Below are 71,369 nucleotides of genomic sequence, written 5' to 3'. Positions count from 1 at the left end.
CTGGCAGCCCACTCAGCTCTCCGTAATGGACAGTTTGTGGATCTTATTTCACCAAGACAGTCTAATTATGACTGGATCTCTTTCCTTATAGTTTCTCTGGTCCACACTCCCAGGCTATATGGCCAAGGGATACATTTGTGCCATATATAGGAGAGTACCTATTCATTATTTCAACTTCACAGGCAATAATAGTTCTACCAAAATGGCTGGCACATCTGCTTGTTATATACCAGGGATTGGCTGAAGTCTTCAGTTTCGAGTTTCCTTAATTTGGGTTTTCTTCTGTACAGTTTCTGGTATAATGTCAGAGTGGAGGATATCCTATCTTTGAAAAATAAGGTTTTAGGCTTTTTGTTTTTACCTTCGTATATACCCATACTGGAGACTAGTAGTGGAGCTTTTTATACTTAGAGCTTGTTGGGTACTGGTGGCTCAATACAAGTCCTCTCCATATTTAAGTCATTAGATCTGAGGATCAGGTACCTGACTACTAGTACTAGCCTTTCTACCTTTGTGGTATTTCTTCTGTCTACTTGTGCTAGCCATTTTACCTTTATGGTATTTCTTCTAGCTGCTAGAGAACAAGCTGGGTAGAGGTTTAGGCTCTGCATAGCAATAAGCTGAGAGGACCCATGTATCTTATAGTATATAGAAATATTGCAATAAACTAAATAATAAAAATATAATAATAATAAAAAATAAAAAATAAAAAATAGTATAGCTTAATTTCTAAACAAGTATATAATTTGATATTAAAAAATAATAAGTTATTCCTATTCTAATCGTTTTTGATAAATTATATGCTAAAAAAATACTGACAATAAATAAACAAAGTTTCAAAATACCAGAGTATTTTTATATTTATTGAACACCTCTTGAAAACTTTTGTTTAATATAGAAGAGAAAACTGAGAATAAGTGAGAAATACTCAGTTTTTCTGACTTACAAAACAGAGCTTTAAAGAGCAGTCATGTTAAGAAACTATTACTTGAGTTTTCTCTTAGTAAAGATTATAAAGAATAGGTGACTCATTGAGTAAATCACAACGTTTACTAAAATATACAGATTAATCTAGATTGAATACCAATGGTAAGTTAAGATAATACTAATAGATGTAGTTTGCAGATGGGAGAAGATTATGATATGCTAATCGTAATGGGTACAGTGGATAAAGCTAACTATATTAATACTTAGGCAGAAAAGAAATAGCATTCTGCCAGGCAGAACCAAAGAAGACATTCTAAATAAAAAAACAACTATGAGAGAAGTAGAACAAAAGGTAATACCAAAAAAAAAAAAACTCTAGTCTGAACACCTTAACCTAAAGACAGCTATAAAAAGAGCTAGAACAAAATGGAAAACTCATGAGGTAAAACTCCATTCCAAATCCACCAACGAACAAGCATAAGTAGACACTCAGCCTACTGTACTGCTAGTAGTGGAGACTGCATTGCCTGTATGACTTCCTTGTCAGCCAAATTATATAAATGTAAGCCAACTTTGCTAGAGCTCACTAATCTTAAGTAGAAACAGTGCAAAATGGAAAGAGTTGCAGACCAAAGAGTATGTAACTATTTGGAAAGGCAGCTCTGCCCCCTTAGTAACTGCTGTGACAGAATTGGAACACAGAATCTCAGGGGACAGAGGAAGAGTGTGCAGTCGACTAGGTATTCTGAATGTCTAAGTCGCCTTCATTGGAGACTCTTGGAGGTTAGCCCATCTGCTTGAGCTCTCAGGCCCTCTCACTGCAGTCAGATTATATCTTCTGAGAGTGTTGTACGCCATCTAGATACTGGTAGACAGTAGTTCTATTTTCTTTTAGTTAGTAGTTCCAATTACTACCAACAATTTTCACCTACTGGCTCTGAATATAAGAGTTTTTAAGCCTGCTACATTGGAAGCTTGCTTACCTAAGTGCGTTTTCCCCTGCCCAGTATTGCATCTTGACTGGGTCATAGAGTTTGATCTCAGCATCTGTTTTGCGGCCAGTGCAGATCTTGTGGTCTAGTGCACCCCATTGTCATCGTCATTATTATCATGGTCTTCTCCCTCCTTGCCATCCCCCTTCCTATCCTCCTCCTCCTCCTCCACTTCTTCCTCTTCCTCCTCTTCCTCCTCTTCCTACTCCTCCTATTCTTTCTCCTCCTCCTCCTTCTCCTCCTCCTTCTCCTCCTCCTACCTTCACTCAGGTTTCTCCTCCTTCTTCTCCTCAGGCCTCTCCCCCCTTCCTCCTCCTTCTCTGTCCTTTGTCCCTACTCCTTGCTTCTCCTACTCTGTCCTCTCCTCCCCCATTTCTCCTGCTCCTCCTACTTGTTATCCTCCAGGTTACTCCTATTATTCCTTATCCCATATGGCTGACTATGTGTGGCAAGTATTTTAGGCTCATTGCCTAGATCTCAATAGTATTGGAATAGCAAGACTATTGGTTTATTCCAGGGACTTTGCCATGATCAGATACAGATGTAGCAGCTTTACAAGGTAGAAATTATCTCAGAAATCAACAGTGGTTTATCCAAATTATCAAGGAATTAACTTGTCCCATACTATGTGGCGCCGACTAGATCATGATTGCTGATATTACATACTACTACCCTTGCTATTTGGGAGAGCAGGTAGGACAGGGTAGATTCCATCAGCTGCAGCCAGGAGACCGCTCTGTGGGTCTGCCACTAGACTTTGTCAAGTCCAAATAAGAACGCATTATCATAATCTACCTCAGATGTAGCAGTCTTATCTCCTTACTTCATATTCTCAATCTGATTTTTGGCCCATTCTCTCTTATCCATTTCTTCAAATTAGTCTTTCAGAGCTTGCTATAACTCTTCCCATTCTTGACAGATTTGAGGTGTTATAAATCCAGCATATGGGTTGATCTATCCCAAAGCTATTCCCCTTAGCAGGATTTTAGCATATTAGATGATCATGAGATTGTTATTGCCTGTCCATTATTTTAGATTATGGAGCAATCTTAGTTGTACTCAGAAGCTCCAAAACTTCTATAATTCTCTATGATAGGTATCAGGTTCTTTGATCTTAACACTCCATGGATGTGCTTTCAAAGCTACTTAAGCTGATTGTAACGATTCCCTTTTAGATAGTTAGTTCTTGGCGACGGGGAACGATACTTATCTTCTCTGTCCTCTTCTTTCTTTATCTTACGATATCTCTAGGCCTCTGACTACGTTACCGATAGTACAAGACCTTTGTCTTCTATCAGAAACGCCTATCGTAAGCTTTCTCTAACTCGTCTTCGTGACGAGCACTTTTTGGCGTAATGATAACGTTGCAATAAAGATAAAGATCATAAAGGTATTTTATATTCGTTAAAGTAATAAGTAGGAAAAGTACTTAGAACGAAGCATGAAGAACCTATCTTCCTCGGCCGCATCAGCCTCCTTATATAGTATTCTTCCCACCTGTAGTCATGTGACCTAAAGTGGTCACATGTGCGAAACCAAATCATAATAAACTAATCATGTGACCAAAGTGATCACATGCTCAAAACCCATGACCTTATAGCGAGGTCATGTACAAAACTCATAAACCAATCATAACGTAATAAACAAGTCATATGACTCGACTGAGTCATATGCGCGAAACCCATGACCTCATGATGAGGTCATGTGCAAAACATAAATCATATGCGCAAGGCTTACCCGCAAGGCATACTTGCAAGGCATACATGTCAGGCGCACGTCCCATGACTCATACTTGAGCCATGTGCGAAAGCATCACAATCCCACACATAACAAATCACATGACCCTAATGAGTTATATGTGTGAAACAATAACGTACCTGTGACTCATAAATATGCGTCACGTGAAAACCCTTTCCTTGCTAAGCCATATTCGTGACATTAGCTCCCCTCCTCCTAAGCCTGAGTCCGATCAGGCTTTTTCTCCCAGTTTCAATAGTGCCCATCCTGCCGAGCACATGGTCCTTCTCAGCTTGTGGAACTTTTCGTCTGCCGTCCTCCATCTGACCCTTACCGATTCCAGAGTCAGGTTCGCCATTTCGATCGTGTGCTGTTGATTGTCATTCAGCTGTCTTAACTCCGCGATCCTTTTGTCGTTTGCTGAAATTGTGGCCTCGGCTTGGCCCAGTTGTTCTTGAAGTCCCAGGATTTGCCTGTGTAGGCTCCTGACATCCGGTTCCATATCTGCGGAGGAGTTTTGGGCCCCTCCTTCCCTGGACCGCGTCCTCGCAGCCCATGCCTTTCTGGCATCTTCTCCTTCCGACTCTTTTCTGCTTCCATCCTTCTGCGGGTAGACTCCCGCAGATATTTTCTGTGCCCTGTGCATCCTGCACCCATTTCTGAATCATTGTTGCCAATGCTTCAGAACGTAGTTCGGGCGTGGGCCATGCTTTCGACATTCCCTCGTGAACCATCCCGAGCCTTCTTAGTCGCCAAAGTGTGTTTAGCAACTGTCATCGTAGCATACCGTCCATGACATGGCGTTATGCTGTGCTTGTTGTTCTCTTTCTTTAAGTTCTTCGTCAGTTGGCCCCATGAATGAGTATTCAGGGCAGGTGGGTGTAGTTTGGCGGGCGCTATCGCCCCAGCCCTTGTGTGGCTGCAATGGCGCAGAAGTCTTTCCCTCACCTTTGTCTTGGTTGAACGTGATCGTTACCTGGGCCGGGTTTGCCTGGGTATCGCTGGTGGAAGGTTGAGATGGTATCTTGGGTGTTTTCGAAGTTGTGTGCGAAATACCAAGTTGTATCGTGTTCAGGAGAATATCCTGTCCACTTGGCTCGGTATTGGAGGTGACCGTGGAAGAAGCGGGAATCAACTATTTCGTCGAGCTCATATTCTGGTTCTCCATCGAGTTCAATCGGAGGGGGAGGAATAAGTGTTTGGGAAGGAAACCTATTGTCGTTGTGTAATTCGAGGAGTGAGATGTGGAATGTATTGTGTATTCGCATTGAGGGGGGGAAGGTCAAGTTTGTAAGCTCGACTGCCCACTTTTTCCAATATCCTGAAGGGTTCGATTTTCTTGTAGTCTAGTATCTTTGATGGTCGTGTCGTACGGATATTGCGTGGTATTAGCCATACCATATCTCCCGGTTGTATGTTTGCATCCGGTCTTTGATGCTTATCGTATTGTTCTTTTTGCCGTTGTTGTGCTTGACTCATCTCGTATTGAAAGGTTTCGTGTAGTTTTCCCATATCCGCTTGCTCCGGTATCACATCATTAATCGTATGATATGTAGTCTGACTTTGTGGATGTTGTCCGTAGTTCGCGAAGAATGGTGTGGTGCCGATCGTTTCTCGCTTTCCGTTGTTGTATGCGAATTGGGCCATTGATAACAGCTTGTACCAATCATCTTGTTGGTAGTTGACGTAAGCCCTTAAATATTGTTCGAGTATTGCATTTACCCGTTCCGTTTGTCCATCCGTTTGTGGGTGGAACGCTGTGCTCATTCTGTTTTGTATTTCCATTTCTCCACTTACTTTTTTCCATAGTCTCGATGTGAATAGTATTCCTCGATCGGTGATGATATTCTTGGGTAGGCCATGAAGTCGGAAGACCTCTCTGAAGAAGGTTTGTATAAAATCTCTCGTGTTGATATCTTTTCTAAGCGGAATGAAATGGTTCATTTTGGTCTGACGAGCCACCGCGACCAGGATGCTATCGCAATTTTCCGATGCTGGTAGGTCCGTGATGAAATCCATAGTAATTGTTTCCCATAGTTGTTCGGGAACTTCGTTTGATTTTAGTAATCCGTATGGTGCATGTTTAGCCGTTTTCGTTCTTTGGCATATGTCGCAGTTTTTGACATATCGTTTGACGTCTTCGTACAGTCCTGGCCAATAGAATGGCCTCATAATGAATTCCGTGGTTTTAGCCGTTCCTCCAGTGTCCTGCCGTTCGGATATCATGGTGTTGTCGTATGATGTCTGTCCTTATTTCCTCTTCTTCCGGGATCCATTGTTTTCCGTCCTACCACATATTTCCGTCCTTCCATTGGCATAACCCCAGTGCAATTCCCTTCATCTCCTTTTTTCCTTCTTCTAAGGCTTCTCTTATTGCCTAGATTGTCTTGTCTTTCTCGTTTGCATTTTCAATTCCTCTTTCCTCCTTTGATGTGAATTGGATAATTTCCATTGCCTTGAAGTAGGTTTTTGGTAATAGGGTTCGTGTTTTTTGTCTAATTCTTTCATCTTCTTTTGTTTGTAGTTTGTCGCTTGCAATCCTTGTAAGAGCATCTAGCTTTCCGCTCTCTTTTCCTGGTCAGTATTCGATTTTGAAGTTGTATTTGCTGAGGTGTTCCATCCATCTTATCTGGCGGTCATTCAGTTCTTTTGTGGTCATGAACGGGACCAGGTTCTTGTGGTCAGTTAGAACTCGGACTGGATGGTCGTTGTTTGAAAATATCTTCTCCATTCTTTTAATGCTTGAACTATCGCTAATAGTTGTTTGTTTGCAACATCGTAGTTGCATTCTGCAGGGGTCATTGTCTTGGATCGGTAAGACACTGGCCTCCATTTTCCATCATCGCATTGTTGTGATAGTATGCCTGAGCATACGTATTTCGAGGCATCCATTTCGATCATTGTCTTTCGGTTTGGGTTGAAATGAAACAGTATGGGTGCCGATGTTAGATGCATTCTTATTGCATCATATGCTTTTTGTTCGTTTTCTCCCCATTCCCATTTCTTGTCTTTCTTTGTAAGGTTAAAGAGTGGTTTTGCGAGCCTGCTAAATCCCTCTATGAACCTACAATAAAAGTTGCAGAATCCCATAAAGCATTGAACATCTGTCTGGTTGTTTGGTTTGGCCCAATCCCATATGGCTGCTGTTTTAACAGGGTCGACCTTGACCCCACTTCGATTGATGATAAATCCAAGGTATTCTGTTTCTTCCTTATGGAATTCGCATTTTGTTGGTTTGATCTTCATTCCTGATCCTTGTATTGCCGCCATGATATTGCTGATATCTTTTTGGTGTTGTTGTATGGTTTCCGAGTATATGAGTACATCGTCCAAGTATACGATGCAACATATGTCGAGGTACTTGTTAAGTACCTTGTTGATCCATCTCTGGAATGAAGCCGGTGCGTTGGTTATCCCAAAGGGCATAACCAAGTATTCGAACATTCCGTATCTTGAGGTGAATGTAGTCTTCCATTCGTCTCCTGCCTTGATGCGTATGTTGTTGTATGCATCTTTGATATTGAGTTTAGTGAAGTATTTAGCTGATCGTAGTCTGTCCAGTGCTTCTCCAAGCAAGGGTAGTGGATATCGGTCTTTCTTGGTACCCGAATTGAGGGCTCTGTAGTTCACGCAGAGTCTCATTTTTCCGTCTTTCTTTTTGATGAATAGTATTGAGGATCCTCCTGACGCAAAAGAGTCTCGGATCCATCCTCTCTTTAGGTTTTGCTCGATATACTTCCTAAGTTCTTCGAGCTCTGCTTCCCCTAGGGGGTATAACCTCTTATAGGAAATCTCTTTTGTCTTTCCCATTTTTTCATCTTTGTCCAGCTGAATTTCGTGGTCGATTCCTAGTCTTCGAGGTGGTAGCTCCATAGCTTCCTCTTCTTGGAATAAATTTGTGAATTGGTGATATTCTTTTGGAACCAATTCTTTCCATCCTTTTTTTGCTTTGGTATTTCTTGTCCTGGATTGCTAGCTCTGTGCTGATGTTGATTTTTGCTAGAACCGTTTTTTCGTCTTCGTATGTCCATTTGAGAATTCCTGTTGTATCTCCTCTTCGATAATATCGTCCAAAGGCTTGTGCTGTGATCTCTTTGATCTCTATTCTTTTTGTCGTATTGAGCTAGCTTTGGTCCGTACTCCCAAATCCCTTGTTTCCTCTTATGGTTTCTTCCAGTTGATCTACTTCATGCAGATCCTCTTTGTTGAATTTTTCAATTATCAACTGTGCGATTCGATCGCCTTTCTGGACCTGGTAGTCCTCTCGTACTAGGTTGGCCATGACCACTTTGATTTCACTGGTATAGTCAACATCGATCACCCCTGCCATGGTCATGAGTCGGTGTTTGACTGCTAGACCACTGCGGGGTGCTATTCGTCCATAGGTGCCTTCTGGGAGTCCAATGGCTATTCCCGTTGCTATCGTCACCTGCCCATTAGCAGGTATCTTGATTCCTTCATTGGCATATAGGTCGTGTCCTGCTGCCCCTTTGGAACCCTTGGTAGGCACTTTTGCCTCTTGGTCCAGCCTTTGTATCCAGACTCTTTTGTCTTGCCGCATCTCGGCGCACTTTGCATGCAAAGTTTCTTCTTCCACTTCTCGTATCGGTGTTGAGTAGACCACAGGTGAACTGTTGAGACATCGTGTCGCACATAGTTCGCTTGTAAAGGTCATCTTGTTCTCGTTCCAATCGATTATTGGATTCTGCTTCCGTAACCATGACATCCCTAAGACTATCTCATGGTTCTTCAGATCTGCCACTTGAAAGGTTGCCGTTTCCCTATGGCTGTCAATGTCCATAGGTACAGTCGCTGTATGGGTTATAGAACCCATAGCGCTTGGTTTTCCATCCGCTAAGTAGACTTGTCTTGCTTTCTTCGCTTGTTTGGTGTGGAGGCCGTATTTGTCGCATATTTCTTTATCGATGAAGTCTTCAGTGGCCCCAGAGTCAAGCATTGCATATATTGTTGTTTCTTCGCTTTCTCGGTTGTATATCTTCATTTTGATCATCACCTGATCTCCATCTTCTTCTCCTCTTTGCGTGTGTAGTGCCGTATAGTAGTTTGCTAATTTGATGGGTTTTCCAGGTCCACATCTTGGGTCTCCCAGACCACCGTTTACTGGAGACCCTCTTCGTTTTCCGCCGGTGAATCCTCTGCTATCATTTCATGGATGTTGCTCATTTTCTGATTTTGGAAACAATTATTTCCAGCAGCTCTGTTTCCCTGGTATCCGTTGTCCGGTCGGCTTCTGCATTCTCGTATCCGATGCTCTGCTTTTCCACACCTTAGACATAGTTTCCCATTCATCCTTCTGGCGTATTCTTCCTTAGACAGATTCAGAGCAGGTCCTGCTCTTGACCTGTCTAACTCCATTGGTTCGCCTGGTGGTAATGCTCGACTTTCTCCTCAAGGTGCTTGCGGTTTGAAGGTCACGTCCACATTCCTGGATGATTGGACCACTCTGTGCGCTATAGTATTTTCCGAATTGCTCCGAACCATGTTCAATTTGCTTTCTTTGTCGATTGCGATCTTCTTGCAAATTGTTCGGCTGTCGTATAGCGCAGGTCCGAGATTCCCCATGCTTCTCGGAGTCTCTCACTGCAGTTTCTCAGGAGGATGATGTAGAGAGTCGCATCATCAAACTCGGCCTCGTATTCCCATGGTCGACATTCGTTCCAATATGCTGAGAACATTTGTTTTCCTTGCTGGAGTTTTTCTAGCTTTCGTCTTGCTATTTCTTTGGCGTTGGGATCTCCAAATTGTTCAAAGAGTGTCACTTTGAACTCTTTATATGTGACCTATTCCCTCTGCTTCCTTCTATCTTCGAAAGGCATGATCCATTGACCTGCGAGTCCTCTGAGCAGGGATTCCACAAATGGAATCTTGATTTCGTCGGGTTGATCTCCATATCCCTTAACAGCAAAATATCCTTCGCATTGTACTAAGAATATTCGTAGCTTATCTTCAGCTCCTTCGTATGTGTCGGGTTTCTTTGCTTTTGGTCGTTGGACATTTCCTTGCCCTGTATTTCGCGTGGCTGCGAGAAATGCCTGAAACTGATTTTCGGTCATTCCAAGTATACTGGTTCCTGGTGCCGAAGCAGCTGGGGCCTGGGGCCCAGGTACTGCGGATCCAGATATTCTCTCAGGTCGTGGAGTTCCAGCAGGAGAGCTATCAACTGGTGATCCTTTCTCTTGGGTTACTGGGCTTGCTGCTCTCGAGGGTTCTGCTGAGACGTGATCTAAGGCGTCGCTGAATCCTCCTAGATTAAGATTTTGATCGTCAATGTTAATATCTCCTTCCGTGTCTGGGTTGAAGGATGCCGTCTTGTATCGTTTGGCATCGCACTAGGTGACGCTTTGTAATATAATGATCCCCTTTTAGATAGTTAGTTCTTGGCGATGGGGAACGATACTTATCTTCTCTATCCTCTTCTTTCTTTGTCTTACGATAGCTCTAGGCCTCTGCCTACGTTACCAATAGTACAAGACCTTTGTCTTCTATCGGAAACGCCTATCGTAAGCTTTCTCTAACTCGTCTTCGTGACGAGCACTTTTTGGCGTAATGATAACGTTGCAATAAAGATAAAGATCATAAAGGTGTTTTATATTCGTTAAAGTAATAAGTAGGAAAAGTACTTAGAACAAAGCGTGAAGAACCTATCTTCCTCGGCCGCATCAGCCTCCTTATATAGTATTCTTCCCGCCTGTAGTCATGTTACCTAAAGTGGTCACATGTGCGAAACCAAATCATAACAAACTAATCATGTGACCAAAGTGATCACATGCTCAAAACCCATGACCTTATAGCGAGGTCATGTACAAAACTCATAAACCAATCATAACGTAATAAACAAGTCATATGACTCGACTGAGTCATATGCGCGAAACCCAGGACCTTATAATGAGGTCATGTGCAAAACATAAATCATATGCGCAAGGCTTACCCGCAAGGCATACTTGCAAGGCATACTCGTCAGGCGCACGTCCCATGACTCATACTTGACCCATGTGCGAAAGCATCACAAATCCCACACATAACAAATCATATGACCCTAATGAGTCTTATGTGTGAAACAATAACGTACCTGTGACTCATAACTATGCGTCACGTGAAAACCCTTTCCTCGCTAAGCTATATTCGTGACACTGATGGAGTTACTAGTGCTTGAGGTAACTGTAATTATTGTCACAGGGTTGTCAGCATATTCTGAAACTGTTCCTCATTGAGTCCAGCATGTGAACTACTGGGCTTTGGACTGTAGCTCCTTGTTGTTCATGTTCTTAATCTATTTTTTCTCTTTAAGTAAGGAGTAGCAATGCAAGTAAATGTTAGAATAGCTACTTAAGTACTCTTAGGATATAGTTATTTAACAGGTAACGAGTTTTATTATTAAAGTAATATGCATGATTCCTTCAATCTTCTTCAATGCAGTAATCACCTTGTAGTTGTCTCCTGTTGCTTAAGAAAATACTCTTATTTTCTTGAGTACTGCAACACTAAGTGTAGTTCACTATGCTTGTCATATTTTTCCAGTAAGGGATATATGGAGGACTTGAATGTATAATAGTATTCACAAAAATATCGGTTAGAAAATAACTTAGGTGGTGATATGAAGAACTATCTCAAAGGCTAAACTTGTCACCTTACATATACCTTCCCACAACCCGCTTACAAATCCAATTATGATATGAATTGCAGCTGTATCCTATATGACTACATGATCCATCGTTTTCATATCATCTTCTTATATCATCTATATAGCCCCTAAGACTCTTAAGCAAGCCACATGTGTGAAACCTAAGTAAGCCTTACAAAGCTTACTTGTATCCAACTAACAATCCCAATATAACATAATGATTATGACTTAAAATCCAAGTCATGTGTACAAACAATAATCATAATATCATACAACTCAAATGAGTTGTTAATCAAAACTATACCATATAAAATCCTTTACAAACTATGCCAGACTTTTAACACCTAGTTCTACTTCACCTAAATTGTAATTAGAAAGATCCTAGAATCTCCTTAATTATTTTGTTATTTTCTTTTAAACTTTCAGTACAAGCTAACCACTTGACCACATCTGACATTATCAAAGAAATCCACTTCTGCATACACTATCTCTACTGATAAGAGTGACTGGAAGCAAGTTGTAGTATTGTAAGACTCATTAAAATTACGTGTTTTGCTACCTGCACTTTATATTGTATTCTTTAATACTATTTCAAAATCAATGGCTATTAGGAAGAGACAATCTATAAAGACTCAGAATCATTTCGGCCAAGTAATATTCGTTTCATAGAGGGAGACCTGTCTAGCAAGGCTCGAAAGGTTCATCATTTCATTTATAACTACTAAGAGTAATATAAAGTAGAATCGAATCATAAAATCAATATTATACTATTATGGTCTCTTCTCCAGTACTTGATAATGTCTAAAAGCTTAGGAAACACTTCAATATTTATATTCCATGTCTGAGTGTTTATAGACTACCCCTATCTCTTATACAATGTATTTACCTCTCTGACTATAACTCACAATATCAGGTATTCTCCCAAAGTGCGAAGACTAGCAGATCCTGAAAACTATCACAATCTCCTTGGTAATTACTATTTTGTCAATTGGGGAACTTTATTGTTTCCAATAGTAATTATCTGATCTTCAGAGTTCTTAGACTTATGGCCAAGTTCTCAAGTCAAACAGTGTTGGTCCCAATTGTCTCTCCTCCTGATGAATGGATCAGTTTCATCTAAGGGTTATGTCTACAGGTATAGTCATATCTGCAACCTTCCTAGGTCATCAACTTTAAACCTTCATCGCACCTGATCCAACTAACAGATATCTTCTGAATGACTTTCTTCTAATTCACAAGAAGCTATTTTACCAGATTGGCAGATAATGCCTTGGTCAGCAACTCCTGCTTATCTTAAGTAACATGTCTTTCGTCTTTGTTTAGTATTAGTGATAATTCCCGCAACTATAACGTATTTCTTAGCATAGTTGTAACACTCTGAAATGTTTATTAGCTTCCTCGGTAGTACTACCTTGGTATTCTAAACGCTTCTAATTATTGTAAAGTAGATGAGTGTAATGATCCCCTTTTTAGATAGTTAGTTCTTGGCGACGGGGAACGATACTTATCCTTCCTGTCTCCTTCTTTCTTTATCTTACGATAGCTCTAGGCCTCTGACTACGTTACCGATAGTACAAGACCTTTGTCTTCTATCGGAAATGCCTATCGTAAGCTTTCTCTAACTCGTCTTCATGATGAGCACTTTTTGGCGTAATGATAACGTTGCAATAAAGATAAAGATCATAAAGGTGTTTTATATTCATTAAAGTAATAAGTAGGAAAAGTACTTAGAACAAAGCGTGAAGAACCTATCTTCCTCGGCCGCATCAGCCTCCTTATATAGTATTCTTCCCGCCCGTAGTCATGTGACCTAAAGTGGTCACATGTGCGAAACCAAATTATAACAAACTAATCATGTGACTAAAGTGATCTCATGCTCAAAACCCATGACCTTAAAGCGAGGTCATGTACAAAACTCATAAACCAATCATAACGCAATAACCAAGTCATATGACTCGACTGAGTCATCTGCGCGAAATCCATGACCTCATGATGAGGTCACGTGCAAAACATAAATCATATGCGCAAGGCTTACCCGCAAGGCATACTCGCAAGGCATACTTGTCAGGCACACGTCCCATGACTCATACCTGAGCCATGTGCGCAAGCATCACAAATCCCACACATAACAAATTATATGACCCTAATGAGTCATATGTGTGAAACAATAACGTACCTGTGACTCATAACTATGCATCACGTGAAAACCCTTTCCTCACTAAGCCACATTCATGACAATGAGAATGTATTGGCTCTTCATAGAAATCCTGTAACATTCAATATCATATCTTTATGCAAAACTGTCGCGTTACTTACAGCCCATGCCAACAATGTCCCATCTTTGATGCCTAGTAACTCTCTGGGTAGTTGAAGGATTTACTCCTTTCAACTTCCCAGATCTAGCTGTAGTGCCCCTCATATATATCCTGCAAACAGGGTCTGGTTGGAGAGACAATAGCAATGTATATAGTGTTATTCTAATACCTTCAATTCTGTGGCATTATTGTCACAGGACACAACTAAGATATATATGTATGATGATGTACATGCCCCAGAAGGAGACTAGAGGGGGGTGTTGGAGACTAGAGATTCCAATTCCAAGTGGGGTTACCCTACTTAGTGTGGTTCCTAGGTATTGGATCCCGGTACTCCTAACAATGGCACATATCTCTCCTTCTGAGGTAAGAACTTCTTGAGACTCCCTGATCAATGATGTGTACTCTTAAGGTGTAGTAGTTTTCCCTGCATTTAATCATACATGAGATTGTCTAATGATTACAGTCAATTCACATGCCAACTCAGCAGGTATCCTACCAGCCTCTTGTGCTGCTGGAACAATGGAAATAATATCTTTGAGTATCCCACGAAAAGTCCTACTGTTTGTGCTTATTTCTTTACGGAAAACCTGTTTTTGTTTTTGTTCTTTGTTTTTTTTGTTTTTTCTCTTTTTTTGGAAGTGTGATCGATGGGGTTGTGGTGATTCGAAGATGGTAGGGTAGCTGTGGTCAATCCCTTAATTGAACATGGTCGCATTTGGTGGGACGGGGTGGGACAGTACTTTTGAATGGTGAGTTTGATAATACCTTCCGGCTGGGTTGTAACGGTCACGGCGCATGTACAGTACCACCAAGACTAGTCTACGACAAGTAGCTGTAGTAAAAATCCGAGATCTGTCCCACATGTCCACTCTCCGTGCCTTGTGTGCGAACAACATCCTGTCACCAAGGACGCCCCCCCCTCACTAACGACCCCACCAGAATGTCAATCCCAAACCCTGTAATAATCCTAACTGGAGGCTCCCGAGGTTTTCCCCCCACCCCCGGCCCATCACCACCTTCTAACCCTCCTCCCCCTCAGGAACCGGCCTAGCGATAGCAACCCACCTCTTAACCACCACATCCGCACACGTTCTAGCCATCTCGCGCAGCACCCCACTAACCCTCCAACACCTTCAACTCACCTACCCCGACACCTTCCGTCACCTCCCGGCCGACCTCTCCAACTCCACGACTGCCCCACAGGCAATCGCAACAGCAATCAATACCTGGGGCCGCATAGACTCTCTTATTATTAACCATGGTGTTCTCGACCCCGTTGCAAAAATAGCCGACGCAAACGTTGAAGAGTGGGAGCGGGCGTTTCGGACGAATTTTTTTGCGGCGGTCAGGCTGATTAGCGCTGCGTTGCCCTCGTTGAGGGGGAGGGGTGGGGGGGGGAGAGTGGTATTCGTGAGCTCTGGAGCGGCGGTTACGGGGTATCAGGGCTGGGGGGCATACGGTGCCAGTAAAGCTGCCTTGAATCATCTCTGTGTCACACTTGCGGCGGAGGAGGCGGGTGTTATTGCTGTTGCCGTTAGGCCGGGAGTTATTGGTTTGTCTTGTGTCTCCTTCTGCCTTGCGATGTGGGCTGGGCTGATGGTCTGGAGGGGTAGATACGCAGATGCAAGAGGATATCCGCGAGAAACACAGTGAAGGAATGGGCGCCAGCCATGAGCGGTTTCGGAAGTTGAAGGAGGAGGGAAAGCTATTGCGGCCTGAGCAGCCAGGGAATGTCATTGCCAGGTTGGCGCTAGAGGCCGAACGCAACCTCACAGGAAAATTCCTCAAGTATAACACCATCACCATTGTCTACGACGTGACTAACGAATCACAGTTGGAACGACGAGCAATTGGCCAAATATCAAGACAGAACACCCCCATAGATATAGATTAAATTAAACCCCCTTGAACAATATATGATATATATCCAACACATTGGCTAATTCTTCTTCCTGGCATCATTCACCGTGAACACTAGTATCCATAGAAAGGAAAAACTTGGAAACTCTTGGAGCGTTAGCACTATATCCACAACCACCCCATCTCAAAAAACATAATCAAAAATTAATAAGCAAAGGCAAATCAGTCGAAAGATGAAAAGTCGAGACAATTGTTTCATTCACAAAGCCGAAGCTCTCCGCATTAGCATGGAGTTTCGTTCATCATGCAGGCCCCCCCCTCCCCATCCAGCAACGCAACAAAAAGTAGGAAAAAAAGGGTCTCACCATCAGCCCACCAACATCCAACCAAGCCCCACAACAAGCAGCCTCTAAACCGCACACAGCCAATATCAGCCAGCCATCCAGCACAACTCGCCAATTCCCATTCTCATTTCAACCCGCACCCCGCACGGATAGTACTCGATCATGAAAAACCCAGCCACATCAGGTAATCGAACCAATTCTCTCCACATAAGGTGATTAAGACGCATGGATCACGCTTGTCGCGATCTTTTGTTTCATCATTATGACTTTACTTTCTCTCTTTCTCCCAGCTTTACCCATCGTTTGCGTGGTGAGGAATGGGTAGCTAAAGAATCCAAAACATACCATTTATTCCACTCGACCGTCGAGAGATCCCCTTATACTAAGTAAAAACTTTTATCAGGTTAGTTAACCGAAACAGAGGTTGCATAAGAATGAATGGTGGATAGGAAATGAAAGGCGGGATGAATCAGATATCGTCCGTTTGGCACAGGACAAGTGTAAGTCACCATCAAGAAACTAGTTCTTGTCATGATAGGGGCGACACGAATTGCTCATCATATATATTCCCCGTGACAGGGAAATGGACAATTGAAGAATTGCGGAGCGGGGGGAGGGGGGGTAGTGCACGTACTGCTTTTTATTTTTCATGTTTGATGTTGGTGGTTGGCGGTTGGTTAAAACATTTGGAAAGGAGGGATTCCTGAGAGTTGTATTTAAGTCATTTCGAACAATACCATTGTTTTTGCATAGCGTTGGTTGCGCTCGGTGGTGGGTAGCAAGGTGGGTTGAGCTGTTATAAGAAAGTCAGAAGGGCACGAGTACCACGGTAGTACGAGCACGAGTACAAGTACAAGTTACTCGGCAGGCACCTTTGCACCTCCCCAGCGCCCTGGTACTGTACCACTCCACTCCCCCCCAACAACGCAATGCCAACCTTCACCTCAAAAAAATACCACCCCCCAACCCTCCAAAACACCATCGGTGCGCGCTACCGACGCAGCCTCTCCCGCCACCCATTCCTGCTCTTCGGCCTACCCTTCATCGGCACCATCCTAGCCGGCAGCTTCTTCCTGACTCCGGTCACGGCGCTGCGATATGAGCGTCACGACCGCAAGATCCAGCGCGTCAGTCAGGAGGAGGCCATGGGGCTTGGGCGGAATAAGCGGAAGGTGGATTTGAATGAGGAGTACTATGTATGTTGCTCGCCTCCTCACCTTGCACTCAGGGGGGCGAGGTGGATTCGGGCTGACATGTTGGGGGGGGGGGGTTATAGAGGCTTGCCGCGAAGGATCTGGATAATTGGGAGCAAAAGAGGATTGAGAGGTTCAATGGGGAGCCGGATGGGACTTTGTGAGTTTAGGGGTTTAGGGAGGGGGATGTTCGTGGTCTAATTACCCTCTTTTTTTGCCCCTCCTTTATCTGTTCAAATACCGGTGGAACCACTTTACTTAACCATTCGCACAACTACTGGAGAATATTGTTACCTGTCAAAAATAAGCGAACGACCACGGGTAGCAATTGGAGAAGTTCCTAGGTACTTGTGAAGAGTAGGTTTAACCCAGTTTTGCAGCGACTCCATGAAATCCCTCGCCTCTCCCAGCTGTAGGACAGACGGCGACAAACCGACCAAGGGCTCCCCTTGAGGTAGTTTCCGGCCAAACGGGCAATACCCACGATAAAGATTCTCACCTAGTCTTGGTTAGCTTGCAAATTCTATGGATGCTCCTCCAGTTGCTACCGGGACTCGTCTAATTATTTTTGAGGGGTGACAATACGATAAAATAATAAATTTAATAGAGGGGTTTAGCTGTACTGTGCTATCAGTGTTCCGTGCTAAATGGAACAACTAGTTTCGGGGAAGACATGATCGCCCACAGTCTGGGTTTAGCCAACCAGTGCTGAAACAGGTTTTGTGCTATTATGTAACAGTGGTGGGTGATTGAACAAGCCTCAGGATATATCTCCACTAAATTGGACAACTGCAAGTCTCCTGCAAATGTATTCCCTATGTTGATTTCACAGTTGCAGCTTGATACCAAAATTTTCAGTCAACTACGTCTATGAGTAGTCTCCAGTCCTTGTCTATAGCGGTCTCAGAGAAGTATCAAAAACAATTAGCGAGTACAATTGTTCTTTTTGCAGCTCTTAGGCACCACCATATAACCAGAAAACATTTGCAACTTAGACAACAGCAAGAGGCAAAAGAAAGGCAAAGGTAAAGGAACAAGTGAATATGGCCACCAATAAGCTATATCCAATGACTAGACTGGTCAATAGACAACCCAGGATACCATTTTTTCCATAATGATCAGAACTTTGTTGAGTACTTCCAGTACGAATCCTTGAAAAGTTGAGTTAGAAAAGAGCTAAGAGTAAATTTAGATTTAGTAAAGAAGAAATTCAGAATATCGTATGGCATAACCACTTGCAGCCATCATCCTAGCTCATCCTGGGTATATTACTACATCGCCTCTCTGCTACTGGAATATGATTAAAAGATGAGATTAACATCTTTGACCATTCTCGTAGCTATTTATCATTAGTTTTTAATGATATCTTAATCTATCTAACCCACCACTATCGGAATTTCCTTTTTTGGGATCATCAGTGACTTACCTTAAATAAGATTTCTGAATATGCAACTGCAGTCAAAAAGATAGTAGGAGGAAGAGGTGTTTGGGGATGGATAGATGGCACAATACGCCTATTTTACTGTCCAGGTAAAAACCAGTTCATATATTACAGCGGCCATAAGAAGGCAGACAGGTTTCAGTTCCAATCAATCATGACTCCAGATGGAATTGTGTCAAGTGTCCATAGACCATATACAGGACTGAATGGTGACTGAATGATTTGGAATAGCTCTGGGCTGGAGGGAATTCTTTACAACCTCCTTGGTGATGGCCTTGAGTAACCAAGGTTTTATCTTTATAGAGATCAAGCCTATTGGCCTGCCTTTGATATTTTGGATCCCTATCAGGCTTCTGTCCCCGGAATAGCCCTCTCCCATACCGAGGAAGCAGCAAATCTGCTGATGTCTAGTACTAGAATTTCAGTTGAATAGGAGTTTAGTTTAAATGTTAATTTATGGGAGATTAATAATTACAAAAAATGATCTAAAATTATGTCATCTCCTGTTGCTGCATATTATCTTATCTCTACCTTGCTCACTAATATTCATACTTGTATTAAAGAGAGAAATATTGTGTCAGATACGTTTAATTATTCTCCTCCTAGCTTGGAAGATTATGTACGACCTTGGCAACAAAAGAAATGTGCCCCCCATAGGTTGCCAAGACATCGCAAATTTTCTCCTCTACTACCACAATGTCTACTCCCCTACTAAAGAAAGACTAATACCAGGATTATAATACTCTATTACATTCCAGAGTTCGCACTTTACAGGACTTGGAATTTTCTAAGTATGAAATCTCACGACGAACTGGTGTTCTTCGGATAACTGTCAGCTGCTGGGCAAGCCACTAATCTGAACAATGTAACAAGTCTCGGTCTGGTTGACCTCTACTCCTCACAATTGCTGCTATCCGCCACCTGGTTCTAATCCTTCACAGCAGCTGGGAGGGCAGAAAGCTTTTATAGACAAAGCTTGAAAAAGAAGCAGGATTATCTGTCTAAAGAATGACAGTTAAGTGGGCCCTAGAAAAGGAGAGATATATGAGGCGTAAAGCTTGCAAGTGGCCTTTCATCTCAAAGGAATGTCAGGGTAAGCACTATTGCTATACAATAAGGCTGCTTGATAAGAGCAAAGACTATTGATGCCATCAAATGTCCTCGGATGAGTCTACTTTTGATATGTCAAAGTGAGGTTCCCAGTGGGTCACCAGGTTGGACAGTGAGCGCTACCACAATGATTGCATTCAACATATATTTCCTAGTGGCCGAGGTTCTGTGAGTGTCTGGGGTGCAATTAGCTATGGTTGGAAATTGGAAGTTGTGTTTTTAGAGGGCACAGGCAAGAGAGGGATCACGGCTACAGATTACCTCAATCAGGTACTGGAACCCATTGTGGAACCGGCATTTCTTGGTCAAAAGGGATATATGACATCTCACGATAGTGAATATGTCGAGGATGCAGCACCATAGCATGGGATTAAAAAGTCGCTCGTAGAGCCAAAAAAAGAGTTGGGTATTCCATTGCACGATAGGCCACCTCAGTCACCAGATCAGAATCCGATAGAAAACCTTTGGAGAATCATGAAACAGGATATTAAAGCAAGAAACCACTTCCCAGAGACTATTGCGGAGATGAGGAGGGCTGTCCAGGAGGAATGGAATCGGCTTCAGCCATCAGACTGAAATCCTTTGATAAATACTATGCCGGAACGAATTTCTGAATTGGGGAAGTATAATGGAATGCAAACCCACTGGTAGATATCTGTATTAATCTTTCCTATCTCTAGTATCTCATTATTACATGTCTTGGTTTTAACAGTTCCTATTGTATTTCAATGATGTAGTTGTAGTTGTTATCGCTATTATTTTTGTTGAGGGGGCATGTTTCTTTTGTTGCCAAGTTCGTACACAGTATATGTTATTAGTAGTTTAGTTATTTGTCTTGTTTTTTGCATTTCTTTACGCTACTTATTACTCTTTTCAATGATTCCTTTTGTCTTTTTCAGTTATAAAAATAGTCAAAAATTATATTGAAAATTGAAAGACAAGTTCATTTATTTAACAAAAGTTCAAGGATACAATCAACCTTTGCCGAAGTATCTTGTACTATTTCTTTAAGCTCTGCTACCTCCTTATATACAATTTGTGACTCTTTTTCGAGCTTACACATTCTTCCATCATCTTGTTGAATATCTTGTAAATCAAATACTTAGCTCATATGTTGTGCTGCTTCAATTAAGCTATCTCCTTGCTTGATATACTTTTCATCCAAGGTAATAGCACAATCCCGCAATTTCCTCTTCCTCTCCCTTGCATTTTCCATCATTTTTCTCTTAGATATACTCTTTGTACTATCATCTGTAAGGTTTAACTCAGTATCTGTATCGTTGGTATCAGTGAGGGCAGCAGCAGCTTTGCGAAAGGTCCTCTTTTTCGACATAGGCCGTAACATATTCTCTCAATCCAGTTTGGCCCTCTCCTGATTGCCTTTTTCTTCCTTCTCTCTGAGCCACTTAGCCAACCCATCTTTCCTTACACAAATGATCCATTCATTCCAGGCATTGAGGGCTTGGTCTAGTTGAGATTCTGCAAATACTGTGCCCCATAATCGTGCATCCTATTCTTAATTCTTAGGCTACTACTACTGGCAAGCAACTTCTTATAAATATAGAAACGGTCTTTTTGATATTAAACTCATATTAGTAGACCGAGCAGTATACAACTTAAGCATTCGCATTACAATTGTTCCAGAATTTGCAATATTTTTTCCCGTACTGTGATTGAACTCCTCCATTTTATGTGTCCAAAATTTCCCCTTCCCTTGCAAATATTCCTCCCCACTAGAGCAGCACAGGCGGACAAGCAAAAGCCCTTCAGAATCAGTCAAACTAGCTCAGTGCCAGATGTGTTCAGAGTGTACAGGGGGGTCAAGGTGTACTGCCTCATTGATTCACCCAATTTCGAAGGATTTAGGTTGGCCGGAAAGTGAGTTTACACTAAGTGGAGAGTTTCTACCACATTGATTGATTAGTGGTACCAGAGTCAAGTGTGGTGGATCTTGTAAATCCATTGAGAACAGGCTCATTTGTTGCCAGAATAGAGGACGAGAGGTAAAGTATGAGAACTATCCTGGTAGATCACTTTTACATGATAACGATCTTATTGTGGCTTATGTCTTGGAATCTTGTTTGGCTAACTTCTTCGAGCTGTTTGCTTATGGGTATACACAGGTTGCAACACCATGCAAGTTATGTGTTAGTTAAAACCGTTTACCATATCATGCATCTTTGATGAAAATATAAACACCTGGACTAGTGCCGTTACCATGGTGAATCGTCTTGTTGCCTCTAGCAATAGCACAATTATCACTTAGCACGGTGCGGCTAAACCCCTCTAATGAAAAAATTCGTATTCACATGCATGCTGGTTGGCAATAAAATGAAGCCCAATCCCACAACCACCACCTCTAACACCAGTAGCTGAGTGCAAAATGAGGCACCCTAGACCAGCACATGATTATCTAGCACCAAGCGCGGAAACAACTAGAATACAGAAAATGAGAGAACATATGAAACGCTAACACCGTTGCCATAAACGGCCAGGGGTATGCCTATCAGTTGCGAAGAGGGGAAGGGAAACATCGTGTGAAGATTTAAAAGCAAGATTTAGGTAGGGGGCGGGTAAGGAAGATGGGAAAAGGCCAACCAATTAATGAATATTACATTACACCCTGGAAGTTTTTTGTTTTTTTGTATGGCTAAAATGAGTGTGCGGAAGAAGTGCTGGGGTACGGGGGCGAATGGGTTAGAGCAAGTCTGAAGGGATATTACTGGATCCATAACCTTTGGATCCGGCCCCCACGATTATTTTTCCAGTCTGAACGTTCTTCGCAAAAGAACTGAAGTAAAAGCCCATCATGACTGTAAGGTAGCTTAGGAGCAAGATGGACCCCTAAGAGAACGCATAAAATCAGCATTTTCCTCACGCACAATACCATACGATTGCTTTGGACAAACCTTAAAGTAATTACTCTTTCCCTCGCCATACATGTACGACAGCAAGAACACGCAAAGAATAACAGTAACCACGTCCCATTGGGGGAATATCAATGTAAAGGTATTTTTCACAAGATCCATTGGCGCAGCTTCCATGGCGAAGAAGGCGCTAAAGAATACTAGAGCAGGGATCTGGAGCAAGCATACTTGAAGGGCATAGGCGGAACCAATTTCCATACTAAGGGCAATATTACCATTCATTGCAAATGAGATCGCATTCTGCGCCACCTTAGCAACCTGAAAAATCGTGAAAATTGAACGGAAAGGGTTACCAAAAACTCAGTGGTGTTCGGCACAAGAGCAAACAATGTCATTCCAAGGAATTTCTCGTCAATATCGAGATTCTCCAGTACCACATCCACTGTATCAACCAGAATCTCCGCAATTACAGCGTATAGCACTGTTGCTCCAAGCAGAATTATGGAACTTTTAGCCCGACTCCAATTCGGTGCGTCATGACCCCCATGTCCAGCATCCGGAACAGCCACAATGTCTTCTTCAACTATAGGCATGGAATGCAATGCCGGCCTGGCAGGTGTAGTAGAACTCTTTCTCCCCATACCATGACGTTGGAAGTCTTGATAAGCAGCGGTGGTTGTCACGGCAGCTATTTCTGCCATGCTGCGGACGAACTCAGCGTTCTCCTCCGCGAATAATCTGTGAGATGTAGGTGTATCCCGCGAGCCAGCAGTAGTGGAAGGTGTCAATAAATCATCTGCCGAACGCGGTGGAACCACATGTAGTGTTGACCCTCGACTTTGCGAGTTAGCAGAACTTCCAGCGCCATCTACTCTCAGCCCAAAGTTATCCAAGGATTGTCCCAAGATCCGCTTAAACATTACATTATCACGAAGTGAGCCAGATGTTGATGCTCCAGCCGTTGTCCCATAGCCCTGTTGATTGCCAATACCATCGTGACCTCGTGATGAGGGCCCACGAACAGGCTCTACAACGGGAGGATGGGTGGGTTGTGCGGGGGGCTGGACTGGAGGAACCGAATGCCAAATAACAGCGGCATGAGTCCTCAAGGTGAACCACAGTCCAATCACATAGGATATAAACAGGAAAACTGCGGCTATGTAGGTGTATGGCTGCACCGCATCCCTATAAAACTCATTGCTCAGGTTGGGAGGTGTCTGGATGAAAAAGCACCGACGACAATCCGCATGGTGAGGATCTTTCTCAGGACGGCACGCCCGACAAGCTAATTCGTACTATATTTCCATTCAGTAATCATAAACAAGACAGAAAGGGTATGTAACGCTCACAGTCCCATAAATCTGGTAAAATAGGGTTGGTGCGAACACTCCGATTACAGCAAAAAGAAGCATAGTAGAAGTAACACCAGCAGACTTCGCATTAAATCGCTGAGTCTTTCGTTTGATAGCACCCGAACACATGCTAAGCCCGGGCATAAAGACAACGCCGGCAAGGATACTCCCGACGACGCTTCCCTCAACCAACCTCCCCTTCCCTTCTTTCAGGGCAACACAATAAAGGTATACTTCAACGATAGTGGAGAAGAAGGCGTTAATCGTAGCACCCATTCCCATACTTGATTGCGCGGAAATCGAAGCCACGGCCTGTCCAATGAAGTACGCCAGAGGGATCACAGAGCATAAACTCAAAGTGAAGACCATCGCCGGGGTCGTTAACAGAGTATCCCGACCCAAAGCCTTACCCAGAGCATAGTGATCGGCTATGACGAAGAACACCACCATCATCAAGTTGATGAAAAAGATATTCGTTCCATCGATGGTATATTTGTAGTACTTCCAGCCCACGGCACGATAGGTGCAGAGCAGGATCGAGGTAGAAGGTGTTCCGGGTCTCCTGCTGTAGGTATGATCCGAATGAAACGATAGCGCTAACGGATGCCGACGAAGATGGTCGCATAAAAGGGCGGTAACCTTAGCCATAGGAATCGTGAAGACAAGCAACCAACAAAGGCAAGAGACAAACAACAGCAGTGGAGCTGCATGACAAACGTGTTAGCACCCACAAAAAAACACGGGAGGGATATAACTACCGATAATGAAGTAAAACCAGACGAAAAAAAGCACCCTTCCAACGTTCCATTGGCCACGGCCAAATAATCTCCGTTTCTTCCTTTGTGACTGGAAACCGCTCAATAGCCCTGTTCGTTCGCCAGTCCCAAGAACCGAATCGCTCTCGCTCACGGAATCAAGACTCTCTCGTCTGCGGCCCACAAGGGTTCTGGGAGTATGCGGCCCAAAGAATGTTTGACCCTCCTCAATATCACCGGCCTGCCATTGTTCATATTCACTAATGCTTCTACCTTCACCCTCGTCCTCTTCCGCATATGCTTCTTCTTGCTTAAGCTCTACAAAACGACCAAACGGATACCATAGATATCCAGCGAGGCCAAGAAGAACCCTTCCATATTCCCTGGCGCTATAGGTGAAAAAGAACAAGTAGCAAGTCATCGCAGCGACCAGAGAAGCCAGCGCAAGCCACCATCCGAAGAGCAAAACCCATAGGATGTTTACTAGGAACAAAGCATTCCCGACTCTTCCACCGGGCGCTGAATGGATGTCCCCTTCTGCTGTCCTTTGCACTGAACGATTTTTCTTGTACAATGCGGGCTTCCATATCCTGATACCGAAGGGATGGGTAACGTTGATTGCTTCTTGACGATCCTTGAAACTTGTTAGATGCCTCTCGGGAAAAGGCCTGCTTCTACTCACTTTCAGAGTAAATGATTCCACGCTGCCAGCATCACTCGCTTCGTAGGTTCCCCCCCTCACGGTACGTTCTTCACCATCTTCCTCCCCTTCCGTCTCCTGCTCCTCGCTTGGCGGGTCACCCTGTTGAGAAACAGGCTCACCACCCATGCTGTCGACGTCCGAAAGAGCTGTCTGTGGAGTTGTTCTCCGTCTCAATAGCTGCGAATGTCGCCTCATAGCTGAAAACCCAGTACTCCCGGTAGCGCTCCTATGTCGTTGTCCCAAATCCTCCTCTACTTCATCCGTTTCGTCGTCGACGCTGAACTCTTGTCTATCATGTCCATTAGCTGTGTGCTTTCCCACACCGCCACCACGGGAGCCGCTATGACTCCCGGAGCACATACCCTTTATGAGGATGTCCCACCGTGGAAGTCCGGCGAGTAGTGGAGGGTCTCCGAGGCTTCCTATCCGGAGAAGATATCCTCCCTCTCAAGGAAGAAGCTGCAGACGATGTCCTGGATAACCTGGATTCCGTGCTTGCGATATTCTCCGGAGAGTGCGTCCGGATATGTTCAGCCGCGCTGCTAAAAGATTCGAGGGAACCTAAATGCAGCGGCGGTAAAGCGACAAAAGGCAGAGGAGGCACCAGTCAGTAAAAGTTATATTTGCATCCAGGGAAAAACAAAATGGCTGTAGTAATCCGGATCGCAATAAGAAACACTCCATGAGAATGTTCAAATGAGACACAAAATGAGGGGAAGTAAAAAACGTACTTGGAACATCTCTGCTTGCGTCTCCACTTGCGAGAGGCGTCTGTGGTTCTGCCGGCGTCCTGTCTTGTTGGCTAATGTGCCGTACTGTCCCTGTTGAACGGGAGCTCTCAGAGTAGGGACCTAAATCCTCGTGTCCGGACATCTGAGAGGAGAACGAGGTAGCAGAAGTTTGTCGAAAATCCGGGGCTAGCAGATTTCTTGGACTGAATGTCGAAACAGAATGCAGCTCCTGTTGTGTTGACGAGGGATTTTGAATGTCGGGTGACGCGTGGCGCAGAGGTATTTCTTTGGTCACTGCTGCTCGCTGTGGTTTTCAGATTAAAGCAAGACAAACAGGGAGGCGGGGTGGAACTAATTGGGTGAGGGAATGGGGGGGCAGGTGCTATTGTGGCCCGTTCCGATCGTGGTATACCGGTATTACCGTATCTGATGGGGCACTGGAACTGGGCACTGGGGAAGGATGACCCGACCAAGGGAATATGATATCCTATCATACAAGTACAGAAAAACGGGCAAGTGACAGGTTCCCTTTCTATTCTTTATTTCATCTCCCCTCCCTCAAAGAAGATAAATGACGTACTGCTTAATCTGTATTTATCATCTGCTCTAGCTTTTCTGCAAATAGATAGTCTAGTCTATGTGGGTTCCTGCCTCAAATGGAGGGCACACTCACTAGGCAAGAGAAGGATGAAGGGGATATAAAGAAGAGAAGGCGGAGGAGGAAGAGGAGGAGGGGAATGAAACCATGAGGGGAAAGCAAGAGGGAAAAAAAATGAGAGGATGAAAAAGAAATGAAAAAGAAAATGAAAAAGGAAAACAAATGAAAACGAGAATTGTGTGACCGCGATCACGAACGATCTACTCGTACGATACATCAAACCTGGAGTGTACAAGTACCGTACAAGTACTCGTACACAGTAATAATACTTGAAGAATGTTAACCCAACTCTATTTACCTCCTCCGGGTAGCAGACTCTCCCACAACAGCCTTTATGTTCCCACGCAATTCTCGAATACCAAGATCACTTGCCGGTATTCTCTACCGTACTCGAGTACCGTACTCCCAAGGCCACTTTCGGCCTTCCCATTCGAACCAAGAACAGTAGACTGGCAAGGAGAAAACCCCCACCCGACCAAGTCCTGACTGTACTGTACAGGTACTTGGGTAGCTACCATGCCCACACCACGTACCGGTACTTGTACAATCTGTACCCGCACAAACTTGCGTATAAAAATGCGTCTCGCGAATAGACGTGGGTAACCGGACAGCAAGGGATTTGAGGTGTCAAAGCTTCTTGCTTGTTTCAGCAATTCCCTCGCCAAACCCATCCTCCGATTTCCTATTTACCATGAGGATAACTGCGAGTACCGTTCTCGTACAGTAAAAGTAGAACGATCAGGCCCCCAGAATCCCTGGCTGCCTATCCAGTCACCCACCTCTTACCCTGGTACCGGTACTGGTACTGTACGAGTAGTATGATATTTACACATGTTCTGCGGCACACCTGCAGTCACTCAACCACCGAAGATCAGCTCTGTGGTGGAGAAATCTGATTTAAATCACATCCCGCTCGAGCACCGTACAGGTATCGTACAAGTACTCGAGTACTTTTGCCCGCACACTTGCCCCTCGTCTCGTCCAAGTACCAGCGCCTTTGGTTACCGTACTCCAATCACCCCCAAGTCTAACGCCCCAGCGGATGATGATGGATAAACAGATATCACACTCCAAAGCACTCCAAAATTTAATAACAAAACATCACGCCAACAACCCACCTGACACTTGCACTGCCATAGCAATGACCACTCACAACTACCATACTCGAGTACAATTACCGGTATACAAATTCAAGCCCATACCGGCAACGCAATATCTCTTCCATAAAAGCAAGCCCATACCCTGAACGTATTATAACACAAACCCAGACCTTACAGCATGACTTGCAGCGCAGTGCGAAGTGGATTACCGAGTAGGAACAACCGACTTAGTATGACTGGACGTGGGTGTCATCTTGCCAGCGGATACCTTGCTTCGCCCCAGCGTTGTGCGCAGATACTGCATACCGTAGTATCATTAGGGGAAGGGAGTATGATACCGGTACGGCAGGGTGTATCGCGGGAATTCCCGCACCAGAGGGGGGGTATTTGTATCCAACGGAGGTCGTCTGCTAATCCCCAAGCATCGCACAGTGCCCCACAACACCGGTGCTCATACCTTCACGAGCAATGCTTTAGAAGTTCCCACAGCCAATAGGCGCGCCCTCAATCAGGCAGAAAATCAATGGAACTCTTCCACCGGCAAGCACCCCTGCTCGCTTCCGCTGATGCCGGACAGAGGGGAAAAGCTTAATTACGTGCCAAGGTTGCCACGTGCGCCATGCAAATGGTGTCCGGGAACACTTGGCCCACATACAGTTTTTGGGAAGATCGGGTGTCAAATAAATCAAGGAATTTGATAAAAAAAAAAAATTTCCCATATTTTTCCACCCCCCCCTCTTCCCATCTGCCGCACGATTGTTAGGTGAAATAAGCTAATTAGAGGGCACATCTTCAATTGCCAATTCGAAAGAAAAAGAGAAAAAGAAAAAGAAGAAAAAAAACAAGAATACATGCAAAACTCAAGGCATAACATACCTTGCGAAAAGTGCATGCCAGTTTTGATGCTGTCAGACCAAAGAACAAGGATTATCGCAAATGGGAAAAAATGGAAGCATGCTTTGTCTACACCCCCATCCTAGGGCGCTCCTCCAGACACTCTCCAATCATCTCATATTAGCCCTCATTGCGTCTTTTTGCTGAGACTGCTCTCGATAATTTCTTTTCCAGCGGCAACTGTTTCTCCGGGTCCTCGCTGCTTACCCCAGAGCGCACTGCTACTAGTGGGCACAACCCGGGTGCCATGGCCAATCTTCTCCAGATCGCTGATCTCCGCCTCCTCATCCTCACCGAGGCTCTCTTGCAGAAATCTTCTGCGTACCATGAACCGTTCACGCCGCTCCTTGAGAAGCCCTGGACTACCGAGCTTGGAAAATGCGGTTCTAACTGCAAGCCTGGTTGCGAAATATATATGCTCCGAGAAAAAAACGGCAGTAAGAACTCCCCAGAGTGTAAGATCCTTAGGAGTCCCCGCGGGGGTAGTAGAGTCGGAGAATAGGTAAATGAGGACTGCCGAAGAGATAGAGCCCATCCAGGACAAGAATGCAAGGTTACTATCCATCCTGTTAGTGCTCACCGCTAACACAACAGGGCGACATCGAGCATACTCTAGCCAAGGGCCGATAGAATCGGCCCTATGAGGAACAGGCCTCTTCATCTCGACACAAATTTTCACGGCATCGCTTCGAAGCTCGATCCAGTTGATAATCAAGAATGAGACAGAAGCCAAGGGCCAGACCGGGGAAAACAAAGTCAGATAACCAAACTAACACGGAGATGCTATTAGCCGATGCCAGAGAGTAGCCCGAATCAGGGTAATGGAATCAAACCTGCATGCACATTTCCCGAAGGTCGGCAGTGACATCGTATTCATCCAACTCCGCTTCGTTTCTGACTCTCTTTAAGAATGCATGCTCGCTCTTATCGTCATTGACTTCACCTGCCTCCTCGAAGCCTTTTCTGTTGTTCTGGAGCTCCTTGGCCTTTCTGAAAACTCTCCTCTTGACATATGGAACGATGGTTTCCAATGCCAAATTGACAACTTGCGCAGTCACGGTAAAGTAGATGACTTGTTTTCTTAGTCTATCAGTATTGACCTGGAATACTGGAGCTGCCATTGGTTTCCCATCTGCAGTGGAAGGCTGGACAGTCAAGCCAAAAACGTCCAAGTGGGGTATAATCAGATTTCCGAAAGGAACATATATGAATGCAGTGAGGAAAAGCGGGACATAAGAGCAGATAAAATTGAAAACAAAGATTTTCTGGGTCATTGCTGCTTCCTGGGATGATTCATTCTCATAGTTCTCAAATTCCGTCAGCCCAGCTGCAACTTTCATGAGGATGGACATGAGGATTGGAACGAATAGAGTTAACAGTGCGGTAGGAATGAAGACCTGCGGTCAATCAGCAAATTTGCGGACAGAATAAGTAGAACATGGTTTTACCAAAACAGACTTGAATGGTCCATTATAAACCTCCGAAATAAAGATCTCAATTACAAAAATAGTCGCATATAACGCCGAGAGCATACCACTAGCTCCCAAGGCGAATGGGACCTGGAGGAGTTGACGGCATAGGCGTTTCCAAGCCGGAAAAAACTTGACCACCTCTCCAGTAACAGGGTCCTCAACCTCCTTCTCATGTACAAATTGAGCTCTCTTGTTCTGTAGTTGTGACACGTTGCGGACGCCCCACCGGACGGCCAAATCGACCTCCTGGCGCTTCCAGTACTCAACGAAGATGACGGACCAGAGACAGTTGGAAATAGCGAAGACAAGCGAATACTGCGAAAGCAAGGAGTAGGATCCCACACCAATTATGGCTGCAACAACCAAGAAAGAGAGATAGGATTGTAGGAAAGCGAAGTAGAAGGCAATCTATATAATTTATGAGTTTTCGCTAGTCGCCTGGATGGATATCCGGGATCTGCTTACCCTCTCACCAAACCGATCTTTCAATTTCTCCAGCTCCTCTATTGAAACTATCCAGGTGGTAGACCAATCCTTCAACCACATCTGATAAGAGGTTAGGAGCAGCTCTAAAAAATAACCCCCCTACTTTCAAGCTCTAGAAATTCACCTTGTTGAAATCAGGGTCATGCAACGGGAAAACACTCTCCACTAGGGTCCAGGGACCCTGTTTGGGGGTAATCCCAACACCACCTTCATCCACTGGCAACGTGATCAACTTGTACAGAATTCTCAACCTCTCTGCCTCTGTCAATGGCTCTTTATCTAACGATTTTTGAGTCTCCTTATCAGGTGCTGCAAGGCGAACACCGAAAAGCCAATCCTTTACTCTGACCCAGTAATCAGCACACACTCACCAAACACTACTACCCACTACCCAGAGAGAGAGCCGGAGCTTACCGAGACCTGTAAACGTCGCCAATAAGCTTCTGCTCAGAGCGAGCAGTGACAAAGACGAGAACAGATCCATGGGCACCGTCACGGGCTTCAGTCTTAAGCCCAACCGAATCCAAGGCAGCAATCAACTTTTCAAACTGAGCTTCAGCTTTCTCCTTGGCTAGGATATACACTTTTGTCATTAACTGATTCAAGCTGAAGCTCTAACTGGGTGGAAACTTTCGCTTTGCTAAAGCTAGCATACACACCTGTACCTCCGAATCGGAACGAGATCACGTAGTCCACACCCTGATTCTTCGCCACAGCTGCCCGGGAAGACGAGGGGTTAGGCTCTGCCATGGCTGCTCTTGTTCAGCCTTATTTCTTTAAAAAAAAATTTAATTTTGTGAATAGTCTTTTGTAGAAATCGGAGTCAGGGAATGAGGGAGCTGGCAGTAGATGGGGGAGGAGGGAGAGGAAATAGAGGAAACGAGGATTTTATTTCCAAGGACGGGAAAAACTGTCTGGCATTTTGCATCACTCGCGAACGTTCTGCGGTGCAGCCGAACCCACGCATTACTCGTAGGCCCAAGTGTGGCAATTACGCTCATTGGGTGCCGGTGCTGCAACGTATTTCCCAGACCTATTTTTTGTTTTTTTGTGGTAAATCTCTGGATTCCCGGATTGAGTTAATCTCTCTCAACTGTTTACATGAGGCCAGTCGTTTCTATGAGTACAGGTACATATCTTTGATACACAGTATGGCAGCGAACAAGAACTGGTAAAATATGAGAACAAGATACCGTTCTTATTGATGATAATAATACAGTGGTAACGCTGGAAAAAATCAGCAGAAGATTAGAGGAAAAAATCGAAAATTGGAGGAAACCCTTCAAACCCGCCCAACCGGCACTCCCGGGTAAGGAAGATTTTTGGTAAAGAATTATTGTTGAAAAACGAGGAGTGGGAAACGGATTGAGATAGGTAACTGTCGGTCACCTGAAGCATCACATAAACGTTTTTCTGACGAGACCAAGCGGTCTTCCTAGCGCCTTCGTGTCCCAATCCCTCTCGCTCTGCTCCTGCTCCTGCTACGGCTCCTACTACGGCTTCTGCTCCTGACCCTACGAGTACGGCTCCTAGACCTACTGTAGCTCCTCGAGCTGTAGCTGCTGTAGCTCGGGCTTCTTCTTCTCCCACGTCCCTGCCCAGCTCCATAACGACCTCCACCGGTTCTAGGGGGAGGGCTGTACCGAGTGTTCCTGCCAGCAGGTTCGCGGCGACGATATGAGGATCTGGACCTAGATCTGGAAGGGGATCTTGAGCGCGATGAGAAAGAAGGGGATCTGGTTCTGGCCCTCGAGGTAGGTCGATAACTATCCCCAGCGGCAGGTCCGCGGTAACTGTCGCCTCGAGGAAACCCCCTTCCAGCACCAGCACCAGTACCCGCATGTATACGGCGAGGCGGAGATCGATAGCGGTTCCCGGGCTGTCCACGGTAGCGAGGGCCCGGGGGAGGTCTGCGAGTCTGAGGGCCAGAGCCAGGGCCAGAGGGGTCTGAGCGACGTGGTATAACTATCGAAACGTTGATTACTGCACCATCGAGCTGACCCTCATGCATATGTGCGATAGCAGCGTGAGCGGAGGAGGAGGAATGATAGATGACATAGCATACACCACGGTTTGTATTATCTATAACGGCGGGAAAATCAGGTAAGTAGGGAACTTAACCACCAGGGGGAAGGTGGACAAGTAGAACGGCTTACATTGGTGATTTAAGGGCATGTCCAACATCTTAATCTCCCCATAACTTGAGAAGATTTCGCTGATGTGAGCTTCGGTAACATTCTTTGTGAGCTTCTCAATCACAATCTAAAACTTTACCATTAGTACGAGGATCTGAATTTCCCAAACCAATCAGGTGGAAAGGCTAGAATAGGCACCACGAACTTTTGTGCTCTGTATCTCAGGACTAGCGCTTCGTGAATAGCTCCTTCCCCTGCTACCACTCCTGCTTCTCGACCTTGCCCTGGAAACGGGAGACTGTGTCGGAGACCTAGATCTATTGGATACGGGGGACCTTGTCCCGGAACGAGAACGAGTGATGGAACGAGAATTTCTAGAATAAGATCTCCCTCCACGAGGCGGGGAGTTCGAACGGCTGGGGGAGCGGCCTCGAGATAGGGAACGGGTTCTGGAACGATCCATTGGCGTGAATAGTGGTTAAGGGAATTTGAAAGGCGATGTGAAAAAGTTGACTGGGTTGCTGGCTTTCGCGGATAATGTCGACAGGTCGAGACCAGTGGCGATGCTTGGGACTTGTGTTGACCACGGGCAGCGATGGGACGCGCAGAACGCGAGTGCCAAGCATGCTTCCCAGTGAGGGCAAGCCAAACCCCGAGGCTCATTAGGTGAGCACGGTATCATCATTATCAAGTCACAGATCTCACCAGAGCAGGGGTCTGAATCAGGTAAACTGGCGGAGCGCCAAGAATCGTTTTCTTGGAAGGAGCTACAGGTGCTCGAGTGCTGTACGAGTAGCAGTTGCATATCATAGGACACCGGGTGAAAGGTGACAATAGCCACCAGCGAAGTATGATAGTTTACTTGTAGAGGACTGGTGCCGGTGTTTGGGATTTGGAAAATAAAACGCGTTATGAAAAATTTACTCGATAACAACCTATTGGTCATTTGTTACCTCATTGACCCACAAGTGCTCGGTCGATAGGCATTTGAATATCGCATTATGAAATATGGTGGGGAGACTCCTCTACTCCGTATGAGTACGAGTAGACTACCACTTTAGCACTCGAGCAATGTAACCTCGCGGGTGGGGAATTTCCCTCTCTTTTTCCGCCAGTTATTCTACTGTATTTAAAATTATTTTAACCATATCCGCGCAAGATACGTGCATTTTAATTTTAACACCAGATTTAGGCACGACCACTGTCGGATTCAGGCGGCTGAGATGAACCTCTAACGCACCGCCACTGCAGCACAACCTGGAATTCCCTCATATCATTGGAGGATTCCAATGCACGTGGTATCCGGGTGCTATTACTCGAGTACGAGTACAGTTCATTAAATACTCTATTTGTCCTGGTCGTAAGGAGGAGGTATCATAATGATACACCTGAACCATCCAGAGAGTTCGGAGGTGGAAAAACCTGGACAGCCCTCCCAAGCGCCCAAGCCAGTCACCATCAGAAAAGCTATCAACAAGATGGTACGAGGTATTAATACTACATCTGCACCGCAGAATCATTATACCGGTATGGCAATCGCAGCTGATGCGCAAGCAACTGCCCAATACATGCAAAACCCCCCGACCCTCAATACCCCAATGGAGCCTTCACCAATGCAGAAAAATGTTCTTATCTTCCATTGCTCTTGCTCTTCCTCCCAAGTTAAGTAAGGTGGGCGCATACCAGCACGATACTGCACAGTACGAGTATTGTTCAACACTTCCCTCACCCGAAATTTTCAACCCGTTGGCGCCACCGCAAACAGAATAGCAGTTGCCCTCCGACGAAGGGAATCTCTGCGCACCTTCCAAGTCCAAGACAAGTTGCCTTCCGCGCATTTTTTTTCTTCCCATATCGAAAATGGCTCCCTTGACGAAGTTTCCGATGCCTACCCTGCCGATCCCTACCCCTGGGTCCCCCCGTGCTCGCTGGAGGGATGAGGCGATACCTGCCTCCTCAACCAGTAACTCTTATGGATTTTTGAGTTCCTCTCATTTTCCATTATCGTCCTCTAGCCCCCTTCATTCCAATTTCCTCTTTCTACCCTCCTCCTATTCTCGATCCATTGCGCTGGGCTCCAGTGTACCAACAACGGAGGAATCAACAGCATCGGCAACAATTTCGACGGAAGCGGCAGGAGTAGCTGTTGGGAAGGCCATGGCTGCACCAGCGCTCACTGGAGGCAATCGTTTTCCCCTAGGAGATACCGGTAGTAGTTATGGCAACCCTGGCACCGGTAGTGTTCCTGGAAGTACTATTAGCACGCCGGGAATGTCGCAATCCTCGTCGGCTCTCAACCTCACCTCCCTCAATTCTCCGAATGCCCTATCTTTGACATCTTCTAGCTTCTCCGAGTCTTTCCCCGGTGGAGAGGTCAGTGGTAGAAGAAGAAGCGTCTCGCAGGTTGGAGCTTCAGGCGGAGTTCCTACCACAGCTACGTCACCTGTAAACGTGATCTCAAACCCTACCACTGCGCGGACATCCACGAACGAGGGCGTGGGCATTCATGTACAATCCCCCAATTTCTTCCCTTCTCCCCTTCAACAACAACAGCAACAACAGCAACAACAAGCGCAGACACCACAGACGCACCCACGCAGATCCCGATCGAGATCCACTATGAGTAGACATGATGGGACCCAACCGGTCTTCAGTCAGCAGCAACAGCAGAGGACTCTTTCTAGATCTCCTATATCCCCTGGTACTCATACCAAGCGGTCTTCAATCTCCAGCAGCATAACCAATCTAACGGATCCGGATAGGGACAAGGATAGGGAGAAGAAACCTCGACGTTATGGGAGAATTGGAGTGTGCGCCCTTGACTCCAAAGCGAGGAGCAAACCTTGCCGAACTATCTTGAACAGATTAATCGAGCACGGGGAATTTGATACGGTTATATTCGGTGACAAGGTTATTTTAGATGAGTGTAAGTACAACTTTCATCCGATCTTTTACACTTTTGCTTGTTCCTTTACGGGGCGAAGGAGAATAAAAACAAAGTAAAACATCCCACGTTTTGCTGTTATTATTTTTGATTGGTCCATACCAGAACCTTTAAAACAGAGATTGGGATGGACCTAATACAAATCTTCCAAACATCTCTTTTCCAGGTTACCCCCAATCTTTCTCTGCCCCCCCTTTCTTTCTTCCATTAACGCATGTTATGGCCCCCCACCATAACGCTCTCCGGTGACACACTTGCGTATTTGATTGGGGCTCTCATGATAATTCGAAATGCTAATATTTTTGTGACATTGTCAGCCATCGAAAACTGGCCCACTTGGTGCGTACATGGCATTATTCCTTTCTTTAATTATTCTCCTTCAAATGACCGGCATACTGTTTTGGGGGCACAATTTTGAATCCGGGTACCTGATCCCCACAATCCAACCGAGGAATGGGTCTCTTGAAAAGACATCGGGGGAGGTCAGAATTTGTTTTTATTTTGTTTTTTTCTTTCCTTCTTTCCTTATTTCTGGGGAAAACCGATTTTTTTGAAAATCTTTTTATCACTTTTATGGGAGTCCCGTCTTGTGAATTTTGTATGAGATTGTCATGTTCTGGACTTGATTTCGTTTCTTGTTTACTTTTTTCCAGTCTGGAATTCTTCATAAAGGCCCCTTGACTAACCTTTGACAGTGATTTTCTGATATCATTTTTTTCGACCGGGTTTCCGCTGGATAAAGCAACGCAATATGTTGCCTTACGCCAACCATATTGTGTCAATGACCTTCAGATGCAAAAGATCTTGTGGGATCGCCGACTTGTTCTTCGTGTATTAGACTCAATCAAGGTCCCGACCCCCAAACGCCTCGAGGTTTCCCGAGATGGCGGTCCATATCTTCCCAGCGAGCTCGCCTACTATTTGGAGATGAAGACCAGTGTAAAGGTTCCACCGCAAGGCGAATGGAAGATGCCACAAAAAGTTGAGTTGAGCGAAGATGGAGAATCGCTCATCGTCGATGGGAAGAGTCTCAAAAAGCCATATGTTGAAAAGCCAGTTAATGGGGAAGATCACAATATTCACATCTATTTTGCCAACGGCGGTGGGGGAAGGAGACTGTTTCGAAAAGTGGGGAATAAGAGCTCCGAGTTCGATCCCAATCTCTCACAACCTAGAATGAAAGGATCCTTTATTTATGAACAATTTATGGATGTCGACAACTCAGAGGATGTCAAAGCATATACTGTTGGCCCTGAGTTCTGCCATGCGGAAACTAGGAAAAGTCCAGTTGTTGATGGTCTCGTACGTAGAAACACCCATGGGAAGGAGATCCGGTTTGTCACTAAGCTCTCACCTCTTGAATCTGGTATGGCGACTAGGATTTGTGAGTCATTTGGGCAAGCGGTCTGTGGATTTGACTTGTTAAGGGTCAATGGAAAGAGTTATGTCATTGATGTCAATGGTTGGAGCTTCGTGAAGGACAATACGGAATACTATGATCGCTGCTCCAGTATTCTCCGGTCTACCTTTATCAAGGCCTCTCAGGAGAAAAATAGAGAGAGCTACAGAGACCCAGGTGCTATGGGGCCCTCGATAGTTCCAACCAAGGAGCGGAGCCCGAGCAGGAGGTCAAGCTCTAAACGCAACTCCAGTAGCCACCGCTCAGCATTGCACAGCCTGTTGTCTAGGTCCCCTTCATCTTCCAGGCTGACAAGCCATCACCAACAACCACCGCCAGCAGTCACGACGCCGAATACCAATCCTACTCCCGGACAATTACCCACACCGGCTGCTGCAAGCCCTATTCCCCACCCTCCATCGGAACCAATTCCTGGGGAGAATAGAGAGAAATCGAAACCGGTGGCGCCTCAGCATTCTTGGAAGTTGAAAGGCATGGTAGCGGTTCTACGACATGCTGACCGCACCCCGAAGCAAAAATTCAAATTCACTTTCCATTCTAAACCCTTCGTGGATCTGCTTAAGGGTCATACCGAGGAAGTTATACTTGTCGAAGAGGGCTTACAGGATGTTATTGAAGCTACTCGCCGAGCGATTGAAGGACGCACTGAAGACATGGATAAGCTCACAGTACTCAAGAATGCATTGGATAGGAAAGTCGGGTTTGCGGGCACTAAGGTCCAGATAAAGCCAATGTTCCTCCAAACAGAGGTTGTGGAGGAATTGGTTGAGATTAATAGTGATGGTTCGGCGGCTTCTCCAGGCACCGGTTTCACTGAAGCACGTGTCAACGTCAGCCGAGTCAGCAGTGTGTCCTCGTTCTCTAACGATCCGACGAAATCGAATCAGGTTTTGGACAAGCTACAGTTGATCATCAAATGGGGCGGTGAACCCACCCATTCTGCAAGGTATCAAAGCCAAGATCTAGGTGAATCATACAGGAAGGATCTACTCCTAATGAATAAGGATGCGTTGGAGGATGTTTCTGTTTTCACGAGCTCGGAGAGAAGGGTTACTACAAGCGGTAAGTCTTGGGTTCCTCAGTATATCTAGGTTGATGCTGAGGTTTGCTTTCGATACTTAGCTCAAATCTGGACTGGCTCTTTCCTGGATCGTAAAATTCCGGATGACTTCGTGAAAGTGAGGAAGGATCTACTTGATGATTCGAACGCTGCGAAGGACGAGATGGATAAGGTGAACTTAACACTGCCTGAATCCCAACCTTTTATCTAACATTCTCCAATAGGTCAAGAAGAAGTTGAAATCGCTGCTCCGTGAAGGCTCGAAACCCTCTCCGCAATTTGCTTGGCCAAAAGATAATATGCCGGAACCTTCCGTAGTGATGCAAAATGTTGTATCTTTGATGAAGTTCCATAGAAGAGTGATGCATCAAAACTACAGTAGGCTTTTTGGCACTGGCGCATCTTCAACATCTTTGCCGTCCCTCGCTCTCTCGGGCGCACCATTTCTCGCTCAGTCTACCGCCAATATTCAATCACGCTGGTGCTGTGGTGAGGATCCTGAGCTTTTCAAAGAACGCTGGGAGAAGTTATTCGTCGAGTTCTGCGAGTGGGAGAAGGTCGACCCTAGCAAAATCTCAGAGCTTTACGATACAATGAAATACGACGCACTGCATAACCGTCAATTTCTAGAGGCGATTTTCATGCCTTCTGCCGCAATGTTGGAGGCTGATGACATGGACACCGCCGTCCTCGACTCGATGGAGGATTTGAATCCGCCTACTTCGGGAGACGTTAGGAAGTATTCCTTTTCTCCTAGCTCCGAAGGAGAGAGGGAAATCATTCAACAACAGCAAAGAGGGACCAGCAAAAGGGAGCGCCTGAGCTTGCGAAGCCGAAACTTACTCAGTGGAGGAACTAGGCCTTCCTTTGAAGGGGAGGCGAGCCGTAGCTACGCCGCCACTCAATTGAACTCCAAATCTAAGAGTGATGTTAGACTCTCTAAACTGCGTGAGCTTTATCGACTTGCCAAAGTCTTGTTTGAGTAAATACCTTACACTTTTTTGCGTGTGTTTTATTTACTGATTTTCCACCTTAGTTTCGTATCTCCGCAAGAGTACGGTATTGACGATGAAGAGAAACTAGAAATCGGACTCTTGACTAGCCTACCGCTCTTGAAACAGATTGTGAAGGATTTGGAGAATGTCCAGGCGGCCGAAAATGCGAAGTCTTTTATCTACTTCACGAAAGGTATGTTGGGCCACTTGTGCCTCAACTACTGCGTTCTAAATCATGAATCTCTAGAATCACATATCTATACTTTGCTCAATTGTATCATTGAGGGGGGTCTCCCAATCAAGATGGAACGTAACGCCATTCCCGAGCTTGATTATTTGACCCAAATATGCTTTGAGCTTCTGGAATCGGAAACCAAGGATCAACCGGGAGACTCGCCTGACGAGCCAAATACTAGCTCCTACAGTATTCGGGTTAGTATATCCCCAGGGTGTCATAGTAAGGATCCTCTCGATATGCATCTCGACGCCAAGCACTGTATTGGATGCGCGCCGCGCAAGAGCTTAACCAGGCACTTGGACTGGAAATATGTTGTCGAAACATTAAGAGAGAAATTCCACCGTGTCAAGTTACCTAGCAAGTTTATCCCGATCAACCTTGGGGAAGCAAGCCTGAAGAAGGGCACTGGAACGAACGAGGGCAAGGAGGAGAGGGACACTGGAAGGAATGGCCTTGGGGCTATTGGTGGCGCTGCAGGAAAACAGTCACCCCCTGAAATGATCATGGAAGAGCATCTGGAAGAGGTGGCTATCAGGGACGAAACCGGAAACATGAAAAACGACAACTAAGCATAGAAAATGAGCACCCTTCTAATTTCTTATCGCCTGTGTATGGGCCATCGGGGGTGCCTTGGGGTCATTAATTGAGGCACTTAATCGTGCGCATGAACAGCTGGGGTAGTACTTCCATAGACGGCTGATTTTGTATTTAACCTTAATATGGAATGAACGAGGGGTTTTTTGTACTCGTACAGGAGATGGGTCCTGGGATGTATGGTACACCGATATACGGAACTTGAGTACCCACCACACCGCAGCCCCCCTAATACTATTGACGCCGAAACCTATATGAAATGCTTTTCGAGTGACCTATGATCTAACACCCGCTCCTCCAAACTCTCCTGCTATTTTACAAAACCCGTCACCCCCCGCCCCTCTCACACCATCACACCAATTCTAACCAACCAGCTATCATACAGTGCACTATTCCCCGCGGGATCCACAAAAACATGATCGACAAGTCGACAGAGCGCGTCCTGGCACTAACTACGCTGGTAAGCCCGTCCATGGAAGATGTCAGGGGAGAGGTAGCGCACTTAAGAGAACTGGTGGCATTGCGGGAGCAGAGGAGTATTTAGTTAGGTACTAGACCGCCCGAGGGGACAACGAACGGGGGAGGACAACGAACGCCAAGTGGGAACCAAATCTACGGGGCAGGTTTCTGTGACATGCTTGGCACCGCGACAGAAAAACTTATTTTAAATTTAGCAACAACCATGCACAAACAAATCAACGTAATAGAGGAACGAGTAAAAAGAAAAACTAACAGTTGAATAAGATTTGAAGAGCTTGAAGAGTGTGAAAGAAGTATAATATCAGGAGAAAGAAAGGAAAAAAAGAGACTATATCTTAGCAGCTTTTTTTAAAGCCTCTTGATGTTCCTGTGGTTTTTGAAAAAAAAAACTCTGAATTTCAGATTTATCAGTAAATACTATTCCTTGAACAGGAATTTTGGTTCTAGTAGAGGGTTTAGAATTGTTTTCCGGTAGCTCATGAAGCTCCTTTATCAAATCTGCCCTATCCTGCCTTTCAATCTCTAAGGCCATGTTCGGTTGCACTGGGCCCATTTTATTTTTACATACAAATGACCGTTTCCCTTCCATTTCAAAATGGAAGAACCGAATGGCTGTTTGGCAACAGTAAATAACATTGACCTTCCATTTCAGATACAGCCCTAACACAACAGTTCCTATGTAGAAACATCACATGTAAATAATTATAATAATATGAGCCTGTACCAGCAAAAACCTGAGTATTAGACATTTGTGTTATGTTGAGAAAAGTTTGTTGCAACCCCAGCAACCCACCAAACTAGTTTTGAGAAATCAGTCATTTTATATCTATTACACATATGAAATAATACTACCCCATCAAAAAAAACTTTAATAATATTCTACAACATTTAAAATTTAGTTTTTAGTAACATATTTAATTCTATGAATTTGGATTCAACAATATATTCATAGATATATAGTCTTTCAGGACTTTTTGTTTCTCGAACCTCTTAGACAACCACGCTTCTTTGCTAACTTGCTTTCATTTACCAATTCACCATCAAATATATCTTGAGTATTTTGATTGTTTTCATCTGTAATATCCAAGCTTGCATTAGAGTTATTAGGTTTCATTCTAGCAACTTTTACTGTTTTTGCTTGTTCAATAATACTAGCTAGAGGTGGGAAATAAAGCCAGGTTGATCGTACATGTTCAGGAGCATAGAGCCATATTTAGGCCACATATTAAACCTTCATTCAGGCTTCAAGCTAATTGGTGGAAGAGCTGCAGGTCATACTGTGCGAATTTGATTTAAAGTAACTCATGATTTCTTAAGATTAAATTTCTGCCATGGATTTAAGGGAAATGCCTTAGCTAAGACAGTACCTAGCAATTCTTTAACAAACAGCAGGTTGTGAAATCCTTGTATCCCCTTAAGTGATTTAAAGAATTGTGTAAGATAATTTTCCCAATTCCAAAATACACCTTCTGCTTGGTCTTCCTCAAAAAGGTCAATTTGTTGAATTGTTTGATTTCCTGCTGTTGTCAATAGAGTCTTACTATAGTCCTTAGCTGTTCATATATTTTGCTGCAAAGCCTTAAACTTTACAGTTCTGAATCCACAATCAACAGAATTTCTTGTATATTCTTTTACTTGGGAGCAAAGTTTAATGCCATCAGTTTGTTTATGTAATACCAGTCAGTACAGGTAGGCTATCAAAGTCTTGTTTTTATTTTGACAACTACAGTTGTCTGCCTAGAGATATATGTGTGGTTTCATTTTACCTTCTAATTGTAAGTAGCAGTACAAAAAAGATACAACTTGATTGAGTCTTTTTAATTACTGTGCTTCTGAATATAGCATGTAACAATGCTTATTAAAGTGTTTGTTCTGATCTACAATACCAAAGAAATATAATTTAAAAGGTGAGTAGAATGACCCCTGTCCTGGCTGTCATGAAAGCTTGAGAATTTCCACTACCTGCTGAAGGTCAAAGGAGTAACATACAGTATCTCCTGGATAGTGAGTTGACTGTACAATAGTAGCTTCATATAGTTCGCAACACTCTCTGTATTATTTTTGATGCTGATCAAAACAGTTCTGAATTTGAAGCAAGTAACTATTTTCCTTTAAAGCTTTTAGGGAAAGGTTCTTTCCATCTTGTGATCTTACATTCACCTTCAACATTATACAGCTATCACAAATATTCTTAGCAGGAGTTCGTATAGGCATGTGCTTGAACTTTGGACTACTTTTCCAATATTGAATGAAGCTGTTAAGAGATAATATTCCGATACCAGATTTATTTATCTTCCCATTTAACATAGTATGCAGGAAGTAAAAAGAGAAAAAGAATAGAAGAAGAATCTGGTTATCTAGCTCCATCTGGTAGTAATGCTTCCATGAATTGTATGATACTTATATGATCTAGTTGCAATTGGCTCTCTATATTCAGTTTCAATTCTGGATAGAAAGTTCATCAGCTTTGTATGATGTGCTAGTGATAGTGTATTTAGAGCTCTCTTTCCAGTATTGCCATGCTTTGCAGGAATAATAGTCTTTCTAGATTTTAAGTGCTTAATTATACTCAATATTTGAGATTTTCTCAGAATTCAGTACTAGTGGAAGAAGGCAGAAGATACTTGCCTAATAAATAGAATTATGTATTGATTTTAGCACAGACATCATGTTGTTTCTCTCTCACTGAGGTCTATTTCTAAGCGAGATTGTTTATTATAACTTCTTGACTCCCTTGGCTGTGATATATGTATTGTATATGTTATTAAATAGCTAGCTAATAGCTTTCTCTACTTAACTGGCAAAGCACAATTCACTTTCATCCAGTGAAACTATTGAGAATATAATGCCCTAGAGGAACAATTTCTCCTACAAGAACAAATATTGTCTATATTAGTAAGATGGTGCTCATACTTTCCCAAGTCCCTCGCACAATCTTACTTTAAGTACTTATTTATGGTAATCTCTTCTTTGTTAATGTCAGTGGCTTTCTCTCTGGACTTGGATTCTGTAAGTCAATTAGTATTTATTTTATATCGTTACAACTTATAAGTTATATTTAAATTACTTCAAACTTGAAGCACTTACAGTAATATTGATTACTAAGTACAAAATTCAGATCCTATATCTGAATTAGTTTAATATTCAGATTCATCCATATTGGAACTGGAGGGATCTGTTGCAGTTGCAGAATTATATTCTCATTCCAACCACTTCATTATTCTGAGACTTCGGATATTGCTAATAATTTAGCAGCTAAAGTTATTTTAATGAAAGATAATAGCATAAAAACTATTAAAAAAATATTCTTGGTAAATTGAACAGTTAATTGCAAGTGTAAGGAGAAATTTAATAACTCTGGATAATTGTCACGAACGTGACCTGGCATGAAAGAGGCTTTCTGTAACGATCCATTTTTAGATAGTTAGTTCTTGGTGACGGGGAACGATACTTATCTTCTCTGTCTCCTTCTTTCTTTGTCTTACGATAGCTCTAGGCATGTGCCTACATTACTGATAGTACAAGACCTTTGTCTTCTATCGGAAACGCCTATCGTAAGCTTTCTCTAACTCGTCTTCGTGGCGAGCACTTCTTGGTGTAATGATAACGTTGCAATAAAGATAAAGATCGTAAAGGTGTTTTATATTCGTTAAAGTAATAAGTAGGAAAAGTACGTAGAACAAAGCGTGAAGAACCTATCTTCCTCGACCGCAGCGGCCTCCTTATATAGTATTCTTCCCGCCTGTAGTCATGTGACCTAAAGTGGTCACATGTGCGAAACCAAATCATAACAAACTAATCATGTGACCAAGGTGATCACATGCTCAAAACCCATGACCTTATAGCGAGGTCATGTACCAAACTCATAAACCAATCATAACGTAATAAACAAGTCAGATGACTCGACTGAGTCATATGCGCGAAAACCCATGACCTCATGATGAGGTCATGTGCAAAACATAAATCATATGCGCAAGGCTTACCCGCAAGGCATACTTGCAAGGCATACTCGTCAGGCGCACGTCCCATGACTCATACTTGAGCCATGTGCGAAAGCATCACAAATCCCACACATAACAAATCATATGACTCTAATGAGTCATATGTGTGAAACAATAACATACCTGTGACTCATAACTATGCGTCACGTGAAAACCCTTTCCTTGCTAAGCCATATTCGTGACATTAGCCCCCTTCCTCCTAAGCCGGAGTCCCATCAGGCTTTTTCTCCCAGTTTCAATAGTTCCCATACTGCTGAGCGCATGGTCCTTCTCAGCTGGTGGAACTTTTCGTCTGCCATCCTCCATCTGACCCTTACCGATTCCAGAATCAGGTTCGCCATTTCGATCGTGTGCCGCTGATTGTCGTTCAGCTGTCTTAGCTCCACGATCGTTTTGTCGTTTGCCGAAATTGTGGCCTCGGCTTGGCCCAGTTGTTCTCGGAGTCCCCGGATTTGCCTGTGTAGGCTCCTGACATCTAGTTCCATGTCTGCGGAGGAGTTTTGGGCCCCTCCTTCCCTGGACCGCGTCCTCGCAGCCCATGCCTTTCTGGCATCTTCTCCTTCCAACTCTTTTCTGATTCCGTCCTTCTGCGGGTAGAATCCCGCAGATATTTTTTGTGCCCTGTGCATCCTGCACCCATTTCTGAAGCATTGTTGCCAATGCTTCAGAACGTGGTCTGGGCGTGGACCACGCTTTCGACATTTCCTCGGGAACCATCCCGAGCCTTCTTTGTCGCTAAAGTGTGTTTAGCAACCGTCGTCGTAGCATACCGTCCATGACATGGCGTTATACTGTGCTTGTTGTTCTCTTTCCTTAAGTTCTTCGTCCGTTGGCCCCATGAATGAGTATTCAGGGCTGGTGGGTGTGGTTTGGCGGGGGCTATCGCCCCAGCCCTCGTATGGCTGCAATGGCGCGGGAGTCTTTCCCTCGCCTTTGTCTTGGTTGAACGTGATCGTAACCTGGGCCGGTTTTACCTGTGTATCGTTGGTGGAAGGTTGAGATGGCCTCTTGGGCATTATCGAAGTCGGGTGCGAAATACCAAGTTGTATCGTGTTTCGGAGAATATCCTGTCCACTTGGCTCGGTATTCGAGGTGACCGTGGAAGAAGCGGGAATCAACTATTTCGTCGTGCTCGTATTCTGGTTCTCCGTTGAGTTCCATCGGAGGGGGAGGAATAAGTGTTCGGGAAGGAAACTTATTGTCGTTGTGTAATTCGAGGAGTGAGATGTGGAATGTATTGTGTATTCGGATTGAGGGGGGAAGGTCAAGTTTATAAGCTCGGCTGCCCACTTTTTCCAATATCTTGAAGGGTCCGATTTTCTTGTATTCCAGTTTCTTTGATGGTCGTGTTGTATCGATATTGCGTTGTATTAGCCATACCATATCTCCCAGTTGTACGTTCAGATCCGCTCTTCGATGCTTGTCGTATTGTTCTTTTTGCCGTTGTTGTGCTTGACTCATCTCGTATTGTAAGGTTTCGTGTAGTTTTCCCATATCTGCTTTCTCCGGTATCACATCATTAATCGTATGATATGTAGTCTGACTTTGTGGATGTTGTCCGTAGTTCGCGAAGAATGGTGTGGTGCCGATCGTTTCTCGCTTTCCGTTGTTGTATGCGAATTCGGCCATTGATAACAGCTTGTACCAATCATCTTGTTGGTAGTTGACGTAAGCCCTTAAATATTGTTCGAGTATTGCATTTACCCATTCCGTTTGTCCATCCGTTTGTGGGTGGAACTCTGTGCTCATTCTGTTTTGTATTCCCATTTCTCCGGTTACTTTTTTCCATAGTTCCGATGTGAATAGTGTTCCTCGATCGGTGACGATATTATTGGGTAGGTCATGAAGTCGGAAGACCTCTCTGAAGAAGGTTTGTATAAAATCCCTCGTGTTGATGTCTTTTCTAACCGGAATGAAATGGCTCATTTTGGTCAGACGAGCCACCACGACCAGGATGCTATCGCAATTTTCCGATGCTGGTAGGTCTGTGATGAAATGCATGGTAATTGTTTCCCATGGTTGTTCGGAAACTTCGTTTGATTTTAGTAATCCGTATGGTGCGTGTTTAGCCGTTTTCGTTCTTTGGCATATGTCGCAATTTTTAACATATCGTTTGACGTCTTCGCACAGTCCTGGCCAATAGAATGACCTCATAATGAATTCCGTGGTTTTAGCTGCGCCTCCGTGTCCTGCCATTCGGATATCATGGTGTTGTCGTATGATGTCTGTCCTTATTTCCTCTTCTTCCTGGATCCATTGTTTTCCATCCTACCACATATTTCCGTCCTTCCATTGGCATAACCCCAGTGCAATTCCCTTCATCTCCTTTTTTCCTTCTTCTAAGGCTTCTCTTATTGCCTGGATTGTCGTGTCTTTCTCGTTTGCGTTTTCAATTCCTCTTTCCTCCTTTGATGTGAATTGGATAATTTCCATTGCCTTGAAGTAGGTTTTTGGTAATAGGGTTCGTGTTTTTTGTCTAATTCTTTCGTCTTCTTTTGTTTGTGGTTTGTCGCTTGCAATCCTCGTAAGAGCATCTAGCTTTCCGCTCTCTTTTCCTGGTCAGTATTCGATTTTGAAGTTGTATTTGCTGAGGTGTTCCATCCATCTTATCTGGCAGTCATTCAGTTCTTTTGTGGTCATGAACGGGACCAGGTTCTTGTGGTCAGTTAGAACTCGGACTGGATGGTCGTTGTTCGAAACGTATCTCCTCCATTCTTTTAATGCTTGAACTATCGCTAATAGTTCTTTGTTTGCAACATTGTAGTTGCATTCTGCAGGGGTCATTATCTTGGATCGGTAAGACACTGGCCTCCATTTTCTATCATCGCATTGTTGTGATAGTATGCCTGAGCATACGTATTTCGAGGCATCCATTTCGATCATTGTCTTTCGGTTTGGGTTGAAATGAAACAGTATGGGTGCCGATGTTAGATGCGTTCTTATTGCATCATATGCTTTTTGTTCGTTTTCTCCCCATTCCCATTTCTTGTCTGTCTTTGTAAGGTTAAAGAGTGGTTTTGCGAGCCAGCTAAATCCCTCTATGAACCTACAATAAAAATTGCAGAATCCCATAAAGCATTGAACATCTGTCTGGTTGTTTGGTTTGGCCCAATCCCATATGGCTGCTGTTTTAACAGGGTCGACCTTGACCCCACTTCGATTGATGATAAATCCAAGGTATTCTGTTTCTTCCTTATGGAATTCGCATTTTGTTGGTTTGATCTTCATTCCTGATCCTTGTATTGCCGCCATGATATTGCTGATATCTTTTTGGTGTTGTTGTATGGTTTCCGAGTATATGAGTACATCGTCCAAGTATACGATGCAACACATGTCGAGGTACTTGTTAAGTACCTTGTTGATCCATCTCTGGAATGAAGCCGGTACGTTGGTTATCCCAAAGGGCATAACCAAGTATTCGAACATTCCGTATCTTGAGGCGAATGTAGTCTTGCATTCATCTCCTGCCTTGATGCTTATGTTGTGGTATGCGTCTTTAATGTCGAGTTTAGTGAAGTATTTTGCTGATCGTATTCTGTCCAGTCCTTCTCCAATCAAGGGTAGAGGATATCGGTCTTTCTTGGTAACCGAATTGAGGGCTCTGTAGTCCACGCAGAGTCTCATTTTTCCGTCTTTCTTTTTGACGAGTAGTATTGGGGATCCTCCTGACGCGAAAGAGTCTCGGATCCATCCTCTCTTTAGGTTTTGCTCGATATACTTCCTAAGTTCTTCGAGCTCTGCTTCCCCTAGGGGGTCTAACCTCTCATACGGAATCTCTTTTGTTTTTCCCCTTTTTACGACTTTGTCCAGCTGAATTTCGTGGTCGATTCCTGGTCTTCGAGGTGGTAGCTCCGTAGCTTCCTCTTCTTGGAATAAATTTGTGAATTGGTGATATTCAGTTAGAACCAATTCTTTCTCTCCTTTTTTGCTTTGGTACTTCTTGTCTTGGATTGCTAGGTCTGTTCTGATGTTGATTTTTGCTAGGGCCGCTTTTTTGTCTTCGTATGTCCATTTGAGTATTCCTGTTATATCGCCTCTTCGATAATATTGTCCAAAGGCTTGTGCTGTGATCTCCTTGATCTCCATTCATTTTGTTGTATCGAGCTGGTTTTGGTCCGTACTTCCAAATCCCTTGTTTCCTCTTATGGTTTCTTCCAGTTGATCTACTTCATGCAGATCCTCATTGTTGATTTTTGCAATTATCAACCGTGCGATTCGATCGCCTTTCTGGACCTGGTAGTCCTCTCATGCTAGGTTGGCCATGACCACTTTGATTTCACTGGTATAGTCAACATCGATCACCCCTGCCATGGTCATGAGTCAGTGTTTGACTGCTAGACCACTGCGGGGTGCTATTTGTCCATAGGTGCCTTCTGGGAGTCCAATGGGTATTCCCATTGCTATCGTCACCTGCCCGTTGGCAGGTATCTTGATTCCTTCATTGGCATATAGGTCGTGTCCTGCTGCCCTTTTGGAACCCTTGGTAGGCACTTTTGCCTCTTGGTCCAGCCTTTGTATCCGGACTCTTTTGTCTTGCCGCATGTCGGCGAACTTTGCATGCAAAGTTTCTTCTTTCGCTTCTCGTATTGGTGTTGAGTAGACCACAGGTGAACTGTTGAGACATTGTGTCGCACATAGTTCGCTTGTAAAGGTCATCTTGTTCTCGTTCCAATCGATCGTTGGATTATGCTTCCGTAACTATGGCATCCCTATGACTATCTCATGGTTCTTCAGATCTGCCACTTGAAAGGTTGCCGTTTCCCTATGGCTGTCAATGTCCATAGGTACTGTCGCTGTATGTGTTATAGGACCCATAGCGCTTGGTTTTCCATCCGCTAAGTAGACTTGACCTGCTTTCTTCACTTGTTTGTTGTGGAGGCTGTATTTGTCGCATATTTCTTCATCAATGAAGTCTTCAGTGGCCCCCGAGTCGATCATTGCATATATTGTTGTTTCTTCGCTTTCTCCGTTGTATATCTTTGTTTTGATTATTACAGGATCTCTGTCTTCCTCTCCTCTTTGCGTGTGTAGTGCCGCGTAGTAGTTTGCTAATTGGATTGGTTTTCTAGGTCTACACCTTGGATTTCCCAGACCACCATTTACTGGGGACCCTCTCCGTTTTCCGCCAGTGAATCCTCTGCTATCATTTCACGGATGTTGCTCCTTTTCTGATTTTGGAAACAATTATTTCCAGCAGCTCTGTTTCCCTGGTATCCGTTGTCCAGTCGGCTTCTGCATTCTCGTATCTGATGCCCTGCTTTTCCACACTTTAGGCATAGTTTCCCATTCATCCTTCTGGCGTATTCTTCCTTAGACAGATTCAGAGCAGGTCTTGCTCTTGACCTGTCTAACTCCATTGGTTCGCCTGGTAGTAATACTCGACTTTCGCCTCTAGGTGCTTGCGGTTTGAAGGTCCCGTCCACATTCCTGGATGATTGGACCACTCTGTGCGCTATAGTATTTTCTGAATTGCTCTGAACCATATTCAATTTGCTTTCTTTGTCGATTGCCCATCTTGCAAATCGTTTAGCTGTCGTATAGCGCAGGTCCAAGATTCCCCATACCTCTTGGAGTCTCTCACGGCAGTTTCTCAGGAGGATGATGTAGAGAGTCGCATCATCAAACTCAGCCTGGTATTCCAATTGTCGACATTCGTTACAATATGCTGAGAACTTTTATTTTCCTTGCTGGAGTTTTTCTAGCTTTCGTCTTGCTGTTTCTTTGGCGTTGGGATCTCCAAATTGTTCAAAGAGTGTCGCCTTGGACTCTTCGTATGTGACCCATTCCCTTTACTTCCTTCCATCTTGCAAAGGCATGATCCATTGCCCTGCAAGTCGTCTGAGCAGGGATTCCACATATGGAATCTTGATTTCGTCGTGTTGGTCTCCATATCCCTTAACAGCAAAATATCCTTCGCATTGTGCTAAGAATATTCGTAGCTTATCTTCAGCTCCTTCGTATGTGTCGGGTTCCTTTGCTTTTGGTCATTGGACATTTCCTTGTCCTGTATTTCGCGTGGCCGCGAGAAATGCCTGAAACTGATTTTCAGTCATTTTAAGTACGCTGGTTCCTGGTGCCGGAGCAGCTGGGGCCTGTGGCCCAGGTACTGCGGATCCCAATATTCTCTCGGGTCATGGAGTTCCAGCAGGAGAGCTATCGACTGATGATCCTTTCTGGGTGGTTACTTGGCTTGTTGCCCTCGAGGGTTCTGCGGAGACGTGATCTAAGGCGTCGCTGAATCCTCCTAGATTAAGATTTTGATCGTCGATATCAATATCATCTTCCCTGTCCGGGTTGAAGGATGCCGTCTTATATCGTTTGGCGTCGCACTAGGTGACGCTTTGTAATGTAACGATCCCTTTTTAGATAGTTAGTTCTTGGCGACGGGAAACGATACCTATCTTCTCTGTCTGCTTCTTTCTTTGTCTTACGATAGCTCTAGGCCTGTGCCTACGTTACCGATAGTACAAGACCCTTGTCTTCTATCGGAAACGCCTATCGTAAGCTTTCTCTAACTCGTCTTCGTGCCGAGCACGTCTTGGTGTAATGATAACGTTGCAATAAAGTTAAAGATCGTAAAGGTGTTTTATATTCATTAAAGTAATAAGTAGGAAAAGTACTTAGAACAAAGCATGAAGAACCTATCTTCTGCGGCCGCATCCGCCTCCTTATATAGTATTCTTCCCACCTGTAGTCATATGACCTAAAGTGGTCACATGTACGCAACCAAATCATAACAAACTAATCATGTGACCAAGGTGATCACATGCTCAAAACCCATGACCTTATAGCGAGGTCATGTACCAAACTCATAAACCAATCATAACGGAATAAACAAGTCATATGACTCGACTGAGTCATATGCGCGAAACCCATGACCTCATGATGAGGTCATGTGCAAAACATAAATCATATGCGCAAGGCTTACCCGCAAGGCATACTTGCAAGGCATACTCGTCAGGCGCACGTCCCATGACTCATACTTGAGCCATGTGCGAAAACATCACAAATCCCACACATAACAAATCATATGACCCTAATGAGTCATATGTGTGAAACAATAACGTACCTGTGACTCATAACTATGCGTCACGTGAAAACCCTTTCCTCGCTAAGCCATATTCATGACACTTTCATGTGACACATGGTTATGAGTCACAGGTATGTTATTGTTTTACATATATGACTCATTTGGGTCATATGATTTGTTATGTATGGGATTTGTGATGCTTTCGCACATGGCTCAAATATGAGTTATGGGACGTGCACCTGGTGAGTATGCCTTGCGAGTATACCTTGCAGGCAAGCCTTGCGCATATGATTTATGTTTCGCACATGACCTCGTTATGAGGTCATGGGCTTTGCGCATATGACTCAGTCGAGTCATATGACTTGTTTATTGTGTTATGATTGGTTTATGAGTTTTTGTACAAGATCTCGCTATGAGGTCATAGGTTTTGAGCTGGTGATCACTTTGGTCACATGACTAGTTTGTTATGATTTGGTTTCGCACATGTGACCACTTTAGGTCACATGATTATGGGTGGGAAGAACACTATGTAAGGAGGCCGATGCGGCTGAGGAAGATAGGTTCTTCATACTTTGTTCTAAGTACTTTTCCTACTTTTTACTTTAATGAATATAAAACACCTTTACGATCTTTATCTTTATTGTAACGTTATTGTTACGCCAAGAAAGTTCTTCATGAAGCTGTATTAGAGAAAGCTTATGATAGGCGTTCCCGGTAGAAGACAAAGGTCTTGTACTATCAGTAACGTAGGCAGAGGCCTGGAGCTATCGTAAGACGAAGAAAGAAAAAGACAGGGAAGAGAAGTATCGTTTCCCATCGCTAAGAATTAACCATCCGTGGAGGGATCGTTATAATAATGTGAAGGCTGACTACTTGTAATTTCAAATAACCAATTCAAGTTCAAAGTGAATTTGAAATAATCACAATTGAAATCAAGTAAAATAATGATAGAAAGAGAATTATTTACAGAGTATGATTTATAACAACTTATATCAAATACCTCATGAGATGCAAATTGAATTATATAAGCAAGACATTATTGTTGTATCCCAAGAATGTTGCTATCATGTATGTGACAGGATTTTGCACATGACTCAATTATAAGTCATAGGTATTGTACATATGACTCACTCAAGTAATATGACTCATATATATTATGATTTGTTATATTTCTCATATAACTCGATTATGAGTCATAGGTTTTATGCATATGCCTCGCTCGAGTAATATGAGTTATCAGGGTTAGGGTTGTTGAGAAGAGTACTATATCAGAAGGCCAGTACGGCCAAGAAGAATAGGCTCTTTACTCTTTCTTCTAAGTAATTTCCTTACTCTCATCTTCATTCTGCCTCAGTAACAAGCTTGCACTCCCTTGATGATCTTTAATGCTAGGCAGTTATCTGGGTTCATCCAGTATTCTGGTATTGATGATTGTAATGATCCCCTTTTTAGATAGTTAGTTCTTGGCGATGGGGAACGATACTTATCTTTCCTGTCTCCTTCTTTCTTTATCTTACGATAGCTCTAGGCCTCTGCCTACGTTACCGATAGTACAAGATCTTTGTCTTCTATCGGAAACGCCTATCATAAGCTTTCTCCAACTCGTCTTCGTGACGAGCGCTTCTTCGCGTAATGATAATGTTGCAACAAAGATAAAGATCATAAAGGTATTTTATATTCGTTAAAGTAATAAGTAGGAAAAGTACTTAGAATAAAGCGTGAAGAACCTATCTTCCTCAGCCGCATCGGCCTCCTTATATAGTATTCTTCCCGCCCGTAGTCATGTGACCTAAAGTGGTCACATGTGCAAAACCAAATCATAACAAACTAATCATGTGATTAAAGTGATCTCATGCTCAAAACCCATGACCTTATAGCGAGGTCATGTACAAAACTCATAAACCAATCATAACGTAATAAACAAGTCATATGACTTGACTGAGTCATCTGCGCGAAATCCATGACCTCATAATGAGGTCATGTGCAAAACATAAATCATATGTACAAGGCTTACCCGCAAGGCATACTTGCAAGGCATACTCGTCACGCGCACGTCCTATGACTCATACTTGAGCCATGTGCGAAAGCATCACAAATCCCACACACAACAAATCATATGATCCTAATGAGTCATATGTGTGAAACAATAACATACCTGTGACTCATAACTATGCGTCACGTGAAAACCCTTTCCTCCCTAAGCCACATTCGTGACAATGATTATCATATAGTTGAGGGCTTGGTTTTCTGTTGGTACCCTTTCGTTACTTATTAGTTATCTCATGATGCTGGCACTTCGAGCTCCTCATCAGAGTTACTTATGAGCCCCTTTTGGTCAAAGGTATTTGGCTGCCTGTATAATGCCTAGTTGTAGGTTTCACGTTCGGTTGGGTAGATTTGAACATTATGTTTGGGGAGATCACACATATTGTTCTTGGGGCCCACTCTTGTTTATTGCGTTTTAAGGAAGTACTTAGTTCTTGTGATACAAAATACCCACTAGGTTGCTTGATAACTGTCCAGCACTTTTAACTCGTCATCTAGGCTACATCATTCCACAGTGGTACAGTGGTATACACCTGGCATTTCCTCATTACTTTATATTTCTACTGTAAGAATTCTACGATGTTGTTTATTACTATTCCATTACAGTTGTATCCTGATGGCAATTACGGGATTTCAGCTAGATGTCTTCTCTTCCCCTCATTGGGGATGGCCTTGACTCTGCAATACGTTTACCTCCTGTTGCGGTTTCTCCACGATTGCCTAGGGTGGTATGAGATGATTGGCTGTCAGACAATCTCCTTTTCTTTACGTTAGCCTGGTTCGCTTGTGGATTGTGGTTACCGGCTTCACCTATTGCAAGTAGGACCTATATTTGGTTTGTCTGCTTTTGTTACCTCTGTCTCACCATCCTTGTTACATCAGTTCGAGGTAACTCTTACCTATTGTTTGGTCTGTGCGTTGTGCGGGACCTGTGGAGACATCCTTGGAAAGTCCTGTAGGACTCTTTCGTGGTTTGGTTAGACTTCTGTTCGGCTGGATGGGATGATGTGGCCAGTGCTGGTACCTTCAGGTATTGGTACTGTCCTCTTTGTAGCTCCCGGCTGTGGCTGGTAGGCCCCCTCAGCTACATGTTGGTACGCGTAGGAACTTGGTTGGTGTGGCCTATATCAGTGGCAGCCTGATAGGGTTAGGTATAGGCCAGCCTCTGGTGATCAGATGGTTGACCTGTCTGAGGGACTTAGGGTGCTGGATGGGCCATATGGTGTCTGGTGTGTGGGGCTTGGAGGGAGCTGGCTGGGGGGGGTGAGGTATCTGCAAGTGCTAGTGAGGCTTGCATCATGTTAGGCGGAGTCTAATTAAGTGTCTCTGGCCTGCCTGGACTGTTAAGATTAAGCTACTGAGTACTGTAAAGCTTCCTGACAGACCGACTAGCAGATGACTACCTTTATGGATAGTCAGTTGCAACCAACTGGTTGGACTTGTTTGGGTCTTGTGCGCTGGACTCTGTGGAGTTTGTTTGGTTTTTTTAGTTAGGTTGTAGGTATAGCAGGAGGGGAAAGGGTACCCGGGATGGGCGATAGGCCCTGCTGACTCTTTTGGTCTGTTATCACTATAAGGAATACCAGAATCTGATACCTAGGAAACCTCTTAAGTAGGGTAACTCCAGTTGGAATTAAAATCTCTAGTCTCCAACACCCCCCTCTAGTCTCCTTATAGGGCCTGCAATTCATTATACATATTAATCTCAGTTGCATCCTGTGACAATAATAGCACAGAGATGAAGGTGTAAGAATAACACTCTATCCATCGCAGCTCTTTGTCCGACCAGGTCCAGTTCGCGGAATATATGACAGGGGACCTTTGGCTGAGTTGGAAAAGTGGAATGGAGTAAGTCTGTTAACTACTCAGAGACCGCCTAAACTTCAAAGATGTAATATCTTTGGCCTAGACTGTAAGTAACTGGACATTTTCAAATAAAGATATGGTAGAGAATGTTAAAGAATCTCAATAAGAAACCAATACATTCGCACATGCTCTACAATAACTAAAAGAGTCTAGTACTCTAAGGAATACTACAACAGAAGCCAACAGACTTCACCATATATTGCAACTGAGTCCAGGATTGTGCTATGGTTACAGCAATGGTTTTTAATACTAGAACAGCAATTAAAATCCTGTTACCTTGAGCAACCTAGAGTTGCCAACAGAGGGATTATTTGCCAGTCAGGTAGAATAGTCTCCTGCAAATGAATAAGAAGTTATCTGTATAATATCTGTATGTTAGATTCGGAGTTATAGTGGTTTAAAGTCAGGTGACTGAGAAGCGTTACAATTACAACTACTTCTGCAGATACAACCTGTAGATGAAACTGATCATTTTATCAATAACGGAGACAATGGGACCAACTTAGTTCAACTTAAGAACTGGGCCATAAGTCTAAATACTCTGAAGATTAGATAATTACTATTTGAAACAGTAAAGTTTCTAGATTAGCAAAATGGTAATTATCGAAGAGGGTGTAGTGGTTTTCAGGGTCTCTAGGTATTTGCATCTTTGAAGAATATCGGATATTACGAGTTATAATCAGAGAGGTATATATTTTGTATAATAAATAAACGTAGTCGGTAGTAACAGGGGCTCCCTTTGGGAAGATAGATCCTGAGGTTGCTACCGCACTGAAATGAATTCTTCTACAAAGTGAACAAATATAATAAATGTTAAAGTCTCAACAATAGAGTTTGAAGAAACAAAACAGTAAAACTTAATATGGTTAAGTCACAGCTTTTACTAAATTAAGTCCAGATCTTGAGAGATAGTTGATTGCCAGAGTAGAGGAGAACTTGCATATACTTAAGTAGATTTCATATACTGCTAGTTACTCTCCATCAGTACTTGTAACCGGTACGGGTACTCGGTTATTGGTTTTGTTTTATGTTTTGTTTTAAGTATCGCTTTGATACTTGGTTTGTTTTAAGTATTGTTTGATACTTGGTTTTGTTTTATGTTTTGTTTTAAGTATCGTTTGATACTTGGTTTTGTTTTATGTTTTGTTTTAAGTATCGCTTTGATACTTAAGGAGTTTTACCAAAGAGTATCAATTGATACCTTTGATTAGTTTCGTTCATGCTAGACATGAACTGATTTGTGTATTTAAAGACCGCCTGTTTCTACGATAGAAAAGGCAGACTTCGACAGACAGTATTTCAATATACTTAGTTGAACGGTTACTTCTTTGTTTCTCAGTACACCCTCGAAGCCTCCTTTAGTTCTCAGCTCTCGCCTCCTCTCTGGAAGAGCAGGCCACCTGCCAACTATCGTATTCCTTACCAATAACGTGATTAGCCCCTTGCGAACACGTTACATTTTTTTAACCTGAGCAAGTGGTTAAGAACCTGTCCCCGGATTTAGGCCTGATCAACCTATCAATATCCATCTCAGAACGCTAGCGGAGAGAAGCGGCAGAATCACAGCACATTCGGCTTCATCTCAAACCCAAGATAGAGTCTTTGACGACCAGGAGTGGGAAGCAAATCCCACGGCAGGACCTTACAAGAAAGAAACAACCCCGGCGCTCTGCTAAAGAGCCGGGCGATCCTGCAAACACGGAAGATACACAACCTCCCGGGGAATTCCCTTCTACTCCAGCAAAGAAGCCTTCCTTTCAACCTCCAAGCGACCCCGAATCTAGTAGCGAATCAGATATGGCTAGCACAGGAGGAGGGCCTTCTGGAGGAGGGAAATCTCGGGTAAAGCCTGAAGAAGAAGAGGCACCCGCAGCATTTGAACCCCCTAAGTTTAAACTCCACCTCCCAGCAAAGTTCACAGGAGAAGGAAAAGACCTCAAACCTGAAGCCTTTGAACGATGGGCAACAGAACTCTCACACTTCCTACTGTTACAAGGAAAAGATGTGGAAGACCCTACAACCGGACTTATCATTGGATCATTCTGTGAAGGAAAGGCAACTGACGCATACCACCAATGCTATAAGGATTTAGGCGGGAATGTAAGATTAAGAGGATCTACAGTTCTCGATTACCTGAAAGGACGATTCCAATCCTCTATAACCAACGACCTCCTATACAACAAATTCAACCAGCTCTAGCAAGTTAACGGAACGCATGTCAAGCGAATCACCGATGTGGCAACGGACCTAATAATGTATAAGGACCGGATGGAGAGGGGGAGTATCTCCTAATACATCCTGAAGCGACGATTCTACGACACCATGCACCCTATCCTCTGGCGAGAAGTAGAACCACTCGAGGAAGATGGCGATAATATTGCAGTAATAATTGCAAGAGCAGAACAAAAGGACGCCATTCTCCATGAGACCAAGGCCTACAAAACACAGACATCCTCAAGTAGGAACAGCCAGCCACGACACAAAGCCTCCAGCAACTCTGAAGACGATACTCCACGGGTTTTCAAGAAGAAAACAAAATCCTCCAAAGAATCGAGACGGCAAAAAGGAGAATGTTTTGAATGTGGAAACACAGGGCATATGGCAAAGAACTGACCTACAAAGAAAGGAAAAGGAAAGGAAATTAAGCAAGAGGCATCGGCCAACAATGTTGAAAGCGATAACGCCCAATCCAGTAAATATGAGGAAATCCATATCGGATATATCGATGTGGAATGCAACAGTGTTCGACCTCCGGCTTCATTCAAAGCACACACCACTCTGGAAGGTACTATCCTGATCAATGGCAAAAGGGCTCGAGTCCTATTCGACACTGGCGCAATCGGAAGAGATATGATCAGTAATGCCTTTGTCTCTGTCCATGGACTCCCAACCCGAGACCTTAACCAACCCATACCAGTCAATATGGCAGTAAAAGGATCACGATCCACAAGCGATAAAACATGTTCTGCGACTATTCGACTTGGTTCTGCTATACTACCCCCCCAGGAAATGCTGATTGGAAACCTAGCCAAATACGATGCCCTAATAGGTATGCCATTCCTGAACCACTACAAAGCTATAATCAGGTGTGGGGAATCAACCATCGATTTCCCAGATCAGAAGGTCAGAGTCTCATGCAAGCCAACAAGCGGAGAGTACCGAGCCGCAGTCTGTGAAGCAACTACCCAAAATCTATTGGATGAATACTCTGATGTTTTCCCTGATCAAATACCTGAAGAACTACCGCTTATGAGAGAGGTGAACCACCATATCCGCCTCCGAAACCCCTCCAATCTCAAGAACCAACCCACCTACTCTATTCTCGACGCATACAAAAGCCCACTTTGTGATTGGATCAACCAACAACAAAGAAGAGGAGTCATCTACCGGGCAGAAGCCCCAGGTGCCGCTCCTATGTTTGTTCAACCCAAAGCAGATGGCAAAAGAATCCGCCCCTTGGTTGATCTCAAGCTACGGAATAAAAACACGGTTATGGACAGCTCCGCTATCCCAAACCAAACCCAGATCCTCAATGCAGTTGGACGGGCTAGATTCCGAAGATTGACCTAAGCGATGCCTACTTCCAAACAAGGTTAGATCCGGAAAGCGAACGCTACAACAGTTTCAAGACACCCTTCGGAAGTTTCATTAGCCGAGTTATGTTACAAGGTGATATGAATATGCCCGCCACCTTTATGCGAATTATGGAAAACCTCCTGAGCGAATACCTCCACCATTTTGTTTGGGTTTACATTGATGATATTCTCATCTTCTCAAACACCGAAATAGAACATGCCTACCATATAGGATTGGTTTGTACCAAACTAAGGGAAGCTAAATTCTACGCTAGCAGAAACAAATCAATTCTGTTTACCGATAAACTCGATATCCTAGGACATGTTATAGATGATGAAGGAATACACGCAGCCCCTGGAAAAATAGCCTGTTTAACGGAATGGTCAACACCCCGGAATCAAAAAGAACTCATGCGATTCCTAGCACTTGTCAACTATATTTTCCAGTTCCTCCCACACCACGCCACTGTGACAGCACCGCTCACAGACCTTACCGGCAATGCAGAATTTGTCTGGACCCACACTCATGACCAAGCCTTTACCAACATCAAGGAATTAATTAAAAACGCCAAAGTTATCCAACCTATCGACTATAGTAAACCAGAACCGATATGGTTGATTACTGATGCATCGGATGTTGGAGTTGGAGCGTGGGTTGGGCAAGGGGCCTCCCATAAAACGGCAAGACCGGCGGCATTACACAGCAGGAAGTTTACTCACTCACAGATGAATTATGGAACAACAGACAAGGAAGCCCTTGCTGTAATTGATGCTCTCGCCGCTTTCAACCACATCCTGATGGGCAATTCCTTCACTATTGTCACCGACCACCAACCTCTCACTAATCTTAAAACAGAAAGAATACCTGGAAGAAGAAGAACGAGATGGATAGGCGAGATCAGCAAATACGATGCAAAAATCATCTATACCCCTGGAAGAACGAACTATTTAGCTGACGCTCTCTCCCGCCTATATGAGAATCAAGACATCACAGACCCCCCTCTCGTTCACGACCACACAAGACAAAGCGAGGACAGCCCTGACGACATCTCCTATGAACAAGAACCATCGATGGCTACCGCCAGCTCTGCCGCTCCCTCCAATCCTTTCTCTTACACCATGTACAGTGCTGCCGGAACAGAATGAGGAAATGACATTGATGAAGAATGGAAAGACAATTGCACGCTCTGCAGTACACCTCCTCACGAACTTGAACAAAGCAGACTCCACTGGTCCTACTGTTATCACGACACCTGCCCTTTTCACCAAACTGAGATCAAGTTCGGCAACAGATACCAGTGACCGTACTATATGCCTGCTGACGATTCTAAAGACACCAGTTTCGACACCATAGAAGGAGCAGAAGAGATGATCAATGACGATGAATTGACCCAACCTCCTCTTACCCTTAATCCTGTTCCAACACGATACCCAGGTCTTGAAGAACTCAAACAAGCAGCAGCCTAGGTGGATGCAATATCCTATTTACACCCCCCTCAGTCAGCCCCGCCATCCTCTCCTCCCATGATCGATTCACGACCACTACATGGTGGACCCTTACGAGTATACAACAATGAAACCATTGTCTCGGCCATACCCCCTACTATTCCCGAGCATCGGCGCCAACTCTACGAAACCTTTGAGAAAGAGGAAGCCCCTATCGAACCAACTAGAGGATCCCTAATCGAGGATGAACGAGATGTTAGATCAACCACAGAAGAATTAACCTCCTCTTTCCGAAGCCAAATGATATCAGGATATCGCCATGACCCGATTTACTTCAAAGCCATGGATAGCTCCAGGCATGGAGATCTTGCTCCCTACAACATATCTAATGGAATGGTCTTTACCAGCACCCGTTATGGTGAACATTGCCTATACATACCAAAAGGTCACATGTTCAATGGAATGACTATTAGAGAATATGTCATATCTGAGATTCACAACAAAGGACACCATAGTGCCGACAGCAACCTTCAATATGCTTCAGAATATGTTTACTGGCCTGAGATGCGCAAGGATTTCCGCAATTTCGTCAAACAATGTGAACTCTGCCAGGCAAACAAGGAGCGAACACACCTACCAGAAGGAAAAGCACAGACCCTCCAACTACCATGTGAAATATTCGAATCATATGCCATCGATTTCGCAGGACCATTCAATAAATCCGCTGGATTTGACACCATCTTGGTAGCTGTGGACCGATTCTCTGGATACACCTGGTTAATACCAATGAAGGTTACCGACTCCTCCAAAGACACCTGGAATAACCTACAACGATACCTGTTTACCCCCCACGGGTATCCCTTATCTATTGTCAGTGATGCTGATCCCCGCTTTACCGCCAGATTCTGGAAGCAAACCTTGACCTCCCTCGGAATAAACCACATTATGGCTGCCCCTGGACATCATGAGACAAATGGCCAAGCAGAACGAAAAATGCGCGAAGTTAAGACCAGAATTAGGAACATGATCAATGAACGACAAACCAACTGGAAACCAGCCCTAGTTGAACTGGCCGCATATATCAATGCTGGATTTTCAGATACCCTGGGAATGTCACCATATAAGGCAGTCTTTGGCCGTCAATACCCCCTCCTACCTACAACTCTATTTAAGAACTCCTCAGTCCCTGCCTCTGATGACCATCTAAATCGCCACCAAGCAATTCAGAACGATGCCTTCCAAGCTGTTAAGGCTGCCCGATTCCGAAGCACCACTACTGCCCAGAAACGACAACGCAAACATGTCCCCATCTCACCAGGAGACTAGCTCATGGTACACAGTAACATGTTCATTACCAATGTCGGATGCAGCAAGAAACTGCAGCCCCGATGGCACGGACCCTTCAAAGTCATATCCTTTGACGAGCATACAGAGAACTACACTGTCCAGATGGATGGACGCATGTACTGCCGCAATACTGCAGTCTTTCATGCCTCAGCTGTCAAGCGATTCGATTCAAATGATGACTTCAAGTTTCCTGGAAGAACCCACTCTCGGCCTGTACCTATCATCATTGACAAGAAGGATGAATGGGAAGTTGAAGAAATCAGAGACCACCGCCTTTGGCATGGAAATGATCAGTTCCTAGTCAAATGGAAAGGATATCCGACGAGCGAAAACAGTTGGGAACCACTGGAAGGACTAGAGCACGCTATGGATATGGTGAACGGATGGTGGAAAGACAACATGCCAAACGAATCCCTCCCCCCAACAATCAATTATATCACCATGTGCTGGACACCTACAATGCCAGAAACTGAGCGATGGCATGCAGAACTCGAAGCTAGAGATGGATTTTGGGCACCATACTTTGAGTCAGAGTTTGAAAGCAGCGATGAGGAGAATCAAGCTGTGGAGCAGGCCCTCGACGACTTTATCTAGTCACCAATCACCATCCGAATACCATAACGATGTCAAACTATGTGGAGCTCAATGTGAGGCAGCGACAACAGGTTGTTGGACAGTTGTTGAACCGCGATGTTATCCAACTTGAAGACTATTTCGAAATCCTCTGGATTGACTACTGTCCTGATTGCGATCATGCTTGGGTTGATGTACAGCAGGAATCTGGTATTCGTGACTACTGTGATTTACACTTCTTCGAGTCTAAGTGTTTCCTTAGAGTTTCCTCTTATCCCTAGTGTGACACTTACGATGAAGAGTTTTTAGTGGAAACTGAGGCCATGAGTTTCTCGGAATCCGCTTTTGATGATAATTAGGTTTTGTTTGTTTTAAACAGTTGTTTTGTTTTGGGGAATGTTACCGGTATGGGTACTCGGTTATTGGGTTTGTTTTATGTTTTGTTTTAAGTATCGCTTTGATACTTGGTTTGTTTTAAGTATCGTTTGATACTTGGTTTTGTTTTATGTTTTGTTTTAAGTATCGCTTTGATACTTAAGGAGTTTTACCAAAGAGTATCAATTGATACCTTTGATTAGTTTCATTCATGCTAGACATGAACTGATTTGTGTATTTAAAGACCGCCTGTTTCTACAATAGAAAAGGCAGACTTCGACAGACAGTATTTCAATATACTTGGTTGAACGGTTACTTCTTTGTTTCTCAGTACACCCTCGAAGCCTCCTTTAGTTCTCAGCTCTCGCCTCCTCTCTGATAGAGCAGGCCACCTGCCAACTATCATATTCCTTACCGATAACGTGATTAGCACCTTGCGAACACGTTACAGTACTCGGTATTCGCGAGCACCCAACTTCCTTGGGCTGCCTATCTAACCTCCACGGGTCGGACCAAAGATCCCCCTTAGTGAACTAGACTACTGTTGTGGTTTGCTAACATCCACTCGATAGAAGTATTTTAGCTACTACATTTACAATGCAATGGCAGGAGTAAAAGCTTTTCTTATTGTGAACCTGTCAGTGGCGAACTGCTATGTCCGAACAGATACGATACCAACGATGGAACTCTCTACCCAGATATACGTAGTCTTCAACAAGCATCCACAGCCCTTGAACATCTATCCGGTTGTACTCTATTCTATATCATTCCGGATGATGGCCATGTCGCTCCTCCGATAGACCCCTTCGGAGGTTGACTAACAATCGGTGCTACCTACAGTCAATCCTCCTAGAAGCAGGTCTTATCATGACTTTAGACTAGTGTCTCAAAGTCCCTAACGATTGTCTAGTACTATAATTCTTTTGGGGTAACGGACTTCAGTTACCTCGCCTACTAGCCTTCAGTAACCTCACAAACTATCTTAGAATTCAAAGTAGTATTACTCCATCAGTTCTGGTCCATTTTGCACGAAACCACCTGGAGACCATTCTTCAGGTTCACCTCTATCCCGTCATATATCCTGCAGATGGCATCCAGTCAGACAGATGGCAGGAATGTATACGATGTTACAGGAGAATCTCCATCTGAAGACATTTGCTAGACTTACAGCAACTCTTCAGGCTATAGCCCATGACACCGGGGACTTATAACGGGGCCGAAGGGGGGTGGTAGCTACCACACCTCCAAGTTACAGCTTGTTCAGAGCTCAAATAGTGGTGCGGGAGTGATCTGCACAACCTGAGATTTGAACCTTCTCTCTAGTTTCGTATGACAAACAATCTAGTAACTTCCCTGGAAGTCCTACCTAACAAGTTACTTTTAAGGTAGGGTAACTTGGTTCCATAGCAGGGTAACTCATAGCCTAAGGCAGGGTAACTCTAGTCTGAAGGTTGGGTAATTCTACCCGGACTCATTATTGAGTAATTCTGGGTAACTCCCAAATTGACTACTTAGGTTACCCAACTGAGTAAGGTAACTACCGCTTCTTACTAGTACCCATATACTTCTTAGTATAGTATAGTATGCGCAACCTAGGTACCTAACCAATAGTATCTCTAGCTGGTAGACTCAAGTCTAACACAATTCCTACCACGGTAGTCTCTTGACACTGCTATGAGTATAGGTTTAGTCAACTGTAATACTACTCTGTGGAGTCTCGTTATATCTGCGAACGCTCAGACGTGGAATGTAAATATCAAAGTGCCTTCTAAGCTTTTAGACATTATTAAGTAATGGAAAAGAGATCTTAATAAAATAATATTGTTCTTATGATACTACTCTACTTTATTTCATATTACTCTTAGTAGTCATAAAAGAAACAAATATAGTGTGAGTCTTCCTAGACAATCTCTGTCTACAAAAATGAACCTCGATTGGCCTAGACAACTCTGAGTCTATACAGGTTGTCTCAGCCTAACAATCACCTTTATGATTTTCTTTTGTTTATAGTATTTATTTGTGTTAATGGCAATAGCTAGAAGTACTCCACACTGGTATGCTCTATACAGGTAACTGGCAACGTGGGTTCACCGGGTCGATGGCCTGCCCTATAGGTGCATGAGGTGGACATGTTGGTTACCTCCTCTCTGCTATTACGCTACCTGTGCAGTTAAATTATTGTTGATTTTCCTTTATAGTGGATAACATATGCAGGATGGTATATAGACTAAATGGTAGTAATTTTTAGTATATTGTACAAGGAACTTGCCATTGTTGGACACCCCTTCTTAGAGCTTTCGCCTGGGTCTTGTCTATCACCAGTACACCTTGGTATTCTGGGGTTTTGCACTCGGTACTCCTCGATCAAGAATGATGTAGACTTACTACAGGAGCTGTAGATGGTTCCATACCAGAGGCACTTTTGGGTGCAGGCCGCGAAGAGGGCTTTTTTTACTGTTGATTGTCTTGTATTTAGTGTTCATGTTTGGGCATGGTGCTGGTATATTGGAGGTATGAGGCTGGAGGTTTAGTTGGTTTATAGATAGTGGTAGTTCCTGTTTATATTAACCTTGTACTGGCGTGGACTTGTAGTATGCTGGAATGCGCAGTAAAAGTGTGAAATAAATTAGATTAAATGTTCCAAGTAATTTCCTCATCCTTACTTTCACCCTATCTCGGAACATCAGAGTTTGCCCTCAACCAATGAGAGTCCTTGATTTCTATCTCATGATAGGCTTTTCTTCCTTAAACTCGAGCACCTTTTCTAGGCATTGTTGTTATCCCATCCTCCAGGTTTGTAGGAAGTTCTTATTTCCTTTTACTTATTGTTATAGTTATTTACTTTGGCTGCTCCCTCCAGGTTGTAATGGCTAGGTGAGCCTCCACCCTATCAGCCACATCTGCTATACATTTGTCGGTGGTTTTGTCTTGTGCTATTGAGAGGAACTCTGCCCTTTTGGCCAAAGTGTCTCGCCTTTGATACCACTTCTCTGTTCTCTCTTGGCGATTTCATCACACTGAGAAAGAAGTATCTACTATGTCGGCCACTCTTGACAACTAATATCATCATATTCGTGGTTTGGTTTCTATGCTGGCCACTGCCAACCTTCCACCTATTTTTCCCTCTTCGCCTGCCCCCTCAGTCACTTCGATTAGTATTGTAGTCTTGGTTTTTGGTGGTGTGCTAGTCACTGAAAATTCTCAAGGTCCAGTTGAGAAGCTCGTTTGTGGAAATTTCATGCCAACAGTTAATCCACCCTCACCTGCTGCTGTAGTTGAGGGTATTGGTCTGAGTAGTCTGGTTTCTGGTTTACTAGGGCTGAAGGAGGTACGTCCTCCTAAGGTGGGTGAGGTGGATCCCCTTGTAATGATGCCAGATGCTGTAATATCATCCCCTTCGGGAGGGTAGGTGCCTGAGTCCTCTTTGGCTAAGTCCATGTTTGGTTAGGGTAATGCCTCTTGTGGCATCCCCCCTGTAGCAGTGGGTGGTGATGAAGGTAGCCCATCTACTGCTGTTTCTAGAACTGCACCAGGGGGTGGGAAGAGCAAGGAAACAAGAAGCACCAGGTAAAACACGATCAATCTTCACTAGTACTACTTGTTCCCTACTCTGATGAATTGTCATCTTTGCCAGTTCACTTGCAGAAACTGGCTACTATGGAGTCTATGGTGAGTCCACTATTGGTGGAGGGAGTTGAAGAGTATATGGAGAACACTGCCTCAGTGTATTCGGCTAAGTGTTGATAGCTGGGAGATGCACTTTCTCTGGTACCCTTTGTTGAGGTATTTGGATTGCTCTACTATGGTGATGCTACTCAGATATTCTAGAACGATTTGTACTCCTTTCGCTAGGGAGTCCTCTCTCTGTACAGTACCTTGTCAGAAGTGTTCGTGATTATTTTACTACGCAATCTTACCAAAAATGCCACCTAGTCAAATGCTACCTCGCTGATCACATAACTATAAGATATCTGCTCCATACAATATTTACACCACGATACTGTGATCCTCTATTTGAATGATACTTTAATTTTAATTTCCCCCCAATTTCTAATTCTTAACCGATCTGGAAAAATATTAAAGCTAAAAACACGAAACCCAAGGACCTCTTGAACTGAAATAACCAATGTGAAAAAAGGCATGATTATTGAATTTTTCCACTACCTCCAGAATATGACTCTGGTTGCTCAATAATTATTCGCCGGCCATAGTCAATTATTAAAAGCTTCCTCACTAGAGCATGTGAGTGTCTATCCAGGAATAATATTTCTCATCCTAGTCACACCACCATTCTCAGCCAGTGACAGCTTTGCACAATTATCTGGGCTGCCAAGTCTAACTGGAAAATGACCAGATCTGATTTCAGGGATAAATATGTGCTGGGTGTTTCTCTTTCTACTTGTTGGTACCTGTCTGAGCCTAAGTGATAGAACATGATTCTCTAACAAATTTATAGTAGATAGAGTACTCAGAGATGCCAATATTAAGAAATGGATAGCCAAGTCAAAATCCAAGCTCAAAGCTGTCCGTATAGCTAAGAGATTAAGATGGGCTAGAGCTCATAGGAATTGGGCAGCTGAGGATTTTAAGAGTCATCTGGAGGGATGAGTACAGTGCGGAGAAATCCAGGAATCCAAGTCAGTAGTGGGTTTTCAGAGAACCAGTGAAGCAGTGGCTTGTAGACTGTATTCACTTAAAGGAAAAGGATAAGGATATTTTGCTTATAGTATGGGTATGCTTTTTGGGTAGGAGAAAAGGTCCTTTGGTTCCTATTATCCAAAATATCAACAAGACCAGGTATGTTAGATTTATAAGAAGACATCTTTTTCCTGTAATTTATCAAATGATTTTCTTTAGTATGCAACTTGAAGATATTCTTCTTCAGCAAGACAATACTCCTGTTTATAAGGCCTGTAGTCTCATGGGATGGTTCGAAAGGAATTGTATTGAATTGAATTGGTTGAACACCCCCCTTACTCACCTGATTTAAATCCTATTGAGTATGTATGTGCTGAGCTTAAAAAGCAATTACATCAGTAGTATCCAAGGATTGGAGATACCCCAGGAGGAAAAGAAGCTGTTCAGAAGAGGATTGCACAAGTATTACTTTTGGTTTAGGAGACAATTCCTGAGGGGTTTTTTGAAAAGTTGTGCAAATCAATGCCTGGTAGAGTAGCTGTAGTATTGAAAGCAAGGGGAAGTTATACAAAGTATTAGCTAGTCTTATTTATTATTATTTTACTCCAAAATAAACATACCAGATCATTGATCATTAATCATTAATTGTTGAGATGTGGTAGTTGAGTGTTGATAGTACACTCACATGTGTGCAAGCACAGTTGACAACCCTACCTCACAGTCCCATGTCGCAACTGCAATTAAACATATTTCAGATTACGAATACTTCTGACGAGGCACTGTAAGTCAGCCTTCCTTTAGGTCAATACACTTGGGCTTTGGGTGTTTCTGTTGTTTTTGGGATTTGGTAGTAGTTTACCAGGGCAGTCAGCAAGGGTATCCTGAGATCATTAAGTGGGAATGCCTAGGTTGGCTTCTACAATGAAGGAGGTTATCATGGAGTCACATTCAGATAGCGGTAGTGGAATGATGAAATTTTATACGAGTTACCTGGCTGGCTGGCAGGTATAGTGGGCTGAGGAGGACTTTCTTTAATATTGATAGTCTTGTATTTATCCTTAGTATTGGGGCATAGCATGTGTAAATGGTACGGGTACTCGGTTATTGGTTTTGTTTTATGTTTTGTTTTGAGTATCGTTTGATACTTGGTTTTGTTTTAAGTATCGTTTGATACGTGGTTTTGTTTTATGTTTTGATTTAAGTATCGCTTTGATACTTGGTTCGTTTTAAGTATCGTTTGATACTTGGTTTTGTTTTATGTTTTGATTTAAGTATCACTTTGATACTTGGTTTTGTTTTATGTTTTGTTTGAAGTATCGCTTTGATACTTAAGTAGTTTCACCAAAGTGTATCGGTTGATACCTTTGATTAGTTTCGTTCATGCTAGACATGAACAGACTTGTGTATTTAAAGACCGCCTGTTTCTACAATAGAAAAGGCAGACTTCGACAGACAGTATTTCAATATACTTGGTTGAATGGTTACTTCTTTGTTCCTCAGTACGCCTCTGAAGCCTCCTTTAGTTCTCAGCTCTCGCCTCCTCTCTGGAAGAGCAAGCTACCTGCCAACTATCGCATCCATTACCGATAACATGATTAGCACCTTGCAAACACGTTACATTTTTTTAACCTCAGCAAGTGGTTAAAAACCTGTCCCCCGATTTAGGCCTGATCAATCTATCGATATCCACCTCAGAAGGCTAGCGGAGAGAAGCGGCAGAATCACCGCATATTCGGCTTCGTCTCAAAATCAACATAGAGTCTTTGGCCACCAGGAGTGGGAAGCAAATCCCATGACAAGACCATACAAGAAAGAAACAACCCCGGCGCTCTGCTAAAGAGCTGGGCGAACCTGCAAACAAGGAAGACACACAACCTCCAGCAGAATTCCCTTCTACTCCAGCAAAGAAGCCTTCCTTTAAACCTCCGATCAACCCCGAATCCAGTAGCGAATCAGACATGGCTAGTACAGGAGCAGGGCCCTCTCGAGGAGGACAATCTTGGGCTAGACCTGAAAAAGAGGAGGTTCTCGCAGCATTTGAATCTCCTAAGTTTCAACTCTACCACCCAGCAAAGTTTACAGGAGAAGGAAAAGACCTCAAACCTGAAGCCTTTGACCAATGGGCGACGGAACTTACACACTATCTTCTCCTGCAAGGCAAAGATGTGGAAGACCCTACAATCGGACTATACATAGGATCATTTTGTGAAGGAAAGGCAACCGACGCATACCACCAATGCTATAAGAATTACAGCGGAAATGTGAAATTAAGAGGACCTACTGTCCTCGATTACCTGAAAGGCCAATTCCAATCCTCTATTACCAACGACCTGCTATACAACAAATTCAACCAGCTCCAGCAAGTTAATGGAACGCATGTCAAAAGGATCACAGATGTGGCAACGGATCTATTGATGTATCAGGACCAAATGAAGAAAGGAAGCATTTCCAAAGATATTCTTAAGTGACGATTCTATGATACGATGCATCCTACCCTCCGACGATGATATTACAACGATAATTGCAAGAGCAGAATGAAAGGACGCCATCCTCCATGAGACAAAGGCATACAAGACACAGACATCCTCTAGCAGGAATAACCAAATACAATGTAAGCCCTCCACTAACTCTGAAGAAGATGTCCCACGGGTATTCAACAAGAAGTCAAAATCCCTCAAGGAATCAAGAAGACAGAAAGGAGAATGTTTTGAATGTGGAAAAACAGGACACATGGCAAAGAACTGCCCTACGAAGAAAGGGAAAGGAAAAGCGATTAAGCAAGAAGTATCGGCCAACAATGTTGCAAGAGATAGTGATAATAACCAATCCAGCGAATATGAAGAGATTCATATCAGATATATAGATGTGGAATACAACAGTGTTCGACCTCTAGCTACATTTAAAGCACACACCACCCTGGAAGGTACTATCCTGATCAATGGCAAGAAGGCTCGAGTCCTATTCCACACTGGCGTGATCGGAAGAGATATGATCAGTAATGCCTTTGTCTCTATCCATGGACTTCCAACTCGAGACCTTAACCAACCCATACCAGTCAATATGGCAGTAAAGGGATCACGATCCACAAGCCATAAAACCTGCAGTACAACTATTCGACTTGGTTCTGCCGTCCTACCCCCCCAGAAAATGCTAGTCGGAAACTTAGCCAAATATGATGCCCTGATAGGAATGCCATTCCTGAACCGCCACAAAGCTATAATCAGGTGTGGGGAATCAACCATCGATTTCCCAGATCAGAAGGTTAGGGTCTCATGCAAACCAATAATGGGAGAGTACCGAGCCGCAGTCTGTGAAGCAACTGCCCAACGCCTATTGGACGAATACTCTGATGTCTTCCCTGATCAGATACCCGAAGAACTACCACCTATGAGAGAAGTGAACCATCACATCTGTCTTCGAGATCCCTCTAATCTTAAGAACCAACCTACCTACTCTATCCCTAACGCATACAAAAGCCCACTATGTGACTGGATCAACCAACAACAAAGAAGCGGAGTCATCTACTGAGTAGAAGCTCTAGGTGCCGCTCCTATATTTGTTTAACTCAAAGCAGATGGCAAAAGAATCCGCCCCTTGGTTGACTTCAAACTATGAAATGAAAACACGGTTATGGACAGCTCTGCTATCTCAAATCAAACCCAGATTCTGAATGCAGTTAGACGGGCTAGATTCTGAAGCAAGATTGATCTAAGCGATGCCTATTTCCAGACAAGGTTAGACCCAGAAAGTGAACGCTACAACAGTTTCAAAACACCCATCGGAAGTTTCATTAGCCAAGTTATGTTGCAAGGTAATATGAATGCGCCTGCAACCTTTATGCGAATTATGGAAAACCTCCTAAGCGAATACCTCTACCATTTTGTCTGGGTCTACATTGATGATATTCTCATCTTCTCAAACACCAAAACAGAACATGCCTACCATATAGGCTTGGTTTGTACCAAGCTAAGGGAAGCTAAATTCTACGCTGGCAGAAACAAATAAATTCTATTTGCCGATAAGC

General features: G+C 43.8%; 5 protein-coding genes; 3 read left to right on the top strand and 2 right to left on the bottom strand.

The window, feature by feature from the left end:
* Nucleotides 1-14,556: 14,556 nt before the first annotated feature.
* On the top strand, nucleotides 14,557-15,510 carry GSTUM_00012057001 (uncharacterized protein; the record flags this gene model as incomplete). Its single annotated transcript, XM_002842313.1, has 3 exons — nucleotides 14,557-14,602; nucleotides 14,656-15,168; nucleotides 15,230-15,510. 3 exons carry the CDS (start codon nucleotides 14,557-14,559, stop codon nucleotides 15,508-15,510), a joined length of 840 nt encoding a protein of 279 aa, XP_002842359.1.
* Nucleotides 15,511-16,749: 1,239 nt separating this feature from the next.
* On the top strand, nucleotides 16,750-17,177 carry GSTUM_00012055001 (uncharacterized protein; the record flags this gene model as incomplete). Its single annotated transcript, XM_002842312.1, has 2 exons — nucleotides 16,750-17,016; nucleotides 17,097-17,177. The coding sequence occupies 2 exons, from the start codon at nucleotides 16,750-16,752 to the stop codon at nucleotides 17,175-17,177; spliced, it is 348 nt and encodes a 115-aa protein (XP_002842358.1).
* Nucleotides 17,178-21,909: 4,732 nt separating this feature from the next.
* GSTUM_00012054001 (uncharacterized protein) lies at nucleotides 21,910-26,329 on the bottom strand. XM_002842311.2 has 9 exons: nucleotides 25,973-26,329; nucleotides 25,604-25,802; nucleotides 25,221-25,530; nucleotides 24,542-25,172; nucleotides 23,781-24,487; nucleotides 23,665-23,726; nucleotides 22,785-23,631; nucleotides 22,474-22,731; nucleotides 21,910-22,408 (listed from the first exon to the last, which is right to left on the bottom strand). The coding sequence occupies exons 1-9, from the start codon at nucleotides 26,112-26,114 to the stop codon at nucleotides 22,262-22,264; spliced, it is 3,303 nt and encodes a 1,100-aa protein (XP_002842357.1). The 5' UTR covers nucleotides 26,115-26,329; the 3' UTR covers nucleotides 21,910-22,261.
* Nucleotides 26,330-28,489: 2,160 nt separating this feature from the next.
* Nucleotides 28,490-33,242, bottom strand: GSTUM_00012053001 (uncharacterized protein). XM_002842310.2 has 11 exons: nucleotides 32,923-33,242; nucleotides 32,739-32,844; nucleotides 32,431-32,664; nucleotides 31,242-31,298; nucleotides 30,997-31,153; nucleotides 30,707-30,926; nucleotides 30,562-30,642; nucleotides 30,073-30,504; nucleotides 29,458-30,021; nucleotides 29,236-29,393; nucleotides 28,490-29,181 (listed from the first exon to the last, which is right to left on the bottom strand). Exons 1-11 carry the CDS (start codon nucleotides 33,178-33,180, stop codon nucleotides 28,752-28,754), a joined length of 2,697 nt encoding a protein of 898 aa, XP_002842356.1. The 5' UTR covers nucleotides 33,181-33,242; the 3' UTR covers nucleotides 28,490-28,751.
* A 1,053-nt stretch (nucleotides 33,243-34,295) lies between these two features.
* Nucleotides 34,296-40,118, top strand: GSTUM_00012052001 (uncharacterized protein). XM_002842309.2 has 10 exons: nucleotides 34,296-35,643; nucleotides 35,979-36,000; nucleotides 36,357-36,550; nucleotides 36,620-37,257; nucleotides 37,510-37,830; nucleotides 37,969-38,143; nucleotides 38,204-38,313; nucleotides 38,366-39,123; nucleotides 39,178-39,329; nucleotides 39,384-40,118. The coding sequence occupies exons 1-10, from the start codon at nucleotides 34,578-34,580 to the stop codon at nucleotides 39,941-39,943; spliced, it is 3,996 nt and encodes a 1,331-aa protein (XP_002842355.1). The 5' UTR covers nucleotides 34,296-34,577; the 3' UTR covers nucleotides 39,944-40,118.
* Nucleotides 40,119-71,369: the final 31,251 nt, after the last annotated feature.

The sequence above is a fragment of the Tuber melanosporum genome (assembly GCF_000151645.1).
Source record: "Tuber melanosporum whole genome shotgun sequence assembly, scaffold_95, strain Mel28".
NCBI lineage: Eukaryota > Fungi > Ascomycota > Pezizomycetes > Pezizales > Tuberaceae > Tuber > Tuber melanosporum.
Note: the sequence above shows the minus strand (reverse complement) of the source record. Positions and strands in the feature narration are given on the sequence as shown.

Bases quoted from the DNA above. Each gene is read 5' to 3' on its own strand.
- GSTUM_00012053001 (XM_002842310.2), bottom strand. From the start codon at position 33,180: ATGGATCGTTCCAGAACCCGTTCCCTATCTCGAGGCCGCTCCCCCAGC. The intron at 32,665-32,738 runs GTAAGCCGTTCT...CCGCCGTTATAG, and splicing joins CATGCCCTTAAATCACCAAT to ATAATACAAACCGTGGTGTA. The intron at 30,022-30,072 runs GTAAAACCATGT...GATTGACCGCAG, and splicing joins GACCATTCAAGTCTGTTTTG to GTCTTCATTCCTACCGCACT.
- GSTUM_00012052001 (XM_002842309.2), top strand. From the start codon at position 34,578: ATGGCTCCCTTGACGAAGTTTCCGATGCCTACCCTGCCGATCCCTACC. The intron at 38,144-38,203 runs GTAAGTCTTGGG...TTCGATACTTAG, and splicing joins GAGAAGGGTTACTACAAGCG to CTCAAATCTGGACTGGCTCT. The intron at 38,314-38,365 runs GTGAACTTAACA...ATTCTCCAATAG, and splicing joins CGAAGGACGAGATGGATAAG to GTCAAGAAGAAGTTGAAATC.
- GSTUM_00012054001 (XM_002842311.2), bottom strand. From the start codon at position 26,114: ATGTCCGGACACGAGGATTTAGGTCCCTACTCTGAGAGCTCCCGTTCA. The intron at 25,803-25,972 runs GTACGTTTTTTA...CGCTGCATTTAG, and splicing joins CGCAAGCAGAGATGTTCCAA to GTTCCCTCGAATCTTTTAGC. The intron at 25,173-25,220 runs GTGAGTAGAAGC...ACAAGTTTCAAG, and splicing joins TGGAATCATTTACTCTGAAA to GATCGTCAAGAAGCAATCAA.